The sequence below is a fragment of the Pristiophorus japonicus genome, unplaced genomic scaffold (genome assembly GCF_044704955.1).
Source record: "Pristiophorus japonicus isolate sPriJap1 unplaced genomic scaffold, sPriJap1.hap1 HAP1_SCAFFOLD_80, whole genome shotgun sequence".
Lineage (NCBI taxonomy): Eukaryota > Metazoa > Chordata > Chondrichthyes > Pristiophoridae > Pristiophorus > Pristiophorus japonicus.
This window is the reverse complement of record NW_027254718.1, coordinates 959267-1031355: the sequence shown is the minus strand read 5'-3', so window position 1 is coordinate 1031355 and position 72089 is coordinate 959267. Positions and strand designations below refer to the sequence as shown.

Here is a 72089-nt window from a genome sequence, read left to right as displayed (position 1 = left end):
ACACCACTAACCACCGATTTCCAACCCGAAAAGTACCCATTTATGCCGACTCTCTGCTTTCTGTTAGCCAGCAAATCTCGATCCATGCTAATACATTTCCTCTGACTCCGCGTACCTTTAGCTTCTGCAGTAACTTTTTGTGTGGCACCTTATCGAATGCCTTTTGGAAATCTAAATACACCACATCCATCAGTACACCTCTATCCACCATGCTCGTTATATCCTCAAAGGATGGCAGTAAATTAGTTAAACATGATTTCCACTTCATGAATCCATGTTGTGTCTGCTTGATTGCACTATTTCTATCTAGATGTCCCGCTAATTCTTCCTTAATTATAGCTGTAAACATTTTCCCCACTACAGATGTCAAACTAACCAGCTTAAAATTGTCTGCCCCCTTTTTTAAACAGAGGCTTTACATTTGCTGCTTTCCAATCCGCTGGTACCTCCCCAGAGTCCAGAGAATTTCGGTAGATTATAACGAATGCATCTGCTCTCACTTCCACCATCTCTTTTAATACCCTGGGATGCATTTCATCAGGACCAGGGGACTTGTCTACCTTGAGTCCCATTAGCCTGTCCAGCACTCACTCCCTAGTGATAGTTATTGTCTCAAGGTCCTCCCTTCCCACATTCCCGTGACCCGCAATTTTTGGCATGGGTTTTGTGTCTTCCACTGTGAAGACCGAAGCAAAATAATAATTAAGGTATCAGCCATTTCCACATTTCCCATGATTAAATACCCTTTCTCATCTTCTAAGGGACCAACATTAACTTTAGTCAGTCTTTTCCGTTTTATGTATCCGTAAAAGCTTTTACTATCTGTTTTTATGCTAAGGGACTCGATGCTATGGGCCAAGGGACTGGTTGCTCCAGGTTAAGGGACTGGTTGCTAAGGGCTAAGGGACTGGTTGCTGAGGGGTAAGGGAATCGTTGCTAAGTGCCAAGGGACTGATTGCAAAGGGACAAGGGACTGGTTGCTAAGGACTAAGGGACTGGTTGCTAAGGGCTAAGGGACTGGTTGCTGAGTGGTAAGGGAATCGTTGCTAAGGGCCAAGGGACTGGTTGCAAAGGGCCAAGGGACTGGTTGCTAAGGGCTAAGGGACTGGTTGCTGAGGGTTAAGGGAATCGTTGCTAAGGGCCAAGGGACTGGTTGCAAAGGCCCAAGGTACTGGTTGCTAAGGACCAAGGGACTGGTTATTAAGGGCTAAGTGACTGGTGGCAGAGGGCCAAAGCACCTGTTGCTCAGAGGCAAGGCACCGGTTGATAAATGCCAAGGGACTGGTTGCTAAGGGCCAAGTGCCTTGCCGCCAAGAGTGAAACGACCGGGGGCTGTGGGCTTAGGATCAGTTGACTGAGCATGAAGGGACTGGTGGCTGTGGGCCAAGGCACTGCTTGCTATGGGCCAATGTTGGTTGCTGTGGGGCAAGGGACTGGTTGCTACGGGCCAAAGGACTGGTTGCTAAGGGCCAAGTGCCTTGCCACCAAGAGTGAAACGACCAGTGGCTGAGGGCTGAGGAAACGTAGCTCAGGGCGAAGGGACCAGTGGCTGAGGTCGAAGAGACCAGTTGCTAAGTGGCTAGTGTTGGCTGCTAATGGCAAATGGGCCAGTTGCTAATGTCCAAGGGACTGGTTGCTAAGGGCCAAAGGACTGGTTGCTAATGGCCAAGTGTTGGTTGCTGTAGGCCAAGGAACCTGTTGTCGAGAGCGAATGGACTGGTTGCTCAGGACAAAGGGACCGGTGGCTGAGGGCCAAGGGACCGGTTCCTTTGGGCAAAGGGACTGGTTGCTAAGCACCAAGGGACAAGTTGCTAAGGGCAAAGGGACTATTTGCTGAGGACAAAGGACCGCTGGCTGAGGGCCAAGGGACTGGTTCCTTCGGCTAAAGGGACTAGTTGCTAAGCACCAAGGGACAAGTTGCTAAGGGCAAAGGGACTAGTTGCTAAGGGACAAGGGACCAGTTGATAACCGCCAAGTGACTTGCGCTAGGATCGAAATGACCGGAGGCAGTGGGCTTAGGATCGGGTGACTGACCATGAAGGGACTGGTGGCTGAGGGCCAAGTCACTGGTTGCTCTGGGCCAATATTGGTTGCTGTGGGGCAAGGGACCGGTTGCTATGGGCCAAAGAACTGGTTGCTAAGGGACAAGTGCCTTGCCGCTAAGAGCGAAACGAACAGTGGCTGAGGGCTGAGGAAACGTTGCTCAGGGCAAAGGGACCAGTGGCTGAGGGCGAAGAGACTGGTTGATAAGTAGCAAGTGTTGGCTGTTAACGGCAAATGGCCCAGTTGCTAAAGGCCAAGGGACTGGTTGCTTTGCACCAATGAACCGGTTGCTCAGGGCCAAGGGACCGCCTGCTAAGGGCCAAAGGACAGGTTGCTAAGGGCCAAGGAACTGGTTGCTAAGGGCCAAGTGAATGGTTGCTAAGGGCAAAACAACCGGTGACTGAGGCCTAAGGATCAGGCGGCTGAGTGTCAAGGGACTTGTCACTGAGGGCCAAAGCACAGGATGGTAAAGACCAAATGTTGGTTGCTGTGGGCCAAGGAACCAGTTGCGAAGGGCGAAAAGACTGGTGGCTCAGGGTGAAGGGACCGGTGGCTGAGGGCCTTGGCACTGATGGCAGGAGCCAAACAACCAGTTGAGAAAGGGCCTACAGACTAATTGCTAAGGGCCAACAGAACAGTTGCTTCGGGCCAAGAGCCAGGTTGCTAAGGGCCAATGGACTTTTTGTTAAGGGGCAAGTACCTTGCTGCTCTGCATGAAACGACCGGTTGCTAAGGGCTAAGGATCGGGTGGCTGAGCGTGAAGGGACTGGTGGCTGAGGGCCAAGTGCCTTGCTGCTAAGAGCAAAACAACCGGTGGCTGAGAGCTGAGGTCCGGATGCTCAGGGCGAAGAGACCAGTAGCTGAGGACGAAGAATCCGGTTGCTAAGTGACAAGTGTTGACGGCTAATGACCAAGGGACCTGTTGCTTAGAGGCAAGAGACTGGTTGCTAATGGCCAAGGGATCAGTTGCTAATGGCCAAGGGACCGGTTGCTTAGCGGCAAGAGACTGGTTGCTAATGGCCAAAAGACCGGTTGCTAATGGTCATGGGACCCATTGCTAAGTGCCAATGGACTAGTTACTAAGTGCCAAGGGACCGGATTCTAAGTGCCAAAATACTTGTTGCTAAGGGCTAAGGGACTGGTTGCAAATGGCCAAGGGACTGGTTGCTAAGGGCCAAAGGCCTGGTTGCTAAGGGACAAGGGACCAGTTGCAAAATGCCAAAGGACCTGTTGGTAAGGTCCAAGGGCCCGGTTGCTAAGGGCCAAGGGACTGGTTGCTAAGGGCTAAGGAACTGGTTGCTAAGGGCTAAGGAACTCATTGTTCAGGGCGAAGGGACTGGTTGCTAAGGGCTAAGGAACTGGTTGCTAAGGGCTAAGGGACTGGTTGCTAAGGGCTAAGGAACTGGTTGCTAAGGGCTAAGGGACTGGTTGCTAAGGGCTAAGGGACTCGTTGTTCAGGGCCAAGGGAATTGTTGCTAAGGGCTAAGGGACTGGTTGCAAAGGGCCAAGGGACTGTTGCTAAGGGCTAAGGGACTGGTTGCAAAGTGCCAAGGGACTGGTTGCTAAGGGCCAACGGCCTGGTTGCTAAGGGAAACGGGACCAGTTGCAAAATGCCAAAGGACCTGTTGGTAATGTCCAAGGGTCCGGTTGCTAAGGGCCAAGGGAATGGTTGCTAAGGAACTGGTTGCTAAGGGCTAAGGGACTCATTGTTCAGGGCCAAGGGAATTGTTGCTAAGGGCCAAGGGACTGGTTGCAAAGGGCCAAGGGACTGGTTGCTAAGGGCCAAAGGCCTGGTTGCTAAGGGACAAGGGAACAGTTGCAAAATGCCAAAGGACCTGTTGGTAAGGTCCAAGAGTCCGGTTTCTAAGGGTCAAGGGACTGGTTGCTAAAGGCTAAGGAACTGGTTGCTCAGGGCTATGGGACTCATTGCTCAGGCCGAAGGGACTGGTTGCTAACGGCCAAAGGACTGGTTGCTAAGAGCCAAAGGACTGGTTGCTAAGGGCTAAGGGACAGGTGGCTGAGGGCCAAAGCACCGGTTGCTCAGAGACAAGGGACCGATTGCTAAGGGCTAAGGGACTGGTGGCTGAGGGCCAAGGAATTGGTTCCCTCGGGCCAAGCTACTGGTTGCTTGGGCAAGGCACCGGTTCCTTAGGGCAAGGGACCATTTCCTTTGGTCAAGGGACTGGTTCTTTCGGGCCAAGGGACCAGTGGCTGAGGGCCAAGGGACCAGTTGCTCAGTGCAAAGGGATCTGTTGATCAGGGCCAAGGGACTGGTTCCTTCGGGCAAAGGGACTGGTTGCTCAGCACCAAGCGACCAGTTGCTAAGGGCAAAGGGACCCGTTGCTCAGGTTGAAGTGACCAGTTGCTCAGGGCCAAAAGACTGATTGCTAAGGGCCAAATGACCAGCTGCTTGGGGCCAAGGGACCGCTTGCTCAGTACAAAGGGACTGGTTGCGCAGCACCAAGGGACCAGTTGCTAAGGGCAAAGGGACCCGTTGCTCAGGTTGAAGTGACCCGTTGCTCAGGGCCAAGAGACTGATTGCTAAGGGCCAAATGACCAGTTGCTTGGGGCCAAGGGACCGGTTGCTGAGGGCCAAAGGGACCGGTGGTGAGGGCCAAAGGGACCGGTGGTTGAGAGCAAAGGTACTGGTGGCTGAGGGCCAAAGGGCCAGTGGCTGAGGGCCAAAGGGACCAGTGGCTGAGGGTCAAACGGACCGGTGGTTGAGAGCCAAGGTACTGGTGGCTGAGGGCCAAAGGGCCAGTGGCTGAGGGTCAAAGGGACCAGTGGCTGAGGGCCAAAGGGACCGGTGGTTGAGGGCCAAGGTACTGGTGGCTGAGGGCAAAGCCATGGTGGGTCAGGGGCAAGGGACCAGTTGCTTAGAGCCAATCGTTGGGTGCTAATGGCCAAGTGAATGGTTGCCGACGGTCTTGGCACTGGTGGCAGAGGGCCAAGAGACCAGTTGCTAATGGCCGAGAGACATAGAAACATAGAAACATAGAAAATAGGTGCAGGAGTAGGCCATTTGGCCCTTCTAGCCTGCACCGCCATTCAATGAGTTCATGGTTGAACATGCAACTTCAGTACCCCATTCCTGCTTTCTCACCATACCCCTTGATTCCCCGAGTAGTAAGGACTTCATCTAACTCCTTTTTGAATATATTTGGTGAATTGGCCTCAACAACCTTCTGTGGTAGAGAATTCCACAGGTTCACCACTCTCTGGGTGAAGAAATTCCTCCTCATCTCGGTCCTAAATGGCTTCCCCCTTATCCTTAGACTGTGTCCCCTGGTTCTGGACTTCCCCAACATTGGGAACATTCTTCCTGCATCTAATCTGTCTAACCCCGTCAGAATTTTAAACGTTTCTATGAGGTCCCCTCTCATTCTTCTGAACTCCAGTGAATACAAGCCCAGTTGATCCAGTCTTTCTTGATAGGTCAGTCCCGCCATCCCGGGAATCAGTCTGGTGAACCTTCGCTGCACTCCCTCAATAGCAAGAATGTCCTTCCTCACGTTAGGAGACCAAAACTGTACACAATACTCCAGGTGTGGCCTCACCAAGGCCCTGTACAATTGTAGCACAACCTCCCTGCCCTTGTACTCAAATCCCTTCGCTATGAAGGCCAACATGCCATTTGCTTTCTTAACCGCCTGCTGTACCTGCATGCCAACCTTCAATGACTGATGTACCATGACACCCAGGTCTCTTTGCACTGCCCTTTTCCTAATCTGTCACCATTCAGATAATAGTCTGTCTCTCTGTTTTTACCACCAAAGTGGATAACCTCACATTTATCCACATTATACTTCATCTGCCATGCATTTGCCCACTCACCTAACCTATCCAAGTCACTCTGCAGCCTCATAGCATCCTCCTCGCAGCTCACACTGCCACCCAACTTAGTGTCATCCGCAAATTTGGAGATACTACATTTAATCCCCTCGTCTAAATCATTAATGTACAGTGTAAACAGCTGGGGCCCCAGCACAGAACCTTGCGGTACCCCACTAGTCACTGCCTGCCATTCTGAAAAGTCCCCATTTACTCCTACTCTTTGCTTCCTGTCTGACAACCAGTTCTCAATCCATGTCAGCACACTACCCCCAATCCCATGTGCTTTAACTTTTCACATTAAACTCTTGTGTGGGACCTTGTCGAAAGCCTTCTGAAAGTCCAAATATACCACATCAACTGGTTCTCCCTTGTCCACTCTACTGGAAACATCCTCAAAAAATTCCAGAAGATTTGTCAAGCATGATTTCCCTTTCACAAATCCATGCTGACTTGGACCTATCATGTGACCTCTTTCCAAATGCACTGCTATGACATTCTTAATAATTGATTCCATCATTTTACCCACGACCGATGTCAGGCTGACCGGTCTGTAATTCCCTGTTTTCTCTCTCCCTCCTTTTTTAAAAAGTGGGGTTACATTGGCTACCCTCCACTCCATAGGAACTGATCCAAAGTCAATGGAATGTTGGAAAATGACTGTCAATGCATCCACTATTTCCAAGGCCACCTGCTTAAGTACTCTGCGATGCAGTCCATCAGGCCCTGGGGATATATCGGCCTTCAATCCCATCAATTTCCCCAACACAATTTCCCGACTAATAAGGATTTCCCTCAGTTCCTCCTCCTTACTAGACCCTCCGACCCCTTTTATATCCGGAAGGTTGTTTGTGTCCTCCTCAGTGAATACCGAACCAAAGTACTTGTTCAATTGGTCCGCCATTTCTTTGTTCCCCGTTATGACTTCCCCTGATTCTGACTGCCGGGGACCTACGTTTGTCTTTACTAACCTTTTTCTCTTTACATATCTGTAGAAACTTTTGCAATCCGTCTTATTGTTCCCTGCAAGCTTCTTCTCGTACTCCATTTTCCCTGCCCTAATCAAACCCTTTGTCCTCCTCTGCTGAGTTCTAAATTTCTCCCAGTCCCCGGGTTCTCTGCTATTTCTGGCCAATTTGTATGCCACTTCCTTGGCTTTAATGCCATCCCTGATTTCCCTTGATAGCCACGGTTGAGCCACCTTCCCTTTTTTATTTTTACGACAGACAGGAATGTACAATTGTTGTAGATCATCCATGTTGTCTCTAAATGTCTGCCATTGCCCATCCACAGTCAACCCCTTCAGTATCATTCACCAATCTATCCTAGCCAATTCACGCCTCATACCTTCAAAGTTACCATTCTTTAAGTTCTGGACCATGGTCTCTGAATTAACTGTTTCATTCTCCATCCTAATGCAGAATTCCGCCATATTATGGTCACTCTTCCCCAAGGGGCCTCGCACAACGAGATTGCTAATTAATCCTCCCTCATTACACAACACCCAGTCTAAGATGGCCTCCCCCCTAGTTGGTTCCTCGACATATTGGTCTAAAAAACCAACCCTTATGCACTCCAGGAAATCCTCCTCTACCATATTGCTTCCAGTTTGATTAACCCAATCTATGTGCATATTAAAGTCACCCATTATAACTGCTGCACCTTTATTGCACGCACCCCTAATTTCATGTTTGATGCTCTCCCCAACATCACTACTACTGTTTGGAGGTCTGTACACAACTCCCACTAACGTTTTTTGTCCTTTGGTATTCTGCAGCTCTACCCATATAGATTCCACATCATCCAAGCTAATGTCCTTCCGAACTATTGCCTTAATTTGCTCCTTAACCAGCAATGCTACCCCACCTCCTTTTCCTTTTATTCTATCTTTCCTGAATGTTGAATACCCCTGGATGTTGAGTTCCCAGCCCTGATCATCCTGGAGCCACGTCTCCGTAATCCCAATCACATCATATTTGTTAACATCTATTTGCACAGTTAATTCATCCACTTTATTGCGGATACTCCTTGCATTAAGACACAAAGCCTTCAGGCTTGTTCTTTTAATACCCTTTGTCCTTTTAGAATTTTGCTGTACAGTGGCCCTTTTTGTTCGTTGCCTTGGGTTTCTCTGCCCTCCACTTTTCCTCATCTCCTTTCTGTCTTTTGCTTTTGCCTCCTTTTTGTTTCCCTCTGTCTCCCTGCATAGGTTCCCATCCCCCTGCCATATCAGTTTAAATCCTCCCCAACAGCACTAGCAAACACTCCCCCTAGGACATTGGTTCCGGTCCTGCCCAGGTGCAGACAAGTTGCTAAGGTTCAAGGGAGTAGTTGCTAAGTGCCACCGGCCTGGTTGTTAAGGGCCAAGTGACCAGTTGCTAAGTGCAAAGGAGCTGTTGGTAAGGGCCAATAGTCCAGTTGGTCAGGGCCAAGCGTCTTGCTGCCAAGAGCGAAACGACCGGAGGCTGTGGATTTAGGATCATGTGACTGAGCATGAAGGGACTGGTGGCTGAGGGCCAAGGCACTGATTGCTACGGGCCAATGTTGGTTGCTATGGGGCAAGGGACCGGTTGCTATGGGCCAAAGGACTGGTTGCTAAGGTCCAAGTGCTGTGCCATTAAGAGCGAAACGACCAGTGGCTGAGGGCTGAGGAAACGTTGCTCAGGGCGAAGGGACCAGTGGCTGAGGGCGAAGAGATGGGTTGCCAAATGGCATGTGTTGGCTGCTAATGGCAAATGGGCCAGTTGCTAATGTCCAAGAGACTGGTTGCTTTGCACCAAGGGACCGGCTGCTAAGGGCGAAGAGACCGCCTACGAAGTACTGAGGGACTGGTTGCTAAGGGCCAAGGGACTGGTTGCTCAGGGCCAAGGGACTCGTTGCTAACGGCCAAGGGAATGGTTGCGAAGGGCCAAAGGACTGGTTGCTAAGGGCCAAAGGACTGGTTGCTCAGGGCCAAGGGACTGGATGCTAAGAGCAAAACAACCGGTGACTGAGGGCTAAGGATCGGGCGGCTGACTGTCAAGGGACTTATCGCTGAGGGCCAAAGCACAGGTTGGTAAATGCCAAATGTTGGTTGCTGTGGGCCAAGGAACCAGTTGCTCAGGGCGAAAAGACTGGTGGCTCAGGGTGAAGGGACCTGTGGCTGAGGGCCAAGGGACCGGCTGCTGATTGAAAAACAGCTGGTTGTTGAGGGCAAAGCAATGGTGGTTCAGGGCCAAGGGACTGGTTGCTTAGAAAAGGGTTGTGTGCTAAGGGCCAAGCGACGGGTTGCCGAGAGCCTTAGCACTGGTGACAGAGAGCCAAACAACCAGCTGCCAAGGTTGTACAAACTGGTTGCTAAGGTCCATCAGAACAGTTGCTAAGGACCATGAGACGAGTTGGTAAGGTACAAGGGACTTTTTGTTAAGGGGCAAGTGCTTTTCTGCTCGGAACGAAATGACCGGTGGCTGAGGGCTAAGGATCGGGTGGCTGAACGTGAAGGGACTAGTGGCTGAGGGCCAAGTGCCTTGCTGCTAAGAACGAAACAACCGGTGGCTGAGAGCTGAACTCCGTTTGCTCAGGGCGAAGAGACAGTGGCTGAGGGCGAAGAGACTGGTTGCTAAGTGGCAAGTGTTGCTCATGTCATGTCTCAAATTAATAACATATTCGTCAAAAGGATAACATTTGCTGGACTATGGCGAGGGGGACTAATTAGATCGGTTTCTGAGGGACAGCACAAGCACCATGGGTCTAATATCATTTCTGACTACCGCCAGAATCTGAGAGCTGCGCTTTTCACTGCCGGTGGCTCGTTGGTCTAGGGATATGATTCTCGCTTCGAAATGATCACATTTGAAATGCGAGAGGTCTTGGGCCAAATCCCGTACGAGCCCCACCCATTTTTTACTCAAAGTTCCGCTTCTCACTGCCGCTCGACATGTGAGAAAACAGACATGTTTTACATTAAAACGTCCAAATCCCATGGCAAAGTGAACCCCGCCAAACTGAGTAAAGTTAAAGTATCTGAGAGGTACTCGGCTCTATGACACGTTGGATAACCTAAACCCTTGTTTGGTTTAAGCCAATAGTTGATCAGTATATCTTCCTGTCTGTACGCATAAGCTCACCTCAATTGGGATAAGCATACATTCAGCGGAATCACCACCTCTGCCCTGAATATGAGTGCGTCCTGTTTCTCTAGATCTGAAAAGATGAGAGAAGCTGGCTTTTGAATTAGTCCCTTGGCTGCCGATTTCAAAGCGGACAGGAAATCAATCCGGGCTGGCCAAGCTGCCTGGTCTGATTAAAAGACGGTGATACCCTATATTGTAGGCATGTTCTCGTCTTCTGGCTCAACATTAGGTTCAACGTATCGGATGATAAGCACCGCTCCCATTGTCTGGTAATGGTTCTGCTATTCCCACTAACACCTCCTCTGGACCATCCTTTGTTACATTATTGCCCGATTACCACACACTTTGCCTTTCTCCATTGTGCCATTTATTATTTAATCACTCCTGCGTTCCACTGTATCACAGACGTTCCCATTTGTCCTTTCTTGCTGCGTATATTTTCCAGGCGCTATTTTTGTTGAAAAAATCTGTACTCTTTAACTTTTTCCTAAAATATCAGAAAGATTATCCGACAGAACGTGAAACCGGATTCTTTCTCCACACAATCTGCACGACCTGACAAGTTTTACGGATTTATCTGATTTTATTCATTCTATTTCCGTGTCCCTTTTAAGGGGATGTGCTGTCTGTCCGAGATCATTCTCCGTTTGTTTAAAATGGTGTGCTATCAGACCCTCATCATTCTATGTCTGTTTAAAAGGGATGTGTTGTCTGTCCCGGATTTCCAATTTCAAATTTCAAAAACTGTCTTTGGAGGGTGCAGGAATTTTAGATTGTTTGTGTGTTTGTGTAAGCCAGAGTGTGTGCAAACGTGCTGTGCATTCTTACTGTCAGGTGAGAAAAATGCATTACATGCAACTTGAAACCGTACTGATTTCTTTGATCACTCCTTCGTGGACTCTCTGAAGGTAGAAGAATCAGCTGTGGGATTCTGCTATTCCACATCTGCAAGAAGGGAAAATGCACAAGTTAGAAATATAGCGATTCTAGCGAGGGCTGTGTGACATGATGACATCCTCCATCCTCATTTTCTAATTCAAATTCAAATCAAATCAAACCAACACAAGACAAGACATGACTGACTGACTGACTTTGTATATACATGTATATATATGTGTATATTTATATATAACCCCAAATATTTAACTTCCAAAATAAATATGCGTTTTCTGTTCTGCCTGTACCGGGCTCTATTACATTTGACCTCTTTCCCAGCACAAGCAGCTGCTGTCAGATCAAGCAGAGAGACATACGCGACTTCAAAAGATCGCCTTTGTAGCCCACATTTTCCCTCGTGGTTTGTCTTCCACCATGGGCTTACTGCGTTTGGGTATTTATTGACTGCACCCATTTCCAATGAAATTCTTCCAGTCACACAGCCTTCGTTCAATCAAAAAATATATAGAATATGAATCAATTATTTATTTATTTGAAACAACTCAAATTTAATTTTTTTTAAATACAATTTAAATGCATTTATTTTCTTAAAATGTTAAATATTTATATATTTCAGACTGGGCTGGTTTTAGATCCCTCCCTCCTTCCCGCCTGTCTATCACCTGTGGCTTCAATAACAGTCTCTGCCCCGCGTGGTCCTGAGCCCCACTGCACAATTGCCTTCAGGGATGATCGAAATCTCACTTTATTCTTTTAAAAGGGAACTGCTGTCAGTCAAGGCTCATTCTGCATCTGGGTAAAAGGGATGTCCTTGTAGTCCCGGATCATTCTGTGTCTGTTTAAATGGGCTGGTTGTCAGTTCCGGTTCATAATCTTTCTCTTTAAAATGAATTGTCTCATAAACCCGGGTCATCCTGTATAGTTTGAGAAGGAGTATGATTTCAGCTTTAATGACTGAATTGATAAACTGTTATGTTCCAAGTTACATTGGGGTTGCCTGCGCCGGTGCGCACCCAGATCGCAGTGCATCTGTTCATTCACTCGAAATATGCTCATCTTTTCCGAAATCCACTCCTTGATATTGCAGTTGCCCCGAATTTGCGCCCAATATAAACAACAACACAATGGCTAATGATGGCGGAGGTCGCGTGGCCTAATGGATAATGCATCTGACTTCAATCATAACCGCGAAGTTATCAGATAATTCCAGGCTCGAGTCCTGCCGCAGACGACTTCGCTCAATGCGTGAAATGTTATATCCTTTGTTGCGATTCTGCCGAGAAAGCAACCATCTCGTCCAGTCACTCACCTGAAGTAAAGGAAGGCTGTTTGCTTATAGAATCAAATGGGACGTTTTCATCATTGTCGATCTGCATTGCACGGCAGAGCAAGCTGTGAAGTGGACTTTCTTGCACGTTATTGCTATTTGGAAACAAAAAGCAGGAAATTGAATGGCTGACGATGGGCCAGCGAAGAGACGAAGTGGCCGAGAAGTTAAGGCGATGGACTACTAATCCATTGTGCGCTCCACGCATGGGTTCGAATCACATCTTTATTGTCGTTGTATTACAGCTTTGACCTCCTTGGTCATTCACATTTAACCTCATCGCCAATTTCACCTTTTACTTTGAAGGATGTTGTACTTTGCTCATGTCATGTCTCAAATTAATTATATATGCGTCAAAAGGATAACGTTTGATGGACTATGGCGAGGGGGACTAATTAGATCGGTCTCTGAGAGACAGCACATGCACGATGGGACTAATATCTTTTCTCACTACTGTCAGAATCTGAGAGCTGCGCTTTTCACTGTCGGCGGCTCGTTGGTCCACGGTTATGATTCTCGCTTAGGAATGATCACATTTGAAATGCGAGAGGTCTCGGGCCAAATCCCGTACGAGCCCTGTCATTTTTTACTCGAAGATCCGCTTCTCACAGCCGCTCGACATGTGGGAAAACAGATATATTTCACGTTAAAACGTGTGATTTTGCGCCGGTGTCCCCACAGCGTCCAAATCCCAGAGCAAAGTGAAACCCGCCAAACTGAGTAAAGTTAAAATATCTCAGAGGTACTCGGCTCTGTGACTCGTTGGATAACCTAAACGCGTGTTTAGTTCTGGCCATTACTTGATTAGTATATCTTCCTGTCTGTCCGCATAACTTCACCTCAATTGGGAAAAGCATACATTCAGCGTCAATCTCCACCTCTGCCCTGAATATCAGTGCGTCCTGTTTCTCTAGATCTGAAAAGATAAGAGAAGATGACTTTTGAATTAGTCCCTTGGTTGCCGAATTCAAAGCGGACAGGAAATCAATCCGGGCTGGCAAAGCTGCCTGGTCTGATTAAAAGGCGGCGACACCCTATATTGTAGGCATGTTCTCGTCTTCTGGCCTCAAAATTAGGTTCAACGTATCGGATCATAAGCACCGCTCCCATTGTCTGGTAATGGTTCTGCTGTTCCCACAAACACCTCCTCTGGACCATCCTTTTTACCTTATTGCCCGATTACCACCCACTTTGCCTTTCTCCATTTTGCCATTTATTATTTAATCACTCCTGTCTCACAGACGTTCCCATTTGACCTTTCACGCTGCGTATTTTACCAGGTGCTATTTTTGTTGAAAACATCTGTAATCTTTAACTTTTTCCTAAAATATCGGAATGATTATCATACAGAACGTGAAAACGGGTTCTTCATCCACAGAATCTGCACGACCTGCCGAGTTTTACATATTTATCTGTTTTTATTCATTCTATTTCCGTGTCCCTTTTAAGCGGATGTGCTGTCAGTCCTAGATCATTCTCTTTCTGTTTAAAATGGTGTGCTATCAGACCCGCATCTTTTCTGTGTCTGTTTAAAAGGGATGTGCTGTATGTCCCGGATTTCCATTTTCAAATTTTAAAAACTGCCTTTGGAGGGTGCAGCAATTTTAGTTTGTTTGTGTATCTGTGTAAGCCAGAGTGTGTGCAAACGTGCTGTGCGATCTTACTGTCATGTGAGAAAAATGCATTACATGCAACTTGAAACCGTACTGATTTGAGTGAACACTCTTCGTGGACTCTCTGACGGTAGAAGAATCTGCTGTGGGATTTTGCTATTCCACATCTGAAAGAAGGGAAAATACAAAAGTTAGAAATATAGCGATATTTGCCAGGGCTGTGTGACATGATTACATCATCCATCCTCATTTTCTAATTCAAATTCAAATCAAATCAAACCAACACAAGACAAGACATGACTGACTCATGGACTTTGTTTATACATGTATATATATTTATATATAATCTCAAATTTTTAACATCCAAAATAAATATGCGTTTTCTGTTCTGCCTGCACCGGGCTCTATTACATTTGACCTCTTTCACAGCACAAGCAGCTGCTGTCAGATCCAACAGAAAGACACACACGACTTTAAAAAATCGCCTTTGTAGCCCACACCTTCCCTCGTGGCTTGTCTTCCACCATGGGCTTACTGTGTTTGGGTATTTATTGACTGCATTCAATGAAATTCTTCTAGTCACAAAGTCTTCGTTCAATCAAAAAATACATAGATTATGAATCAATATATTTATTTATTTAAAACAAATCAAATTCAATTTTTTAAAAACAAAATTTAAACGTATTTATTTTCTTAAAATATTAAAAATATATATATTTCAGTCTGGGCTGGTTTTAGGTCGCTCCCTGCTTCCTGCCTGTCTATCACCTGTGGCTTCAATAACCGTCTGAGCCCCGCGTGGTCCTGAGCCCCACTGCACAATTGCATTCAGGGAAGACAGAAATCTCACTTTATTCTTTTAAAAGGCAACTGCCGTCAGTCAAGGGTCATTCTGCATCTGGGTAAAAGGGATGTCCCTTGTAGTCGCGGATCATTCTGTGTCTGTTTAAACGGGCTGGTTGTCGGTTCCGGTTCATAATCTATCCCTTTGAAACGGATTTTCTCCTCGGGGTTGCCTGCGCCGGTGCGCAACCAGATCGCAGTGCGCCTGTTCATTCATTCGAAACATGCTCATCTTTTCCGAAATCCACTCCTTGATATTGCAGTTGCCCCGAATTTGCTCCCAATATACACAACAGCACAACACACGCTAATGTCAGAGGCCGCGTGGCCTAATGGGTAAGGCGTCTGACTTCGATCACAAACCACGAAATTATCAGAATCGTGCAGATTCGAATCCTGCCGCTGTCGTATTCGCTCACTGCCTGAACTTTTATATTCTTTGTTGCGATTCGACTGAGAAACCAACCATCTATTCCAGTCACTCACCTGAAGTGAAGGAAGGCTGTTTGCTGATGGAATCTCATGGCAAGTTTTCATCATTGTCGATCTGCATGCACGGGCAGAGAAAGCTGTGAATTGGACTTTCTTGCACATTATTTCTATGTGGATACAAAAAGCAGGAGATTGAATCGCTGAAGATGAGCTATGGAGTGGACGAGGTGGCCGAGAGGTTAAGGCGATGGACTGCTAATCCATTGTGCTCTGCACGCATGGGTTAGAATCCCATCCTCGTCGTCGTTGTCCTACAGCTTTGACCTGCCTGGTCGTTTTGTCATTCACATTTAACTTCATCGGCAAATTCCTCTTTTTCTTAAAAGGATGCTGTACTTTTCTCATGTCATGTCTCAAATTAATAACATATTCGTCAAAAGGATGACATTTGCAGGACTATGGCGAGGGGGACTAATTAGATAGGTCTCCGAGGGACAGCACAAGCACGGTGGGTCTAATATCTTTTCTCACTACCGGCAGAATCTGAGAGCTGCGCTTTTCACTGTCGGCGGCTCGTTGTTCTCGGGCTATGATTCTCGCTTACGAATGATCACATTTGAAACGCGAGAGGGCCCGGGCCAAATCCCGGACGAGCCCCGCCATTTTTTACTCAAAAGTTCCGCTTCTCACAGCAGCTCCACATGTGAGAAAACAGACATATTTCATATTAAAACGTGTGATTTTGCGCCGATGTTCCCACAGCGTCCAAATCCCAGAATAACGATTTAATCCCCTTCCCACTGAATACTGCGGACAGACATGGTCACCTTGATAAAGGAATGTTCATTCTGACATCATTTTCTAAACAATAGCACACAAGACAATGGGCCATCAATAAATGGGAAATGAATTAAACACTCTGCAATGACATTGTAAATGATCGGTAATAAAATGCTGGATAATAACTGGTGCAGATAATAGCTTATCTCTAGCAAAGATTAAGAATAATGTGTTTTGTTTACACACACACACGCACATAGCAAGCACTCATTGTGCATTCTTTTCAGTTGTTCTTCTTAACCTGATGCAATTGTATTTCTTAGGTCTTTAGGAACCTGCGGGAACCCATCCCGCGTGTTTGCTGTGTCAGTATCTCAAGAGATCGCGCGCTGTTGCTGCTCCCATTGCTCTGGGGAATGGGGTAGCTATTTAAAGGGACAGGGACTCTCTTTTCTCTGCCTATTTATATCTAAAGGTACAGTCCAGTTTATCTCAGAGTGTCGGCGGACTTCACGAACCGAACTCCCATTAACATTCGTTCCCTTCTGTATTGTGCTGTGATTGTGAAGCTGTCTATTCCAGTGACTTGAGCCTTTCTAAAATGGCACATTGTTTTTATAATCCATTTGAATTGCTTGTTTAATTTGGAAAAAATTCAGAATTGTGCAATGTGACGAAGGTTTTGTTTAAAGTTGAAGTAAAATTTGTTTCAATATATTATTTCCAACCCTCCCTCAACCCCCCAAATTTTGGAACACTCTGCAATACTGACTGGGATGTTCCCAAGTTCGATCCTTGTTCTGGGCTGTTAGTTGATCTCAGCCAAGGCAGCAGTTCAGGGGTTATAATTGTCCTCAGTACCACTGCGCTAATTATGAGTAAAAGTTAGCCACTGCCCTTGCTCTTGATACTGATCCAGTGACATCAATTGGGAGGTCTGTGGATGTCATTTGGGTGTTGGATTGGATTCGGCTCTGATGCCTACCACAGTGGAAATCCTGCTGACACTCACTGAGTCGACTGATGGTGAAGCACCAGAGGTTAACACATTTCTGTGGAATTGCACCCAGCCAGATTCAGCACTTCCTGGAGAAAGTAATTCGCAGTTGATTTTGGACAATAAGGATGGAGGGAGAGTGTCTAGAATAAGGCTTTTACAGCTTCGGAGGGACAGGAGGGGGACGGAATGTCCGATTGTAACTAGACTTGTCTGTTCTGAATTTCTATCCTGTATTTAAAGTAACAACTTTTGTAATCTACATTTGCAGGATATTAGAAGGGGTGAATCTGCAGCTTGGTAACTCAAACATAACATCACAAGAAGATTTGAGAGATTCTCTGGATTCATCAGGATCACCTTATCATCAGCCTTTGGAAAAACACCAATCACAGCGGTGACAAACAGTACGCATGTTCTGTGTGTGGATAGAACTTCAACCATTCTTCAACCTGTGAGACTCGTGTGTCCAGCTGACTAAACACTGTAAATGTGGGGACTGTGGGAATGGATGCAGATGTGCGTCGGGTGAAAACACATCAGGGAGAGGCCATTTACCAGCTGAGTGTGGAAAGAGATTCAGTCTCTCATCTCACCAACTGACAATTGAGGACTAAGATAACAGACTTTCTCCTGTGAATATCGAGCTGTGTTATTGGGCCGTGATGTTTTTACTTGTCCATCTAGTTGACTGTAAACCTTTGCCAATTAGTTGAAGTGATCAGTTTACTTGTAGATATTTTTAAAAAATACATTTACTGAGTGGATTCAAATTTAAATTGAAACCAGCTTTCCAGGGGTGATACTCTATTCACACATTGAAGGTGAGAGAGATGCTGTGGACACACGAAAATTCCAGTATCTGTAAGTGATTAACAGACTGGATTTTGTGTTTAATGATCCTGGGCGTGTTAGCTACCCCGACCCTGGACATCAAGACACTCTGGACGGTATGGGGAACTGTGACTTGTCCTGAGAGAAACCAAAGGTCTGAGAACTGATACAATCTAGAGTCAGAAAGGAGTAAAGGTGCAAAATGAAGTTTTCGATAACAAGACATCAATTTGTCAACTCTTATCATGGAGACATCAAGTATCGACACACTGTGTTATTTGAAATATCAAAATATTGAACTCCAGCCCAGTTTTATGGGTGATTAACATCAGCAGAAACAATTCCCAACTTACAGAATGAACACGAGTCAGTCAGGATGTGATTAACAGCAGTACTAACAGTAGAACCCAACCCCTGCAGTCACTTGCGAACTCACAATTCAAATGACTGAGTAACTCCCTTCCCACACTTCCCCAGTGTGAACTCGCTGGAGTTTCAGCAGATCAGATGACTGAGTGAAACCTTGGCCACACACAGAGCAGGTGAATGGTCTCTCCCCAGTGTGACTGTGATGATGGATTTCTAGATCAGACGGGGAACTGAATCCCTTCCCACAGTCTCCACATTTCCATGATTTCTCCATGGAGCAGGTGTCCTTGTGTCTCTCCAGGTTGGACGATCAGTTGAAGTTTCGTCCACACACAGAACACGTTTAGTTTCTCACCGCTGTGAATGGTGCGATGTTTTTCAGGCTGTGTAACTGGTTGAAGCTCTTTCCACAGTCAGTGCACTGGAACATTTTCACTCGGACAGGGTATGTGTGCTCGGTGCTTTTAAAGTGACACTGATGTTTGAAATATTTTTCCACAGACAGAACTGAAAAATGTTTCTCCTTCCACATTCAAAGGCCGATGGTATTCATCATTTCCAGTTTACATGGTTGGGTAAGTACGCAAAGTGAGAATTAAATAAATGAGCTGCTGATTTTCTCTGTTGATCACTGGGCCTTTTGTGCTGGCCCAATAGGGTGAACCCGGACTGGCCCAATAGGATGTGCCTGGGTGACCCAATAGGGTGAGCCCGGTCTGGCCCAATAGTGTGAGCCCGTGCTGACCCAAGGAGATGAGACTGTGTTGGCCATTTAGGGTGAGCCTGGGCTGGCCCAATAGGGTTAGCTTGGGCTGGTCTGACACAATAGGGTGAGGCGTGCTGCCCAGGGTCACCAGACAACTACCAGAACAACAAGGCTCCCTTTCAGGGGCCACTGAGCTGGACATAAACATGTGACCAATCAAAAAGACAGACATCCTGAAGCACCGCCCACCCTTTGTCCCTGCACAAAGGACCGTGCATGCGCCGTGTGACCGCCCTGACCAATATGGCGGCCGCTGAGCACTCTCCCACCACCGGGGGAAACAGTTTTACTCGTTGGAGTTCAGAAGGATGAGGGGTGATCTTATAGAAACATTTAAAATAATGAAAGGGATAGACAAGATAGAGGCAGAGAGGTTGTTTCCACTGGTCTGGGAGACGAGAACTAGGGGTCACAGCATCTAAATACGGGGGAGCCAATTTAAAACCGAGTTGAGAAGGAATTTCTTCTCCCAGACGGTTGTGAATCTGTGGAATTATCTGCCCAAGGAAACAGTTGAGGCTAGCTCATTGAGTGTATTCAAGTCACAGATAGATAGATTTTTAACCAATAAGGGAATTAAGGGTTACGGGGAGCGGGGGGTAAGTGGAGCTGAGTCCACGGCCAGATCAGCCATGATCGTGTTTAATGGTGGAGCAGGCTCGAGGGGCTAGATGGCCTACTCCTGTTCCTAATTCTTATATTCTTATGTTCTTATTCGATACTGCCAAGAAAGGCGCCAAGAAAACGTTCACTAAAACACCACCGAAGAGCAGCAAGAAGCGCAGAAAGTCGAGGAAGGAGAGTTACTCCATTTACATCTACAAAGTGATGAAGCTGGTTCACCCCTACACCGGCATCTCCTCCAAGACCATGGACATCATGAACTCGGTTGTGAACGATATTTTGGAGTGCATCGCAGGTGAGGCTTCCCGCCTGGCTCATTACAACAAGCGCCGCAACATCAGCTCCCGAGAGATCCAGACCGCCGTGCGCCTGCTGCTGCCCGGGGAACTGGCCAAGCACGCCGTGTCGGAAGGGACAAAGGCGGTGCCCAAGTACACCAGCTCCAAATAAAACTGCACGCTGTCCTGAGAGGTCAAACCCAAACACAACGGCTCTTTTAAGAGCCACCCACAATTTCTCTGAAAGAGCTGCACAAACGCATCTCCCTTTAAACTTAAATCACTAATTATTTCCTGAACAATTGTGTGTGAACCTTTGGAGTTCCAGCTGTAGATTTAGTTTTGAATTCTCAGATAAGCAGCTTCATTCTCAGACCTGTTCATATGCACCGCCTGCCGAATTAAATGCATGTTTAGGGGCTGAGACTCAGATTTCAATCACACATTCTCTCTCGCAAGTACTTATCAAATTTATTTTTCAATTCCTATTGCGTCAGTCCGTTTATTAACCCGACACTCCCCGCAGTGTAACAATGCAGAATGGGAGTTCTAATATAGACCATAACCAGGGCAGTTTGAACCCTCTGTCTAATATGTCCTTACTATACAGTATAAATGTACAGGAGGCCCATACTTGAGAGAAGGTCACTCTGTGGCCAGTAACAATTATTAGCCAGCACTGAAGTGATGATAATGGGTGGAGCTTCCCATTTTATACCTGTAAGTCCAGGTTAGGAGTGTCTCCCACAAGTGCACACCCTTAGGGTCAATGTTCTCACGGTGTCCAAATTAGGTCAGTTTTAAATGGGTTACAATGACAGTTGAATACATGACATCACCTCTCCCCAAAGTCTTATTGGAATCATTGGTTAAGTCTCTTTGGTGGTTTACGCTCCCTTGTAGAGCGCCTGAGTTGGGGATCCAGTTGTTTGGGCGTTGGCCTGAGTGTCTGCTGTTTGCGGTGCCTCAGGCCTGCCCGGAATGCCCACAGTCACTGGCACTCCTCCGCTTGATTCCGAAGTTCGGTCACCTATGGAGGTCTGAACTCTATATCGTGTTCTTCCTCTGCTTCTTCTATGGGGTTGCTGAACCCCCTTTTTGTTTAATCCACGTGTTTGCGGCAAATTTGTCCATTGGTAAGTTGAACTATCAGAATCCTATTCCCCTCTTTGGGCAATCACAGTGCCTGCAAGTTATTTAAGCCCTGAAGCGTAGTTGAGGACAAAGGCAGAGTCATTGACATCAATACATCGCGCCCTCGCATTCCCGTCATGGTAGTCACATTGTGACTGGCGCCTGCTCTCAACAATTTCTTTCATGGTGTGGCGTATAATGGATCACCTGGTTTTGAGTGTCCTTTTCATTAGCAGCTCTGCGGATGGAACCCCTGTGAGCGAGTGTGTTCGGGATCTATTGGACAACAGGAGGCATGATATGCGGCTTTGTAGGGAAACCCTTTGGATTCTGAGCATCCACTGTTTGGTTATCTGCACTGCTCGTTCCACCTGACCATTTGAGGCCGGCTTGAACGGTGCCGTTCTGACATGGTTGATACCATTTCCTGCCATGAAGTCCTGGAAGTCAATGTTTGTAAAGCACGGGCCATTGTCGCTGACCAAGGCGTCCGGTCGACCATGGGCAGCGAACATTGCACGTTGACTTTCTACCTTGGCGGAGGATGTGCTTGAATTGAGAATGTCACATCGATCCATTTGAAGTCGGCGTCTACTGCAACCAAAAACATTTTTTCTCATGAAAGGATTTGCGTAGTCCACATGGATACATGACAATGATTGGCGGACCAGGACCAGGGCCTAAGGGGAAACTTCCCTGGGCGCATTGCCCAGCTGGGAATACGTGTTGCATCTGTGAACACAAAATTCCAGGTCGGCATCTATTCTTTGCCAGCAAACATGTGACCTGGCAATTGCCTTCATCATGACAATGCCCGGGTGCTCATTGTGGAGTTCTCTGTTGAACATCTCTCTGCCCATCTGGGGCATGACTAAACGGTTTCCCCATAGTAGGCAATCGGCCTGAATCGAGGGTTCCTCCTTGCGTCTGTGAAATGGTTTGAATTCCTCAGGGAATGTCCCGTACTTGGCTGCCCAGTCCCCATTTAGGACACATTTCTTGACTAAAGAAAGTAGTGGGTCTCTATTTTTCCAGATTTTGATCTGACGGGCTGTCACAGGTGAGCCTTCGCTTTCGAAAACTTCAACAGCCATGACCATCTCAGCAGCATGCTCGGTTGGCCCCTCGGTGGTGGCTAGTGGGAGCCTGCTGAGTGCATCGGTGCAGTTTTCAGTGCCCGGTCTGTGATGAATTGTGTAGTCATAGGCGGCTAACGTGAGTGGCCCGTCTGTATGGGGGTCAATGCATTTGCATTTATGGCCTTGTTGTCGGCCAAAAGGGACGTTCGGGGTTTGTGATCTGTCTCCAGCTCACACTTCCTGCGAAACAGGTACTGGTGCATTTTTTTTACAGCATATATCCATGCAAGCGCTTACTTCTCTTCCATCCCGTAGCCCTGTTCTGCCTGGGACAGACATCTGGAGGCATAAGCCACTGGCTGAAACTGACCATTGGCATTCACATGCTGCAACACACACCTGACCACATAGGACGATGCATCGCATGTTAAAACAAGTTTCTTACATGGGTCATATAGCGTTAACAGATTGTTGGAGCAGAACACATTTTGTGCTCTATCAGAAGCCCTTTCCTGGCTGTCCCCCCAGAACCATTCACGACCTTTGTGCAGGAGCACGTGTAGCAGCTCTAACAGCGTGCTCAATTTGGGAAGAAAGTGAGCAAAATAATTCAGGAGCCCCAGGAATGAATGCAACTCCGTCGTGTTACGCGGTCTGGCTGCTCTCTGGATCGCTTCCGTTTTCGACACAGTCGGTTGATCCCGTCTGCTGCTGCCCTCATCCGCAGGAATTCTACCTCTGGAGCTATGAAGATGCACTTCATCTTTTTCAGTCGCAGACCAACCCAGCCATCGCAATCGGGGTAAGTTTACCGCCTCGCAGGCCAGAAATGATTTATGGTACCTTACAGCAGGATTTTATAACAGCAAACCTGTTGCACTGTCTGTCGGCGGTGACCAGTTTATAACCGACAATGTCTGAGGGTCATTTCTGATCAGGAAACTAACCGCTTCATTCCAGAGATTCAAAGTTAATTTAGATCTGGGACAATTGTGATCCAGAGAGCATTAGCCTGCCCTTACATTGATACTGTGGGTGGCTCGGAAAAGAGCATTTGGTTTATTAGATTAAATCCTGTCCGCTTTACTTGCACTTGGACACACTGGTGGTTTCCTTGGGCAGCAACACAGCCTGTATATCAGGCAGCATCCCGCCCTGAGCGATGGTCACCTTTCCCAGCAGCTTGTTGAGCTCCTGGTCGTTGCGGATGGCCAGCTGCAGGTGTCTGGGGATGCAGCGGGTCTGCTTGTTGTCGCGGGCCGCGTGGCCGACCAGCTCCAGGATTTCAGCCGGTCAGATACTCGAGCACAGCAGCCATAAAGACCGGGGCTCCGGCACCCACACGCTCAGCGTAGTTCCCCTTCCAGAGGAGCCTGTGAACACGGCCCACAGGGAACTGCAGTCCGGCCCGGGAGGAGAGAGACTTGGACTTGGCCCGAGCTTTACAGCCGGTTTTTCATCTTCGAGACAGTTCCACAATCTGCACCTTCATGGAAAGAATGAGAAACTCCTCCCACATCTGCCTTATACCTTCTGGAGGAATGCAGGGAGCTAACTTGTGATTGGTCGCTCTGTGGTGAATTTCATTGGTCCTTTCGGATGACCAATCGCAGCCTGCTTAGCCCACCAAAGAAACCTGGGCGGAAATGACTGTTCTGAACAGTCAGTCTTCGAAGGATTTAGAAATTCAAAAATCCCGCCAATAATTGTTAAAATTGCGGATTATGTTAGTAACTTCCCCATTAGCCACATATTTCCAAACACTTTTTTGTTTCCCTTTGTCTTAATCCACATTTCACTTGTAAATTCCAGGCTGTTACAATCAGGATTAAATTTGGGTTCAGTTTCAAACTATATGTAATGGGAGGGAATCACTCCCCACTTATTCTGTAACGGGACACAATCCACTCAATCTTTGTAAAAGTTGGATTACATAGATTATCGATCGATCCCCCGCACAGGCAGCAGTGAGACAAGAACTGGGAGTCATTCCGTGAAAAGGGAAGAGGGTCAGAGTGTTCAAACTGCCCCGGTTCTGGTCTCTGTAAGAACTCCCATTCTGGGTTTTTACACTCGGATTCGAAGGTTAATAAACTGATTGACTCCTAAGTAGAATGTTCATTTGAATTGAAGAAGGAGTGAGAGAGAACGAGGTGGCTAAAGTCTGAGTATCGCCCTAAAACAAGTTTCTAATTCTTTGGCAGGCGCTGCAAATGAACGGGTCTGAGAGCAAAGGAAAAGGGCGACCAGGGACCGTGTTTGTAGTTTAAGGCGGGAAAAGGAAGACCCGGACAGTAAAATCAGTTATCTGAGAAATTAAAACTAAATCTACAGCAAGAACTGCAAAGATCCCCACACACTTGTTCAGGAAATAATTACAGTAAATTGAGTCTAAAGGGAGATGGGTTTGTGCAGCTCTTTCAGAGAGGTTGTGGGTGGCTGTTAAAAGAGCCGTTGTGTTTGGGTTTGATCTCTCAGGACAGCGTGCAGTTTTACTTGGAACTGGTGTACTTGGTCACCACCTTTGTCCCTTCCGACACGGCGTGCTTGGCCAGCTCCCCGGGCAGCAGCAGGCGCACGGCGGTCTGGATCTCCCGGGAGCTGATGGTGCGGCGTTTGTGGTAATGGGCCAGGAGAGAAGCCTCAATCGCGATGGGCTCCAAAATATCCTTCACAACCGAGTTCATGATGTCCATGGCCTTGGAGGAGATGCCGGTGTCGGGGTGAACTTTGTCGATGTAGATGGAGTAACTCTCCTTCCTCCACCTTCTGCGCTCCTTGCCGCCCTTCGGTGATGTTTTCTTGATTACTTTCTTGGTGGTAACTTTTTCCCGTCGGGGAGCGGGCTCAGCGGCCGCCATCTTGGTCAGGGCGGGCCTCACGGCGCATGTGTGGTCCTTTGTGCAGGGACAACGTGTGGGCGGTGCTTCAGGGTGTATGTCAGTTTGATTGATCACATGTTTGTGCCCAGGTCAATGGCCCCAGAAAGAGAGCCTTGCTGTCTGATTGTTGTCTGGTGACCCTGGGCCTGGGCTCATCCTATTGGTCCAACCCTGGCTCACCCTATTGGTCCAACCCATGCTCACCCTATTGGGCCAGCACAGGCTCACCCTATTGGGCCATCCAAAGCTCACCCTATTCATCATCATCATAGGCAGTAGCTCGAAATCGAGGATGTCTTGATCCAACCCTAAAAGTGAGTTCTCAGGTGACTGAACAGTCCAATACGGGAATTACAGTCTCTGTACCAGTTGAGATGGACGGTGGTTCAAGGAAAGGGTGTGTGGACTGGTTTGCTGCACGCTCCTTCCATTGCCTGTGCTAGATTTCGGTATGCTCTCGGCGATGAGACTTGAGATGCTCAATGCCCTCCCGGATGCACTTCCTCCACTTAGGGTGGTCTTTGGCCAGGAACTCCCAGGTGCCGGTGGGGATGTTGCACTTCATCAGACAGGCTTTGAGGGTCCTTGAAACGCATCCTCTGCCCACCTTTAGGATCGCATGCCATGTCGGAGTTCCGACTAGAGCATTTGCTTTGCGAGTTTTGTGTCAGGCTTGGGAACAATGCGGCCCGCCCTGCGGACCTGGTCGAGTGTGGTCAGTGCTTCAATACTGGGGATGTTGGCCTGGTCAATGACGCTAACGTTGGTGCATCTGTCCTCCCAGGGGATTTGCAGGATCTTGTGAAGACATCGTTGATGGTATTTCTCCAGCAATTTAAGTTCAAAGCTTTCAGCAAGCACATGGTCTGCAGGGCTGTGTAATACACCCCCTCTGTATGGCTCAGAGATGTGCATGCTATACAGCAGACATCGCACCCTATTGGGCCAACACTGATGCACCCTATTGGGGCAACTCGGCCTCACCCTCTCGGGCAAGCCCAGGCTCACCCCATTGAGCCAGCACAGGCTCACCCTATTGGGCTAGCCCGGCCTCACCCTATCGAGCCAATCCAGGCTCGCACTATCGGGCCAGCACAGATTCACACTATCGGGCCAGCACAGTCTCGCAATATTGGACCAGCACAGGCTCATCCTGTCGGGCCATCACAGGCTCATCCTGTCGGGCCAGCACAGGTTCACACTATCGGGCCATCACAGTATCGCAATATTGGACCAGCACAGGATCATCCTGTCGGGCCATCACAGTCTCACCCTATCGGGCGAGCACAGGTTCACACTATCGGCCAGCAGAGGCTCACACTCTTGGGCCAGCTCAGACTAACCCTATTGGGCCAGCACAGGCTCACACTATCGGGCCAGCACAGTCTCACTCTATCAGGCCAGCACAGTCTCACCCTATTGGCCTAGCCCCCAGGCTCACCCTATCGGGCCAGCACAATCTCACCCTATTGGCCCAGCACAGGCTCACCCGATCGGCCCAGCAGAGCTTTACACTATTGGGCCAGCACAGTCTCACCCTCGCGGGCAATACAGGCTCACCCTATCGAGCCAATCCAGGCTCGCACTATTGGGCCAGCATAGTCTCACCCTATCGGGCAGCACAGGCTCATCCTATTGGGCCAGCCCAGGCTCAGCCTATCGGGCAACACAGTCTCACCCTATTGGGCCAGCACAAAAGACCCAGTGGCCAGCAGAGAAAATCAGCATCTAATTGAATTTATTCTCACTTTTCACACAGCTGCTGCAGGTCTGAACCCACCTTGTAAGGTGGAAATGCTCCAGATCCTCGGCCTTTGAATGTGGAAGCAGGAATGTTTGTGTCTTCTCTCTGTGGGAAAATATTTCAAACATCTGGGAAAGCACCACGACACACTAACATCTGAGTGAGATTGTTCCAGTGCACTTGAAAGAGCTTCAACCAGTTACACAGCCTGAAAGAACTTTGCACCATTCACAGCAGAGAGAAGCTACTCGTGTTGTGTGTGTGGACGAATCTTCAACTGATCGTCCAACCTGGAGAGACACAAGGACACCCACACCATGGAGAAACCGTGGGAATGTGGAGACTGTGGGGAGAGATTCAGCTCCCCGTCTGATGTAGAAATTCATTGTCACAGTCACACCGGGAAGAGGCCGTTCACCTGCTCCGTGTGTGGGTAGGGGTTCACTCCATCATCTGCTGAATCTCCAGCGAGTTCACACTGGGGAAGTGTGGGAAGAGATTCATTCAGTTATCTGAATTGCGAGTTCTCAAGTGACTGCAGGGGTCGGGTTCTACTGTTATTACTGCTGTTAATCACATTCTGACTGAATCGTGTTCGTTCTGTCAGTTGGGATTTGTTTCTGCTGATGTTAATCATTCTGAAAACTGGGCTGGATTTTAATATTTTGATATTTCAAATTACACAATGTGTCAATATTTGATATCTCTATGATAAGAGGCGACTATTGATGTCCTGTTTCCGACTGCTCCATTTGGGGCCTTTTCTCCTTTCTAACTCTCGATTGTTTCCATTCTCAAGCCTTTGATTACTCTCAGAGACAAGTTCCAGTTCCCCACACCTTCCAGAATGGCTCTCTTTGCCTTGGTGTCCAGGTTAGGGATAGCGAACACGCCCGAGATCATTGAACACAAAATCCAGCCTGTTAATCACTTTCAGTGACAGGACTTAGCATGTGCCTACAGCAGGTGTTGAGATAAGCGACTGCATCTCTTTCCACACTCAGTTGGTAAACGGCCTCTCCCTGATGTGTTTTCACCTGACGTGCATCTGCGTCCATTCCTACTGTCCCCACATTTACAGTGTTGAGTCAGCTGGGCACACGAGTCTCACAGGCTAGACGACTGGTTGAAGGTACATCCATACACAGAACATATGTCCTGTTTCTCCTCGCTGTGATTGGTGTTTTTCCAAAGACTGATGATAAGGTGATCCTGATTAAACTGATGATTCCCTCAAATACTGACGTGATGATTGGTTTGAGTTTCCAAGCTGCAGATCCTCCCCTTCTAATACCCTGCAAATGGAGGTTACAAAAGTTGTTACTTTAAGAACAAGATATAAATTTCCACTGTGATAGGCATCAGAGCCGAGTTCAATCCTGCCCTCAAGTGACATCCACACACTTCGCAGTTGATGTCACTGGATCGGTATCAAGAGCAAGGGCACTGGATAATTTTTACTTATATTTAACGCAGTGGTAGTGAGGACAATTAGAACCCCTGAATTGCTGCCTTGACTGAGAACAAGTAATAGCCCAGATCAAGGACCGAACTTGGGAGTTTCCCAGTCAGTATTGCAGAGTGTTCTAAAATTTGTGGGGTTGGGGGAGGGTTAGAAAGAATATTTTCAAACAAATTTAAATCCACCTTTAAACAAATCCTTCGTCACAATGCACAATTCTTAAATCCTTTCAAGTTAGAAAAGCAATTCAAATGGATCATCAAAAACAATTGAGACTTTATAGAAACGCTAAAGTCACTGAAAATAAACAGCTTTACAATCACGGCACAATACAGAAGGGAGCGACTGTTAATGCGAGCTCGGCTTGTGATGTCCTCCGACACTGCGAGATAAACTGGACTGTTCTTTTAAGTATAACTAGGCAGAGAAAAGGGAGTCCATGTCCCTTTAAATATCTGCTCCATTCCTCCAGGCAGCGGGAGGAGCAATAGCGTGCGGTATCTTTATATCCTGACACAGCAAGACCTAATAAAACATATTGCATCAGCTTAAGCACAACAAGTGAAAAGTGTGCACACAAAGTCTTTGCTATATATATATGTCGAAGTGTGTGTGTGTGTAAACTAAACACATCATTCTTATTGTTAGCTCGTGAATTCCACAGAGATAAGCTATTATCTTCGCCAGTTATTTTTCAGCATTTATTTCCTATTATTTACAATGTAATTGCAGAGTGTTTAATCCCTTTACCATTTATTGATGACCCATTGTCTTGTGTGCCCTTGTTTAGAAAGTGACGTCACAATGACCATTCCGTTACCAAGGTGACCGTCTGTCCGCAGTGTTCAGTGGTAAGGGGATTAAATTACACCGAGGATAATGAGCAGCCTCCCATCAGTCTCTGCAATTTATTGTCCAGTGATCACCTCACCATCACACAGACGCTCCTCAGATTTACCTCCAGTGTGGTGACTTGTGTAAGTGATGTTGAAAATGAAATTGTCCGGGTGAAAGAGGAGTTGGGCGAGGGATTTGGAGAGAAGGGTGAAAGAGGAGTTGGGGTGAGGGTTTGAAAGAAATGTGGTGATAGAGGAGTTGGGTGAGGGGTTTGGAGAGTAGGGGCGAAAGAGTAGTTGGCGAGGGGGAGTTGGAGAGTAGAGGTGAATGAGTTGAATGAGTGAGGGGTATTTACTGCCCAATAATCGCCTTTCTTGAACTATGATGGGTTTCCTTTTTCTTTAAAATGTTTGGTATTGTGTATTCCACCGAAGCTAAATGCGGGGCTGCAGTTCTTTGCAGGCACGGGGCTGTTTCTGGTGAATTAATATGGGTAGTGTTAATTGGGAATAGATTTTATTGGGATCATTCTGTGCTGAATGCGTTGCTGGTCTGCGGGGTTGTCCACAGGTGCTGTTGACAACAAATCCAGGCATCCCTTACATAGTGACACCAAATCCAGGGACCACTTACATTGTGACAGCAAATCTGATATGTCCTTACTATACCGTATAAATGCACACGAGGCCCATACTTGAGAGAAGGTCACTCTGTGACCAGTTACCTTTTTTACCAATACCTCAAGTGATGAAGGTGGGTGGAGCTCCTCCTTTTATACTTGAAAGTCAAGGTTAGGAGTGTCTCCCACAAGTTCACCCCATTGTGGTCAGTGTTCTCACGGTGTACAACTTCGGTCAGCTTATACATGGGTAACAATGAAAGTTGAATACATGACATCACCTCCCCCCAAAGTCTTATTGGGATCACAGGTTAAGTCTCTCTGGTGGTTTACACTCCCTTGTAGAGCGCCTGAGTTGGGGTTCCGGTTGTTGGGCGCTGGCCTGAGTGTCTGCTGTTTGCGATGCCTCAGGCCTGTCCGGACTGCCCACAGTGACTGGGCTCTCCTCCACTTGGTTACGATGTTTGGTCACCTGTGGTGGAGTAAACTCTACGTCGTGTTCTTCCTCTGCTTCTTCTATGCGGTTGCTGATCCGCCTTTTAGTTTGATCCACTAGTTTACGGCAGATTTGTCCATTGGTAAGTTAACTACCAAAACCCCAATTCCCCTCTTTGGCAATCACAGTGCCTGCAAGCCATTTGGGCCCTGCAGCGTAATTAAGGAAAAAAACAGTGTATTGACATCAATACATGGCGCCCTCGCATTCCTGTCATGGTAGTCACATTGTGACTGACGCCTGCTCTCAACAATTTCTTTCATAGCAGGGTGTATAAGGGATAACTGTATTTTGACCGTCCTTTTTGTTAGCAGCTCTGCGGGTGGAACCCCTGTGAGTGAGTGTGGCCGGGATCTATTGGCCTACAGGAGGCGTGATAAGCGGCTTTGTCGGGAACCCCCTTGGATTCTGAGCATCATCTGTTTGATTATCTGCACTGCTCGTTCCGCCTGGCCATTTGAGGCCGGCTTGAACGGTGCCATTCTGACATGGTTGATTCCATTGCCTGCCATGAAGTCCTGGAATTCAGTGCTTGTGAAGCACGGGCCATTGTAGCTTACCAAGACATCCGGTACATCATGGGCAGCGAACATTGCCCGTATACTTTCTACCGTTGCAGAGGATGTGCTTGAATTTAAAATGGCACAATCAATCCATTTAGAGTAGGCGTCTACTACATCCAAAAAATGTTTTCCCATGAAAGGACCTGCCTAGTTCACATGGATGCGTGACCATGGGTTGGTGGGCCAGGACCAGGGGCTAATGGCGGCTTCCCTGGGTGCGTTGACCAGCTGAGCACACGTGTTGCACCTGCGAACACAAAATTCCAGATCTGCATCTATCCCTGTCCACCAAATGTGTGACCTGACAATTGCCTTCATCATGTCAGTGCCTGGATGCCCATTGTGAAGTTCTCTGATAAACATCTCTCTGCCCCTCTGGGACATGACTGCTTGCTTTTCCCATAGTCGGCAATCGGCCTGAATCGAGAGTTCATACTTGTGCCGATGAAACGGTTTAAATTCCTCAGGGCATGCCCTGTACGTGGCTGCCCAGTCCCCATTCAAGACACATTTCTTAACTAAAGACAGTAGGGGGTCTTTATTTGTCCAGACTTTAATCTGACGGGCTGTCACAGGTGAACCTTCGCTTTCGAAAGCTTCAATAGCCATGACCATCTCAGCATGATGCTCAGTTGCCCCCTCGGTGGTGGCTAGTGGGAGCCTGCTAAGTGCATCGGCGCAGTTTTCAGTGCCCGGTCTGTGCTGAATTGTATATACATAGGCGGCTAACGTAAGTGCCCACCTCTGTATGCGGGCCAATGCATTCGCATTTATGGCCTTGTTGTCGGCCAAAAGGGACGTTAGGCATTTGTGATCTGTCTCCAGCTCAAATTTCCTGCCAAACAGGTACTGGTGCATTTTTGTTTACTGCATATGCACATGCTAGCACTTCCTTTTCTACCATCCCGCAGCCCCTTTCTGCCTGGGACAGACTTCTGGAGGCATAAGCTACCGGCTGTAACTGACCATTGGCATTCACATGCTGCAACACACACCCGACCCCATCGGACGACGCATCGCACGTTAGAACAAGTTTCTTACATGGGTCATGTAATATTAACAGTTTGTTGGAGCATAACAAGTTGCGTGCTCTATCAAAAGCCCTTTCCTGGCTGTTCCCCCAGACCCAATCGCGACCTTTGAATGGGAGCATGTGCAGGCGCTCTAACAGTATGCTCAATTTGGGAAGAAAGTTACCAAAATATTTCAGGAGCCCCAGGAATGAATGCAGCTCCGTCGTGTTACGGGGTCTGGGTGCTCTCCGGATCGCTTCCGTTTTGGACACAGCAGGTCTGATCCCGTCTGCTGCTACCCTCATCCCCAGGAATTCTACCTCTTGAGCTCAGAAGACGCGCTTTGCCTTTTGCAGTCGCAAACCTACCCGGTCCAGTCTGCGTAGCACCTCATCCAGTTCATGGAGGTGTTCTTCAGCATTGCGATCCATGATGAGGATGTCGTCCTGAAAAACCACCGTCCTTGGAATCGACTTGAGGAGGCTTTCCATATTTTGCTGAAAGATCACGGCAGCTGAACGAAACCCGAACGGACATCTGTTATACTCAAACAACCCCTTGTGTGTCGTGATGGTGATCAGGCTTTTCGACTCACTCGCCAGCTCCTGGGTTATGTAAGCTGAGGTCAGGTCCAATTTTGAAAAAAGTTTGCCAGCGGATAGTGTCACAAAGAGGTCCTCCACTCTCGGTAGTGGGTACTGGTGTTGGAGTGACACCCGATTGATGGTGGCCTTGTAAGCGCCACATATCCTGACTGACCAATCCGCCTTGTGCACCGGCACGATCGGGCTCGCCCAGTCACTGAATTCAACTGGCAAGATGATGCCTTCCCTCAGCAGGCAGTCCAATTCGCATTCTATTTTTTCCTGCATCACGTACGGCACCGCTCTGGTCTTGTGGTGTACTGGCCTGGCGTCTGGGTTTGTGTGAATCACTACCTTGGCCCCCATGAAAGTGCTGATGCCGGTTTGAAATAATGAGTCAAATTTGTCCAGGACCTGTGAGCATGTTACTTGCTCTAAAGAAGAAATGCATTGACATCGCCCCATTTCCAGTTCATGACAGCAAGCCAACTCCTCCCCAGTAGTGTGGGACCGTCCCCCAGGACAATCCAGTGCGGCAACCTGTTCTCCGAATCTAGCACCGGAATTATCTCCTTTGTATATGTCCGTAGCAGTGCATCAATCGGCAATAATTTTGGCCTCCTGGCCTTGGACACCCACAATCTTTCAAACTGGTTGATATTCATCAAGGACTGGCTGGCCCTCGTGTCTAGCTCCATTAATAATGGGATGCCATTGAGGAGCACTTTCATCATTATTGGTAGCGTCCTGGTATATGAACTGTATATGTGCTCCACATGAACTCGCTGAACTTCAGCTTCCAGTCATTTTCCCCAGTATTCATTTGGCCTTGTAGTGCTAACAGCAGGCCCGCCGTCCTCGTACATTAACCTGGCTGCAGGCTTCCTGCACATACGCGCCAAATGACCACTGACGTTGCAGTTTCTGCAGGTATATTGCTGATACCTGCAGGCTCTGGCTGGGTGTTTGGCTCCACACCTCTAGCATGAGCTGGAGGACCCGTTGTTGGAAACAAAATGTCCATTACCAGTCGATCGTCTCTGACTGTCTCTGTAACTGTCCTTAAGTGCACCATTAACAGGTGTTGATTGCCCTATTACTGGCCGCATTGTCCATTGCAATGGCATGATTAACCATCAGCTAGCCACTCTCTCTGTTGAATTCCCCTTTTGGTTTCTACTGCATGCTGGGACATGTCCGATTGCCCTTGTCTGTCGAGAGAACTGTGTGTGCGTTAACAATGTCGACTCCCTGGTCATTTGCCGCATTCCGGAGATGAGGGGGTTGGTTACCTTATGAGGATAGATTGAGTAGACTGGGTCTTTACTCGTTGGAGTTCAGAAGGATGAGGGGTGATCTTATAGAAACATTTAAAATAATGAAAGGGATAGACAAGATAGATGCAGAGAGGTTGTTTCCATAGGTCGGGGAGACTAGAACTAGGGGGCACAGATTCAAAATACGGGGGAGCCAATTTAAAACCGAGTTGAGAAGGAATTTCTTCTCCCAGAGGGTTGTGAATCTGTGGAATTATCTGCCCAAGGAAGCAGTTGAGGCTAGCTCATTGAATGTATTCAAATCACAGAGAGATAGATTTTTAACCAATAAGGGAATTAAGGGTTATGGGGAGCGGGCGGGTAAGTGGAGCTGAGTCCACGGCCAGATCAGCCATGATCTTGTTGAATGGCGGAGCAGGGTCGAGGGGCTAGATGGCCTACTCCTGTTCCTAGTTCTTAAGTTCGTATGTACTGCAGTTCTACAGGGCCTTGGTGAGGCTTCACCTGGAAAATTGTGTTCAGTTTTGGTCTCCTAATCTCAGGAAGGACGTTCTTGCTATTGAGGGAGTGCAGCGAAGGTTCACCAGACTAGTTCCAGGGATGGCTGGACTGTCATATGGGGAGAGATTGGATCAACTGGGCCTTTGTTCACTGGCGTTTAGAAGGATGAGAGGGGATCTCATAGAAACGTATAACATTCTGACGGGACTGGACAGGTTCGATGCGGGAAGAATGTTCCCCATGTTGAGGAAGTCCAGAAGTCCCGATGTTGGGGAAGTCCAGAACCAGGGGACATAGTCTTAGGATAAGGGGTAGGCCATTTAGGACTGAGACGAGGAGGAACTTCTTCACTCAGAGTTGTTAACCTGTAGAATTCCATGTCACAGAGAGTTGTTGATGCCAGTTCATTGGATATATTCAAGAGGGAGTTAGATATGGCCCTTACAGCTAAAGGGATCAAGGGGGTATGGAGTGAAAGCAGGAAAGGGGTACTGAGGTGAATGATCAGCCATGATCTTATTGAATGGCGGTGGAGGCTCGAAGGGCCGAATGGTCTACTCCTGCACCTATTTTCTATGTTTCTATGTTTCTATGTTTCTATTTGAGCCAAGATTTTTGTCATACATCATTCTGGTCTCTTCCTCCCCTGAGTTAAAGTCTGGGCTATCAGAGCCGCCGCTTCCAAGGTCAAGTCTTTGGTCTCAATCAGTTTCCTGAAAACCCCAGCACGCCCGATGCCCTCAATAAAAAAGTCTCGCATCATCTCTGCTCTGCCTGCATCTGTGCACTTACATAGGCTCGCTAGTCGTCGGAGATCTGGCATGAAGTCAGGAACGCTTTGCCCTTCTCACCGTCAGTTCATGTAAAACTGGTGTCTCGCTTTGTGCATGCTGCTCGCAGGTTTGAGGTGTTCCCCGATCAACTTACTGAGCTCTTCGAATGTCTTGTCTCCGGCTTCTCTGGTGCTAGAAGGGCCTTCATCGGGGAGTACGTTCTGGATCCACAAACCGTCAGGAGATGAGCTCTGCGTTTGTCGGCCGAATCCTGTCCCAACCATTCCTTAGTGACAAAACTTTGCTGTAGTCTCTCAATAAAGTCGTCCCAATCATCACCAACACAGTACCTCTCTTCTGTGCTACTAGTGGCTATGCTCACGTGGTTTAAATCCCAGTTTCTCGTCGCCAATGATATGTACTTACTATACAGTATAAATGGACACGAGGCCCATACTTGAGAGAAGGTCACTCTGTGACCAGTTACCTTTATTACCAAGACCTCAAGCGATGAAGGTGGGTGGAGCTTTCCCTTTTATACCTGTAAGTCCAGGTTAGGAGTGTCTGCCACAAGTTCACCGCCTTGTGTTCAATGTTCTCAAGGTGTATAACTTAGGTCAGCTTATACATGGGTTACAATGATAGTTGAATACGTGACAAAATCCAGGGACCACTTACATTAAGACACCAAATCCAGGAACCTCATGTATTGTGACTCCAAATCCAGGGACCACTTGCACTGAGGCATCAAATCGAGGGACCACTTGCACTGAGGCATGAAATCCATGGACCCCTTACACTGAGGCTCCAAATCCAGGGACCAGTTACAATGCATCATCAAATCCAGGGACCACTTACAATGAGACTACAAAATTATAGAATTACACAGAAATGAGCCATTCGGACTAAACAGTCCGTGCCAGTGATTATGCTCTGCTTGGTAATGAGATAGCCTCAGTATGGAGAATGGTCATGCCGGTGAAAGCAGCTCTATTTAGGGGGAATGGTGGGTAATGAATGAAGAGACGATGGAATAATCAGACGGTGACTGGTGAGGCCTGGTGACAGATTATTGTTAGAAGTCCTTTTCAGGCAGGTTGATGATTCGATGTAACCAGTGCAACAACTGTATCCATCTGTTATTGTTCCAAAATACCAAAATCTAATGTCACTAATTTATTTTTCCATGTGAAATGTAGAGATTACGATGTGTTGTTGACAGAAAGAAACGAGGCTTGTGCAGGAACGATGGTTCCTTGAATGAACACATTGTGAGGCTGTTTTGTGACTCGGCTCTGTGAGGTTAAAAACATGAAATGGAAAAGAGCATGTCCAATAACACCTATATTGCCAATAGTGCTTTCTAAGTTAATCATTAAATCCTAAGCCGAATATCCTATTGACGATCCCAATCACTAATCCCAATCTTAACAAATAACCACAAAACACAACCACTAAACTTACATCTAAACCCAGCCCCTAACCAACGCTAAGAATATAAGAAATAGGGGCAGCAGAAGCCATCTGGCCCATTCAGCCCACCCCGCCATTCTATAAGATCTTGGCTGATCTGATCTTGGTCTCAATTTCGCTTCCCTGCCATCTCCTCATAAACCTTGACATCACTCTCTTTCAAAAAGCATGCTATCTGCAACTTAAATATTTTCAATGACCCAGACTCCACTGTTCTTTGGGGTAGCGAATTTCAAAGATTCACGACCCGCTAAGAGAAGAAATTCCTCTTCATTTCCATTTTAAATGGGCGCCCCCTTATGCTCAGGCTTTGCCACCTAGTTCTAGATTCCCCCACAAGAAGAAACAGAGATCAGTGGGGAACCTAAAGACCTGATAAAGGAAGTATTTAAACAATTATTTTGATGCAAGAAATACTGCAAGGTATGTTAGTAATAAGTAATTGTAATCAACTAACCCATCAAAATAAGCAAAGGCAATTTCAAAGGTCAGAACATTTCAAAGTTGATCACATGCAGTATGTGTGAAGATCTATTAACCGCATTCAAAAATCGTTAAATACAGGAAATAACAGATTTACAGTCTTACGCAAGATAGTTCTTTCAAGGGTTGGTTGAAAGGAACCTTAAATGAGTGTAAAGTGAGACACGCCGGTTCAGTCTGAGACATCCACAAGCCGTATACTCAAATGAAACAAGCTTGGGATTTGATGTGGTAAAAGATGAATTACGTGAGAAGTGAAATAATCTAGAGTAAGAAAAAGCCCAAAATGGAAGTGAAGAGAACATTAATTAGTCTCTTATTATGGAGAAAAGAAATATTGGACACTCAATATTGAGACAGAACATTACTGTCCAGCTCAGGTACAGGGTTATTCAGAGCAGCAGGAACAATGACTGAGTGCCAGAATGAACATGTTCAGTGCCCAATGGGGGCCCAGTAAATCCTGTCCCAGTCACTGAGGTGGTCTTGGGTATTTACCCAGCATTCCCCGCGATGGAGAATGTGCCGAGCCCAGACTACAGGGGCCCAGTGCGCAGGCGCGAGAACTGGCTGTATTTGGAGCATGCGCGGTGAGTGCAATGGCGGCGTGGTCATGGTCATTATCTATTCCGCAAAACAGCTCCTACTCCGCGGGGCGGAGGGGAGTAAAGGACCAGCGGGGAGCCGGGGAGGCTTCAGAAACACCTGGTGCCCGCCGGAAGCCCGGAATAATAACCGGAATATCGGCGGCTGCAGCCTCGAGGCTTTCTCCCGGTCACAGGCCCAGGGTAACGGCGGCCATCTTTGTACAGGAAGATAGGGTCAGCCCTCCGCCATCTTGGTTCAGTGAGCAGCAAAGCGCATGCGCGGCCATCTTTGTAAAGTAAGAGCTGAGTTATTTTATTCTCACACCTCGGATTTCTCTCATTGTTCTGATTTCCAAAGTGTATCGTCCCAACCTTGTCAACCTGTCCTCATCAGAGAACCCCCTCCTCGCCGGAATCAACCTCTGAACAGCCTCCAATGTAAGTATATCCTTCCTTAAACACACAGTATTCCAGGTGTGGTCCCACCAATACCCTGTACACTTGGAGCAGGACTTCTCTGTTTTTTATTCTATCCCCCTGACAATAAAGGCCAACATTACATTTGCCTTCCTGACTACTTCCTGAACCTGCATACTGACTTTTTGTGTTTTATGCACAAACACCCTCAGGTCTCTCTGTCCTGTAGCACTTTGCAATTTTTCTCCATTTAAATTATAATTTGCTTTTCTATTATTTCTGCCAAAGTGGATAACCTCACATTTTCCCATATTATACTCCATCTAACAAATTTTTGCCCACTCATTTACCCTGTCTATATACCTTTGCAAATTTTGTTTGTCCTCAATTTGCTTTCCCACCTATCTTTGTATCATCAGCAAACTTGGCTATATTACACTCGGTTCTTTTATCCAAGTCATTAATATAGATTTTAAATAGTTGAGGACCTAGCACCGATTCCTGCGGCACCCCACTAGTCACCATTTTCCAGCCAGAAAAAGACCCATTTATCCCGACACTCTGTTTTCTGTTAGTTAACCAATCCTCTATCTGTGCTAATATACTGCTCCCAACCCAGTGAGCTTTTGTCTTGTGCAGTAACCTTTTATGTCCCACCTTATCAAATGCCTTCTGGGAATCTAAATACACCACATCCACTGGTTCCGCCTTATCCATCCTACTCATTATATCCTCAAAGAACTCCAGCAAATTTGTCAAACATGATTTCCCTTTCATGAAGCCATACTGACTCTGCTTCATTGAATCAAACTTTTCCAAATGTCTCACTACTGCTTCCTTAATAATGGTCTCCAGCACTTTCCCAATGACAGATGTTAGGCTAACTGGTCCATAGTTTCCTGCTTTTTGTCTGCCTCCTTTTTTAAATATAGGCGTTACATTTTCGGTTTTCCAATCTGTTGGGACTGCCCCAGAATCCAGGGAATTTTGGTAGATTACAACTAATGTGTCCACTATCTCTGCAGCCACTTCTCTTAAGATCCTACGATGTAAACCATCAGGGCAAGGTGACTTGTCTGCCTTTATTCCCATTATTTTACCGAGTACTACTTCATTCTGAATCGTTATTGTATTAAGTTCTTCCCTCACTATAGCCCCTTGATTATCCACTTTGGTATTACTCTCAGTGACTGAGTGTTTTACTGTAATTAAACTAATCTTGGACTGTTTCTGTCAGATATTAACTCCGGCACGGTCCCAGCAAACACTCCCACTCCCTCGTCCCTCTGATGTTTCTGCAGAATTGCTTTGTGAAGACGGGCTCATGGAGAGAAACACCCTGCATGGAATGATCCCAAATTGAGCATCTCCAAGGGACAAGGCTTGCAGCTTTAATCATTCTCTGTCCTTTCCCCCCAGGCCCAGTTTCTTTGCTCAGATTCTGATAAAAGTAAATTGGGAAAAGTGCACTTTGATTTTTACAGATTGAATTATTGCAGAGAGCTGCGCATGCGCGGTTCAGCCCCACCCTATGTGTCATTCCCAGTGAGCAGAAGAGCACATGTGCCCTCCCCTCCCCCAGCACTGCCTGTGATCGCCATTCACTCAGTGAGTAGAAGAAGATGGTTTACAACAGCCAGGAATGGAGGCACCGCGGCCCCAGGGTAAGGCAGCGAGCAGCAGCCTCCTTACAGCAGCGCAGCGCTTTGGGAGTGTGTCCGCAGATGGGCTCAGAGATCGGTATTGAGTCCGGGGGGAGTTCAGGGGGAGTCGGGGGCTGTGTGTAAGAGGCAGAGTGGACCAAGAATCAGTGTCAGTGTGTGGTGTGAGTGGGGGAAGGGAGAGGCCATTCTCGGGCTGTGTGTGGATAGCGTGTGTCCAGGGTAAGGGAGACAGAATGGGCAGAATCTGCTGTTTACAATCTGCTGCTTTCTCTTTCCAAACCAGGAGTGAACGTTCCTGGTTTAGTTCCCTCGGGGGCTGTGTGTAAGGGGCAGAGTGGATCAGGAACGAGTTCCGGAACATGGTGTGAGTGGGGGAAGGGAAAGGCCATTCTCGGGCTGTGTGTGGACAGTGTAAGGTAACAGAGAAAGTAAACCACCTCGCTCTTTCAAATCATTGCTGCTTTCTTTCCCTAAATCAGTAGTGAGTGTTCCTGATTCAGTTCCAATCTCACCGTGTCTGTAGCTCTTGGACAGTGAGCAGTGGAAACACACCTGTCAGTGAGGATGTGGGGAGTTTCGCAAAGTGCATCTATTGCAGGTACCAGGAGAGGAGTGTGGGAGAAGATATTTTAAAGACCAGTTATATTGTTTCGGTGAGCTGAGTTCTCCAGAACCATGTTGCTGGTGGTTGAGAGATACATTGTCGCTCCCTCATATTCTCCCCCGCATCCATCTCTTAGAACTAATAATGTTCTCGTATTATTATTCTCAGAGCAAAATTCTTCAACCAGCCAGAACAAATGTGAGCTTTCCTCCACCCGGAACACAAGGAACAGTGCAGGCAGCTCCTTCTCACACACAGTAAGTAGATTATCACTCACAGAGCGCAGAGACTCAGAACTGGCCTCAATCCTATTGACACAGACAGCAGAAGCTGTCAGTCCCACAGTGATCCGAAGTGGCAGCGTTACATTGTGAATCTTCCAGCCACATGGAGCAGTAGAATCACATGCTGTTTCACCATTGAAACAGATCACACTGACAGGTACATTAAACACACACACTCACTTGCCAGAAACTGGCAGGTAGAGAATAAAAGACAGTCATCTATCAGAAAAAATGTCCAATGGAATGTATAAACCACACTCGCATATCAGAAGCTGATGGTTACAGAGCAAAAGCCATGTTCATGTTTCAGAATCTGACGGATTCAGTATTTAACCCCCGAACATACCAGAAGATGACAGGTGCAGAATAAAACCCACATTCCCGTAGCATAGACTGACAGATACACACACCCACATATATGAAAGTGACAGTAACAGAATAAAATCCCCACTTGCATACCAGAGATTGACAGGTAAAGTGTAAATCCCATGTGCACATGTCAGAAAACTGAAAGGCAGTAAGTAAAATTGTTACTTGCATCTCAGAAACTGATCGGGGCAGAGTAAAACCCACACACACACATCAGAAAAAATGACACAGAGAAGGCAAATTCTTTATTCACATATCAGAGAAATACAGGTTAAAAGTAAAATTAATTCTCACGTTCACATACTAGAGACTAGCTGATACATAGTAAATTCCACACTCATAGCAGGAACTGACAGGTACTGTCTAAAACACAATCAAGTAGCAGGAACAAATAGGTACAGTCGAACATAGCAGAAACTGAGAAGCACAGATTATACCTGAACACACAACAAAACCTGACAGTTACATAAAAATACACACACTTGCATATCAGAGACTGAGTGATACAGTATAAAACCCATACTCACATATGAGCGACTGAGAGATACAGTATAAAACCCACACTCACATAATTGAGGCTGACATATTACAATCCATATTCCCATAACATACAGTGACATGCCCAGACTCACGAGCCAGTAATTGACAGGTACAGGGTAAAGACCTCTCTTTCATTCCAGAAACTGACAGGTACAAAGGAAAGTCCACTCACAATTAAGCAGAAACTGGCAGTTTCACATGTCAGAACGTGACAGGTACAGAATAAAACCCAGACTCCCATAATAGAAATGGAGAGATACAGAGAAAGGCCCACACTCATAGCAGAGACAGATAGATACAGAGTAAAACTCAGACTCATTTACCAGAGACCGACAGATTCAGCAGAAACACTCACCTCCATAACACAAATTGACAGTTAAAAAGTAAAACCAATACTCTATCAGGAATTGGTGGTCCACAGTAAAACAATACTAATATACTGGAGAATGACGGGTATGGAGTAGAGCTTTCTTTACTGCCTGCTGGACCTGCATGCCTACCTTCAGTGACTGATGTACCATGACACCCAGGTATCTTTGAACCTCCCCTTTTACTAATCTGTCACCATTCAGGTAATAATCTGCCTTCCTGATTTTGCCACCAAAGTGAATAACCTCACATTTATCCACATTTTCCTGCATCTGCCATGCAATTGCCCACTCACCTAACGTGTCCAAGTCACCCTGCAGCCTCTTCGCATCCTCCTCACAGCTCACACTGCCACCCAGCTTAGTGTCAGCTGCAAACTTGGAGATATTACTTTCAATTCCATCGTCTAAATCATTAATATATATTGTAAATAGCTGGGGTCCCAGCACTGAACCTTGTGGCACCCCACTAGTCACTGCCTGCCATTCTGAAAAGGATCTGTTTATTCTCACTCTTTGCGTCCTGTCTGTCAACCAGTTCTGCCTCCACGTCAGTACATTACCCCCAATACCATGTGCTTTAATTTTGCACACTAATCTCTGGTGTGGGACCTTGTCAAAAGCATTTTGAAATTCCAAATACACCAAATCCACTGGTTCTCCCTTATCCACTCTACTAGTTACATCCTCAAAAACCTCTAGAAGATTTGTCAAGCATGATTTCCCTTTCATAAAACCATGCTGACTTGGACCGATTCTGTCACTGCTTTCCAAATGCTCTGCTATTACATCTTTAATAATTGATTCCAGCATTTTCCCCACCGGTCTAACCGGTCTATAATTCCCTGTTTTCTCTCTCCCTCCTTTTTTAAAAAGTGGGGTTACATTTGCTACCCTCCAATCCATAGGTACTGATCCAGAGTCCATGGAATTTTGAAAAATGACCACCAATATATCCATTATTTCTAGGGCCACTTCTTTAACTACTCTGGGATGTAGACTGTCAGACCCTGGGGATTTATTGGCCTTCAATCCCATCAGTTTCCCTCCAAGCATTTCCTGACTAATAAGGATTTCCCTCAGTTCCTCCTTCCCGCTATACCCTCGGTCCCCTAGTATTTTTGGGAGGTTATTCATGTCTTCCTTACTGAAGACAGAACCAAAGTATTTGTTCAATTGGTCTGCCATTTCCTTGTTCCCCATTAATAATTCACCTGATTCTGACTGCAAGGGGCCCACATTAGACTTCACTAATCTTTTTCTCTTCACATATCTATAGAAGCTTTTGCAGTCAGTTTTTATGTTCCCTGCAAGCTTACTCTCATATTCTATTTTCCCCCTCCTAATTACACCCTTAGTCTCCTCTGCTGAATTCTAAATTTCTCCCAGTCCTCAGGTTTGCTGCTTTTTCTGGCCAATTTCTATGCCTCTTCCTTGGATTTAACACTGTCCCTAATTTCCCTTGTGAGCCACGTTTGAGCCACCATTCCTGTTTTATTTTTTACGCCAGACAGGGATGTACAATAGTTGTAATTCATCCAGTGATCTTTAAATGTCTGCCATTGCCTATCCACCGTCAACCCTTTAAGTTTCATTCGCCAGTTTATCCTATCCAAATCACGTCTCATACCATCGAAGTTTCCTTTAAGTTCCGGACCCTAGTCTCTGAGTTAACTGGGTTGCTCTCCATCTTAATGAAGAATTCTACCATATTATGGTCACTCTTCCCCAAGGAGCCATGCAAGACCAGATTGCTAATTAATCCTCTCTCGTTACACAAACCCCAGTCTAAGATGGCCTGCTCTCTCATAGGTTCCTCAACATATTGGTCTAGAAAACCATCCCTTATACACTCTAGGAAATTTTCCACCACAGTATTGCTACAAGTTTGGTTAGCCCAATCAATATGTAGGTTAAAGTCACCCATGATAACTGCTGTACCCTTATTGCACGCGTCCTTAATTTCCTGTTTGATGCAATCCCCAACCTCCCTACTACTGTTTGGTGGTCTGTACATAACCCCAACTAACATTTTTTGCCCTTTGATGTTTCGCAGCTCTACCCATATAGATTCCACATTATCCCAGCCAATGTCCTTCCTTACTATTGCATTAACCTCTTCTTTAACCACTAACGCTACCCCACCTCCTTTTCCTTTCTGGCTATTCTTCCTGAATATTGAATACCCCTGGATGTTATGTTCCCAGCTTTGGTTACTCTGAAGCAATGTCTCTGTAATCCCAATGACATCATATCCGTTAACAGCTATCTGCGCAGTTAATTCATATTCTTATTACAAATGCTTCTTGCTTTGAGACTCAGAGCCTTCAGGCTTGTTTTTTTAACACTCTTTGTCCTTTTAGAATTATGTTGTAATGTGGCCCTTTTTGATACAGAATGAAACCCACAGGCAATTACCAGAAATTGACAGGTACAGGATAAAATCAACCTCTCGTATCAGAAACTAACATAGAGTAAAACCCTCATCCACATACCAGAGGTGGACAGATAGAGTCAAATCCACACTCCCATACCAGACACCCACTATCTAAGAAAATAAGAACATAAGAAGTAGGATCAGGAGTAGGCCATACGGCCCCTCGAGCCTGCTCCGCCATTTAATACGATCATGGCTGATCCGATCATGGACTCAGGACCACTTCCCTGCCCGCTCCCCATAACCACTTCTTCCCTTATCGGTTAAGACACTGTCTATCTTAAATTTATTCAATGTCCCAGCTTCCACAGCTCTCTGAGGCAGCGAATTCCACAGGTTTACAACCCTCTGAGAGAAAAAAATTCCTCCTCCTCTCAGTTTTAAATGGGGGGGGCCCTTACTCTAAGTTTATGCCCCCTAGTTCTAGTTTCCCCTATCAGTGAAAACATCCTCTCTGCGACTACGCTGTCAAGCCCCCTCATAATCTTATACGTTTCGATAAATCACCTTTCATTCATTCTTCTGAATTCAATGAGTAGAGGCCCAACCTCCTCAACCTTTTCTCATAAGTCAAGCCCCTCATCTCTGGAATCAACCAACTGAACCTTCTCTCAACTTCCTGCAAAGCAAGTATATCCTTTCATAAATATGGAAACCAAAACTGCACGCAGTATTCCAGGTGTGGCCTCACCAATACCCTGTGTAACTGTAGCAAGACTTCCCTGCTTTTATACTCCAGCCCCTTTGCAAGAAAGGAAAAGATTACATTGGCCTTCCTGATCACGTGCTGTACCTGCATTCTAACCTTTTGTGTTTCATGCACAAGTACCCCCAAGTCCCGTTGGACTGCAGCACTTTGCAATCTTTCTCCATTCAAATAATAACTTGATCTTTTGATTTTTTTTCAGCCATAGTGCATCACTTCACACTTTCCTACATTATACTCCATCTGCCAAATTATTGCCCACTTACTGAGCCTATCTGTGTCCTTTGGCAGATTTTTTGTGTCCTCCTCACACATTGCTTTTCCTCCCATCTTTGTATCATCAGCAAACTTGGCTACTTACATAGAAACAAAGAAAATAGGTGCAGGAGTAGGCCATTCGGCCCTTCTAGCCTGCACCACCATTCAATGAGATCATGGCTGAACATGCAACTTCAGTACCCCATTCCTGCTTTCTCGCCATACCCCTTGATTCCCCGAGTAGTAAGGACTTCATCAAACTACTTTTTGAATATATTTAGTGAACTGGCCTCAATAACTTTCTGTGGGAGAGAATTCCACAGGTTCACCACTCTCTGGGTGAAGAAGTTTCTACTCATCTCAGTCCTAAATGTCTTACCACTTATCCTTAGACTGTGACCCCTGGTTCTGGACATCCCCACCATTGGGAACAATCTTCCTGCATCTAACCTGTCTAAACCCATCAGAATTTTAAACATTTCTATGAGGTCCCCTCTCATTCTTCTGAACTCCAGTGAATACAAGCCCAGTTGATCCAGTCTTTCTTAATAGGTCAGTCCCACCATCCAGGGCATCAATCTGGTGAACCTTCGCTGCACTCTCTCAATAGCAAGAATGTCCTTCCTCAGGTTAGGAGACCAAAACTGTACACAATACTCCAGGTGTGGCCTCACCAAGGCCCTGTACAACTGTAGCAACACCTCCCTGCCCCTGTACTCAAATCCCCTCGCTATGAAGGCCAACATGCCATTTGCTTTCTTAACCGCCTGCTGTACCTGCATGCCAACCTTCAATGACTGATGTATCATGACACCCAGGTCTCGTTGCACCGCCCCTTTTCCTAATCTTTCACCATTCAGTTAATAGTCTGTCTCTCTCTTTTTACCACCAAAGTGGATAACCTCACATTTATCCACATTATACTTCATCTGCCATGCATTTGCCCACTCACCAAACATATCCAAGTTGCTCTGCAGCCTCATAGCATCCTCCTCGCAGCTCACTGTCACCCAACTTAGTGTCATCCGCAAATTTGGAGATACTACATTTAATCCCCTCTAAACATTAATGTACAGTGTAAACAGCTGGGGCCCCAGCACAGAACCTTGCAGTACCCCACTAGTCACTGCCTACCATTCTGAAAAGTACCCATTTACTCCTACTCTTTGCTTCCTGTCTGACAACCAGTTCTCAATCCATGTCAGCACACTATCCCCAATCCCATGTGCTTTACCTTTGCACATTAATCTCTTGTGTGGGACCTTGTCGAAACCCTTCTGAAAGTCCAAATATACCACATCAACTGGTTCTCCCTTGTCCACTCTACTGGAAACATCCTCAGAAAATTCCAGAAGATTTGTCAAGCATGATTTCCCTTTCACAAATCCATGCTGACTTGGACCTATCATGTCACCACTTTCCAAATGCGCTGCTATGACATCCTTAATAATTGATTCCATCATTTTACCCACTACTGTTGTCAGGCTGACCATTCTATAATTCACTGTTTTCTCTCTCCCTCCTTTTTTAAAAAGTGGTGTTACATTGGCGACCCTCCACTCGATAGGAACTGATCCAGAGTCTATGGAATGTTGGAAAATGACTGTCAATGCATCCGCTATTTCCAGGGCCACCTCCTTAAGTACTCTGGGATGCAGTCCATCAGGCCCTGGGGATTTATCGGCCTTCAATCCCATCAATTTCTCCAACACAATTCCCGACTAATAAGGATTTCCCTCAGTTCCTCCTTCTTACTAGACCCTCTGACCTCTTTTATATCCGGAAGATTTTTTGTGTCCTCCTTCATGAATACCGAACCAAAGTACTTGTTCAATTGGTGTGCCATTTCTTTGTTCCCCGTTATGACTTCCCCTGATTCTGACTGCAGGGAACCTACGTTTGTCTTTACTAACCTTTATCTCTACTAACCTTTATCTCTTTACATATCTATAGAAACTTTTGCAATCCGCCTTAATGTTTCCTGCAAGCTTCTTCTCATACTCCATTTTCCCTGCCCTAATCAAACCCTTTGTCCTCCTCTGCTGAGTTCTAAATTTCTCCCAGTCCCCAGGTTCACTGCTATTTCTGGCCAATTTGTATGCCACTTCCTTGGCTTTAATACTATCCCTGATTTCCCTTGATAGCCACGGTTGAGCCACCATCCCTTTTTTTCTTTTTACGCCAGACAGGAATGTACAATTGTTGTAGTTCATCCATGCGGTCTCTAAATGTCTGCCATTGCCCATCCACAGTCAACCCCTTAAGTATCATTCGCCAATCTATCCTAGTCAATTCACGCCTCATACCTTCAAAGTTACCCTTCTTTAAGTTCTGGACCATGTTCTCTGAATTAACGGTTTCATTCTCCATCCTAATGTAGAATTCCACCATACTATGGTCACTCTTCCCCAAGGAGCCTCGCACAACGAGATTCCTAATTAATCCTCTCTCATTACACAACATCCAGTCTAAGATGGCCTCCCCCCTAGTTGGTTCCTTGACATATTGGTCTAGAAAACCATCCCTTATGCACTCCAGGAAATCCTCCTCCACTATTGCTTGCAGTTTGGTTAGCCCAATCTATGTGCATATTAAAGTCACCCATTATAACTGCTGCACCTTTATTACATGCACCCCTAATTTCCTGTTTGATGCCCTCCCCAACATCATTACTACTGTTTTGATGTCTGTACACAACACCCACTAACGTTTTTTGCCGTTTGGTGTTCTGCAGCTCTACCCATATAGATTCCACATCATCCAAGCTGTTGACCTTCATAACTGTTGCATTAATCTCCTCTTTAACCAGCAATGCTACCCCACCTCCTTTTCCTTTTATTCTATCCTTCCTGAATGTTGCATACCTATGGATGTTGAGTTCCCAGCCCTGATCATCCTGGAGCCACGTCTCTGTAATCCCAATCACATCATATCTGTTAACATCTATTTGCACAGTTAATTCATCCACCTTATTATGGATACTCCTTGCATTAAGACACAAAGCCTTCAGGCTTGTTTTTTTAACACACTTTGTCCTTTTATAATTTTGCTGTACAGTGGCCCCTCGGTCCCTTCTTCCAAGTCGTTAATATAGATTGTAAATAGTTGGGGTCCCAGCACTGATACCTGCGGCACCCCAATCATTACTGATTGCCAACCCGAGAATGAACCATTTACCCAGACTCTCTATTGTCTGTTAGTTAGCCAATCCTCTATCCATGCTAATATATTACCCCCAGCCCCGTGAACTTTTATCTTGTACAGTAACCTTTTATGTGGCACCTTGTCAAATGCCTTCTGGAAGTCCAAATACACCACACCCACTTTATCCACCCTGGCCCATGATGTGAAGTGGAACATAATTCATTGAAAGCACCTCTGACAGTGTTGAGCAGAAACTGACCAAACAAATGTGAAAAATGAATTCCTGAATGTTTGGTATTGTACAAGACAAAAATAGAAAGAATGCATTTCTTCCAAATGTCCAGGCCTGGTCTGAATGATGGATTAGTGATTTTGAGATGAGATAAAATTATAACTTTTGCAAACTGTTTAAAAATAGACTCATATTTGAGGACAAAAATATTTCATTTCAGAATTTTTTTCAACATGGTACAAGCAGCGAAGGAGTTTGATGACGTATGCCATTGCCTAATAGAGAACTGATTTAGTTGGCTACTATTGCATATTTTCTTCTAATTTTTTAAAGTTTTGATTTGCTGTGTATTTCCACCTGTTTTGAATAACACCAAAAATGAAAATAATCATTGCATTTAGGATAAGGGGTAGGCCATTTAGGACTGAGATGAGGAGAAACCTCTTCACTCAAGAGAGTTGTTAACCTGTGGAATTCCCTGCCGCAGAGAGTTGTTGAGGCCAGTTCACTGGATATATTCAAGAGGGAGTTAGATATGGCTCTTATAGTTAAGGGGATCAGAGGTATGGAGAGAAAGCAGGACAGGGGTACTGAAGGAATGATCAGCCATGATATTGAATGGCGGTGCAGGCTCGAAGGGCCGAATGGCCTACTCCTGCACCTATTTTTCTATGTATCTATGTTCGTTACATGCTGAAACAGTTCCAGCAAATTTGTCAAACTTAACTTCCATTTCATAAATCCATGCTGACTCTGCCTGACCGAATTATGTTTTTCCAAATGTCATGGTAATGCTTCTTTAAGAATGAACTCTTCAACATTTTCCCAACCACAGATGTTAGGCTAACTGGGCTATAGTTTCCTGCGTTTTGTCTGCCTCCTTTTTAACCAAGTGTGGCTCTCAGTCCCCGGGTAATACCGAGTGTGGCTCTCGGTCCCCGGGCAACACCGAGTGTGGCTCTCAGTCCCCGGGCAACACCGAGTGTGGCTCTCGGTCCCCGGGCAACACCGAGTGTGGCTCTCAGTCCCCGGGCAACACCGAGTGTGGCTCTCCGTCACCGGGCAACACCGAGTGTGGCTCTCGGTCCCCGGGCAACACCGAGTGTGGCTCTCAGTCCCCGGGCAACACCGAGTGTGGGTCTCAGTCCCCGGGCAACACCGAGTGTGGCTCTCAGTCCCCGGGCAACACCGAGTGTTGCTCTTGGTCCCCGGGCAACACCGAGTGTGGCTCTCAGTCCCCGGGCAACACCGAGTGTGGCTCTCCGTCACCGGGCAACACCGAGTGTGGCTCTCAGTCCCCAGGCAACACCGAGTGTGGCTCTCGGTCCCCGGGTAACACCGAGTGCGGCTCTCAGTCCCCGGGCAACACCGAGTGCGGCTCTCAGTCCCCGGGCAACACCGAGTGCGGCTCTCAGTCCCCGGGCTACACCGAGTGTGGCTCTCAGTCCCCGGGCAACGCCGAGTGTGGCTCTCAGTCCCCGGGCAACACTGAGTGCGGCTCTCGGGGCCCCGGGCAACACCGAATATGGCTCTCGGTCCCCGGGCAACACCGAGTGTGGATCTCAGTCCCCGGGCAACACCGAGTGCGGCTCTCGGTCCCCGGGCAATACCGAGTGTGGCTCTCAGTCCCAGGGCAACACCGAGTGTGGCTCTCGGTCCCCGGGCAACACCGAGTGTGGCTCTCGGTCCCCGGGCAACACCGAGTGTGGCTCTCGGTCCCCGGGCAACACCGAGTGCGGCTCTCAGTCCCCGGGCAACACCGAGTGTGGCTCTCAGTCCCCGGGCAACACCGAGTGCGGCTCTCGGTCCCCGGGCTACACGAGTGTGGCTCTCGGTCCCCGGGCAACACCGAGTGCGGCTCTCTGTCCCCGGGCAACACCGAGTGTGGCTCTCAGTCCCCGGGCAACACCGAGTGTGGCTCTCGGTCCCCGGGCAACACCGAGTGCAGCTCTCAGGCCCCGGGAAACACCGAGTGCGGCTCTCAGTCCCCGGGAAACACCGAGTGTGGATCTCGGTCCCCGGGCAACACCGAGTGTGGCTCTCGGTCCCCGGGCAACACCGAGTGTGGCTCTCGGTCCCCGGGCAACACCGAGTGCGGCTCTCGGTCCCCGGGCAACACCGAGTGCGGCTCTCGGTCCCCGGGCAACACCGAGTGTGGCTCTCAGTCCCCGGGCAACACCGAGTGTGGCTCTCAGTCCCCGGGCAACACCGAGTGTGGCTCTCGGTCCCCGGGCAACACCGAGTGTGGCTCTCAGTCCCCGGGCAACACCGAGTGCGGCTCTCAGTCCCCGGGCAACACCGAGTGTGGCTCTCAGTCCCTGGGCAACACCTAGTGCGGCTCTCGGTCCCCGAGTCAGAGCCACCGGGCCCGGCACCAGCAACCCCGGGGGCAGCACCTCCCCGACACCAGGAATACAACAACTTTCATTTGTACAGCAGGCCCAGCAATTCCCAGCCGCTCTGTATCAGTGGGCGCTGGATGTGGAAGTCACTCACTGGCCTCCTGTGTGGGTCTGTTTGTTACATCAGTTTGAGCTGGATGGAGAGGGGGAGAAGCTGCTGGGTTTCACCCCCAGTACTTCTGGGCCCAGTGTGACCAACAATTTCCCATGTGGGCCTGTCGAGGGAGGTGAGTTCCCTTCCCTGAAGGACAGCAGTGACCCAGATGTGTTATTACGACAATCCGGCAGCTTTCATGGTCACTTTTTGCTAGTGCCCACCCCACAAATGACCAGATTCATTAAGCTCAATTTCACAATCTGCCTTTGTGTTTTTGTGGGTTCTCTCTCACACTCACTTTTTCCTGTTTGAAATTCACTTTACAGGGTGTTAAAAGGGGAGGATTTGTAGACTGGAAGCTCAAACCAATCATCATCTCAAGATCTGACAGTCACTCGCTACATCGGGACTGGAATATCATCAACTTTTGACCATGGAAGCAGAAGGCACCGTTCACAGTGGGGAGAAACGGTACACGTGCTCTGTGTGTGGACAAGGCTTCAGTCAATCGTCCAACCTGGAGAGACACAAGTGCAGTCACACTGGGGAGAAACTGTGTAAATATGGGGATTGTGGGAAACGTTTCAACTACCCGTCCCAGCTGGAAACACATCGGTGAGTTCACACTGGGGAGAGACCGTTCACCTGCTCCGACTGTGGGAAGGGATTCACTACATCATCCCATCTTCTGAGACACCAGCGAGTTCACACTGGGGAGAGGCCGTTCAGCTGCTCTGACTGTGGGAAGGGATTCATTACATCATCCGACCTGCTGAGACATCAGCGAGTTCACACTGGGGAGAGGCCGTTCACCTGCTCCGACTGTGGGAAGGGATTCACTACATCATCCGACCTGCTAACACACCAGCGCGTTCACACTGGGGAGAGGCCATTCACCTGCTCTGAGTGTGGCAAGGGATTCACTCGGTCATCCAACCTGCTGAGACATCAGCGAGTTCATAAGTGACCGCAAGGGTTGGATTCTGCTGTTATTCACATCCCGGACTGAATCGTGTTCATTCTGACAGTTGGGGTTTATAACTCCTGTAACACTGATGGTAATAACTCCTGAAATCGACTGGAGTTTAATATTTGGGATATAGACACATAAATTAGTGTTGCTTTCAACACATTGCTGTGGATTTTTGTCTTTCTCACCTGAGTGTTTAGCATCACCTGGCTGGAGCTGAGAAAGGACAATCTGTGGGGAGGATCTTACAGGGGGATCAGAATTTCAGCCTGGACACTGACCTTCAGGGCCACAGTAAGATCACCTCATTCTTCTGAACTCCAATATGTTTAGTCCAACCTACTCAACCATAAGTTAATCCCCTCATCTCTGGAATCAACTCTGGAATCTGCAGCAGACATGAGCAAGGACCTGAGGCTAATTAAATGACACATATTTCATTACAGACAAGGTTGCACTGGGAGAAATGTTCAGTTAGAACATAATAAATAGGAGCTGGAGTAGGTCATTTGAACACTCAGGCCTGCTCCGCCATTCAATAAGATCATGGCTGATGTGATCATGGACTCAGTTCCACGCCCTGCCCGCTCCCCATAACCCTTTCCTCACTTATCGCTCAAACATCTCTCTATCTCCGCCTTAAATATATTCAAAGACCCAGCCTCCACAGCTCTCCTGGGCAGAGAATTCCATAGATTTACAACCCTCAGAGAATAAATTCCTCCTCTCAGTTTTAATTGGGTGGCCGCTTATTCTAAGACTATGTCCCCTAGTTTTAGTTTCCCGTGTAAGTGGAAATATCCTCTCTGCATCCACCTTGTTGAATCCCCTCATTATCTTATATTTCGATAAAATCATCTCTCATTCTTCTGAACTCCAATGTGTTTAGGCCCAACTTACTCAAGATATCTTCATAAGTAAATCCCCTCATCTCCGGAATCAACCTAGTGAACCTTCTCTGAACTGCCTCCCATACAAGTATATCCTTCCTTAAATACGGAGACCAAAATACGGAGTCCATTACAGGCAAAATGCCAATTAAGCCAGCAGCACACTGGCAGCTTAACAGTGTCTCATTGGCTGACAGGCTTTTCTTAAATAGATTTGCTGAGTGGATATAAACTTAAACCAGGTTTGCAGGCGTGATGCTCTATTCACATATTGAAGGTAGAAGAGATGCTGTGAGACACATGCTAAGTCCAGTAGCTGAAAGTGATTAACAGACTGGGTTTTGTGTTTACTGATCCCACGTGTGTTACCAATACCAGCAAAATCGAAGCCCATGGAATAACGGGGACAGTGGCAGCATGGATATGAAAGTGGCTAAGTGACACACACAGAGTACTGGTGAACGGTTGTTTTTCAGACTGGAGGAAGTGGTGTTCCCCAGGGGTCGGTATTGGGGCCACTGCTTTTTTTGATCTATATTAATGACCTAGACTTGGGTGTACAGGGCACAATTTCCAAATCTGCAGCTCACACAAAACTTGGAAGTACAGTGAACAGTGAGGAGGATAGTGATAGACTTCAGAAAGTCTGACAGACTGGTGGAATGGGCAGACATGTGGCAGATGAAACTTAACGTAGAAAAGTTTAAAAGTGATACATTTTGGGAGGAAGAAAGAGGAGAGGAAATATAAACTAAAGGGTACAATTGTAAAGGGGGGCGTGAACAGAGAGACCCAGGTGTATATGTGCACCAATCACTGAAGGTGGCAGCACAGGTTGAGAAAGTGGTTACAAAGACTTACGGGACCCTAGGCTTCATGAAAAGAGGTATAGAGTACAGAAGTGTGGATATTATGTTGAACCCACGTAAAACTCTGATTCGCCCTCAACTGGAGTATTGTGTCCAATTCTGGGTCATCACCATCATCATAGGCAGTCCCTCGGACACGAGGAAGACATGCTTCCACTCTTAAAATGAGTCCTTAGGTGGCTGAACAGTCCAAAACGAGAGCCACAGTCCCTGTCACAGGTGGGACAGATAGTCGTTGAGGGAAGGGGTGGGTGGGACAGGTTTGCCGCATGCTCTTTCTGATGCCTGCGGTTGATTTCTGCATGCTCTCAGCGATGAGACTCGAGGTGCTCAGTGCCCTCCCGGATGCTCTTCCTCCACTTAGGGCGGTCTTTAGCCAGGGACTCCCAGGTGTTGGTGGGGATGTTGTACTTTATCAGGGAGGCTTTGAGGGTGTCCCTGTAACGTTTCCTCTGCCACACCTTTGGCTCGTTTGCTGTGAGTAGAGTGCTTGCTTTGGGAGTCTCGTGTCTGGCATGCGAAAAATGTGGCCTGTGCAGCGGAGATGATCAAATGTGGTCCGTGCTTCTATGCTGGGGATGTTGGCCTGGCCGACGACAACAACATTGGTGCATCTGTCCTCCCAGGGAATTTGTAGGATCTTGCGGAGACCTCGTTGGTGTTATTTCTCCAGAAACTTGAGGTGTCGACTGTACATAGTTCATGTCTCTGAGGGTGGGTATTACTACAGCCCTGGAGACCAGGAGCTTAGTGGTAGATTTGAGGGCGTGATCCTCAAACACTCTTTTCCTCAAGAGGCCGAAGGCTGCACTGGAAGCGGTGTTCAATTTTGTCGTCAATGTCTGGTCTTGTTGATAGGAGGTTCCCGAGGTATGGGATATGGTCCACGTTGTCCAGGGCCGTGCCATGGATCTTGATGACTGCGGGGGGTGGATGGAGGGAGTGCTGTGCGGCGAGGACAGGCTGGTGGAGGACCTCGGACTTTCAGATATTTAGTGCAAAGCCCATGCTTTGGTACGCCTCAGTAAATACGTTGACTATGACTTGGAGTTCAGCCTCTGTGTTCGCAGACGCAAGTATTGTCCGCGTATGGTAGCTCAACGACAGAGATTGCGGTGGTCTTGGACCTGGCCTGGAGACGATGAAGGTTGGACAGGTTCCCACTGGTTCTGTAGTTTAGTTCCACTCCAGCGGGGAGATTGTTGACTGAGCTGGAGCAATTCTGGCTTCCGCATTTTAGTAAGTATAGAAAGGCCTTTTGAGAGCGTGCAGAAATATTCCACGGATGAGGGACTTCAGTTACGTGGATAGTCTGGAGAGGTTGGGATTGTTCTCAGAACAGAGAAGATTGAGAGGAGATTTGACAGAGGTGTTCAAAATCATGAGGGGTCTGGACAGAGTAGCGAGAGTGGGATTAGTAGAAGCACTTGCAGATAGCCGGCATGGGCTCGACGGGCCAAATGGCCTCCTTCCATGTTGTAATCTCTGTTTCTATGATGATTAAAAATGTGTTGCCCAGGATGCTCCATCTCCCGGGCACTGGGACCCAGTTGGGAACAGAGATACTGAAGCCCCGCCCACTCTCTGTCCCCAAACCAAGATGTACCCTGATCCCGCCATGTGCAAGATGGCGGCCAGTGACCCCGCTCACCCGGGCCTGTCAGCACGGGGCCTGTGGGCTCTAATTCAGAGCCTGAGATTTATTCTGTATCCAAGCCGTGCTGCACCTGCTTTGGGATTGTTTGACGAGAAAGTCTAGAGGGAGCTTTACTCTGAATCTAATCAGTGCTGTACCTGCTCTGGTCATGTTCGACAGGACAGTGGAGGGGAAACGTTTTAATACATACGATAAATGACGGACAGGTAAAGACAATCTGGTCCATCAAGCCTGTCCCACACAATTGCGATATATCACAGCGTATACACTCCACTCCACCCGAGTCCATGTGATCTCCTGGGAGAGGCAAAAATACAGATTTAAAAAAAAACCTCGGACAATTTGGGAAAATAAAATCGATGAAATTCCTCTCCAAGCCATCTAAGTGATCGAAACCAGTCCAGTAGATCACTCTGGCCATTAAACTCCCTGCAGTACCTACCTTCTGTAAGTGTTAATTTCCGCCGCAGCCAGAAACAAATCCAGCTTTTACTTGAAGGAATTCAGTGAGTCTGCATCCACCACATGAGAGGGCAGCTTGTTCCAGAGGTCTACTGTTCTCTGGGAAAAGAACCACCTCCTGATGTCTAACCTAGATCTAGCCTTGTAAAACTGAAATTTGTATCCCTGGTCCTGTCTAACCTACTTAGTTGAAATAAACGGTCAGCTGGAACACTCTCTTTCACCTTCATTATCTTATAAACCTCAATCATATCGCCCTAAGTCGACACTGCTCTATGGTAAAGAGTCCCAACTCTTTTAACCTGTCTTGGTAACTAAGATGCTTCAGACTTGGAATTAGTCTAGAACCTCAATATCACCCACCATGTGAGGAGACCAAAACTGGACACAGTATTCCAAGTGTGGCCTGACTAAGGTCTTGTATAAGGACATAACAGTACGCCTCACCTTATAATGAATTGTCCTATGGATACACACAAACATCCTATTTGCTCTAACTGTCGCTACACTGCATTGCTCGTGTACATTTAAGGATGTATTCACTAGAATGTCTAAATCTCTTTCTATCTCCACTATCTTTAATGCCTTTCCCTGGAGGGTGTATGAATGTTGAGCATTTGCCCTGCCCATATGCATAACACTGAACTTATCGAAGTTATACATAATTTTCCAGTCATGAGGCCAGTATCCCAACACATTAAGATCTATCTGAAATAGACGAGCTTCTTCTACAGTTCGAGCACTCGCACAGATCTTGGTATCATTTCAAAATTTGCAAATTGTGCCCCCAACCCCAAAATCCAGATCATAAATAAAAATAGTGAAAAACAACGGTCCCAAAACTGATCCCTGCAGGACACCACTGGTGACCGGTCTCCAAACAGATCCAAATCCATCTACAACTGCTCTTTACCTGCATCCTGCAGCCAGTTCTGTATCCAGCTCAATATATTATCAGTACCAGAGGCTCCGATCTTATAGAGAAGCCTCTTGTGTGGTACACTGTCAAAAGGTTTTTGGAAATCTAAGTAGACAATGTCTACTGGGCTTCCCACATCCACCAACTTTGTACCTTCTTCAAAAAATATAATTGGAGTTGTGAGACAAGAACTCTTTATAATGGGTTGTGGTGTCCCTAATATGTCCCTCCCTATCCAAGTATTTAGATATTGCATCCCTTATGATTCTTTCAATCATCTTACCTATTACTGATATTAATCTGATGGGCCTCTGGTTACCCGGGTCTGCCTTGTCACATTTTTATTAAAATGGGGACTTCATTAGCCTCCTTCCAATCTGTAGGAACTATTTCAGAGTGAGCTATTAAACATACATGCCAGGGGCTCGCACAACACAAGTCCCATCGCCCAGAGAACCCTCACACAGCAATGTCCCATCGCCCAGAGGACCCTCACACAGCACATGTCCCATCTCCCGAGGGGGCTCAAACAGCACATGTCCATCTCCCGGAGGACCCTCACACAGCACATGTCCATCTCCCGGAGGACCCTCACACAGCACATGTCCATCTCCCGGAGGACCCTCACACAGCACATGTCCATCTCCCGGAGGACTCTCACAGCACATGTCCCATCTTCCGGAGGACCCTCACACAGCACATGTCCATCTCCCGGAGGACCCTCACACAGCACATGTCCATCTCCCGGAGGACCCTCACACAGCACATGTCCCATCTCCCGGAGGACCCTCACACAGCACATGTCCATCTCCCGGAGGACTCTCACAGCACATGTCCCATCTTCCGGAGGACCCTCACACAGTACATGTCCATCTCCCGGAGGACCCTCACACAGCACATGTCCATCTCCCGGAGGACCCTCACACAGCACATGTCCCATCTCCCGGAGCACCCTCACACAGCACATGTCCCATCTCCCTGAGGACCCTCACACAGCACATGTCCCATCTCCCGGAGGACCCTCGCACAGCACATGTCCCATGTCCCGGAGGACCCTCGCACAGCACATGTCCATCTCCCGGAGGGGCTCACACAGCACATGTCCCATCTCCCGGAGGACCCTCACACAGTACATGTCCCATCTCCCGGAGGGGCTCACACAGCACATGTCCCTTCTCCTGGAGGGCCCTTGGATGGATATCCTCCGGCCCGGCTGCTCTCTATTTTTAAGGTCTGAATGTTTTCTAAAACAATATGTTTATCTGTGTTAATGTTACTGATAAAACTATTATTATTAATAAATTCTAATATTTGGGATGATGTTAAAGGGTGAAGACTGATGCACAGTACTCACTAATATTCCCACCATACTCAGTGAGTCCTGTGTAACCTGTCCTTGAACACCCTTCAGTGGCCCAATACAGACTTTGATAGTTCTCGGACTCTCCACACAACTGAAAAAGCTCTGCCCATGACGGCCAGTTGTCTCCAATCCTTTTATTCGGTCCGTGTCACAGGGTCTCAGTCCCTTTGGTTCTCCCGGCCAATCGGGACGGTATAATGTGATCAGTGTTGCCCAGATGTTCCCCACACGCAGGCCTGATCCGAGAACAGACTCACTACTAAACACCAGATCCAATCTCTGGTTTTCCCCAGTTACTGCATTAACATGTTGTGTCAGGAAACATGCTGTATATTGTCACTCAATCTTTCAGCTGCACTGCCCCCAGCAGCAGGTAAAGGCCCGTGGCCCTGAATGTCAGGCCAATGACAATGATCTTCCCTCAGCTCCATTCTCTCTCTCTGTCCCCCCACAAACACTGCCTGAGCTCTCAGTCTGACTGTTCCCAGCACCTTCTCTCTTTATTCTCTCACATTGCTGGGCTCAGGGGCTGTGTGGGCGGGGCCCCGACCTCTCACACGGTGGGCGGGACCATGACCCGCGCGTTGAGTGGGCGGGGCTGTGAACTCACGCACGGTGGGCGGTCCTTCTCCAGATGTGGCGGATACTCAGACAGGAATTGAGAGCTTCATTGTTGTCTCTCCGGACACAGAGAGAGCCCCAGACAGTGGGAGGGAGAAAGCCCTTGTTAATCAGTGTCATTAAAGCTGGCCAACGCTCCAGGGAAGTTGCTGAGTTGTGTGAGCTGAATATATTGTCTGTCAGCTCTCTCTCTGCCTGAGGTGTCCCTGAGAGAAAGCAAAACACGGGGGAAAGACAGACAGGTGGATGCTGGGCGTGTGTGTCCTGGATGGGCTTCAGCCAGGAATATAAAGGAATGGGCAGTGATTGTAGATAGCAGAGAAAGCATGCTGTCCTTCATAGCGAGAGGATTTGAGTATAGGAGTAGGAAGGTCTCACTGCTATTGTACAGGGCCTTGGTGAGACCACGCCTGGAGTATTGTGTGCAGTTTTAGTCTCCTAATCTGAGGAAGGACATTCTTGCTATTGAGGGAGTGCAGCGAAGGTTCACCAGACTGAGTCCAGGGATGGCAGGATTGACATATGAGGAAAGACTGGATCGGCTAGCCTGAAACTCACTGGAATTTAGAAGAATGAGAGGCGATCTCATAGAAACATATAAAATTCTGACGGGACTGGACAGGTTAGATGCAGGAAGAATGTTCCCGAAGTTGGGGAAGTCCAGAACCAGGGGACATAGTCTAAGGATAAGGGTTAAGCCAATTAGGACCGAGATGAAGAGAAACTTCTTCACTCAGAGAATTGTGAACCTGTGGAATTCTCTGCCACAGAAAGTTGTTGAGGCCACTTCATTGGATATATTCAAAAGGGAGATAGATGTGGTCCTTTAGGCTAAAGGGATCAATGGGTATGGAGAGAAGGCAGGGGTGGGGTACTGTGGTTCAATGATCAGCCATTATCTTATTGAATGGCGGTGCAGGCTAGTACTGCCGAATGGCCTGCTCCTGCACCTATTTTCTATGTTTGTATCTTCAATATGTGACCTACTCCTGGAAAATGCACGGCCGGTATATGAGGAGTCTCTAACTGCGGAATATGGAATTATTTTTACTTGAATGTTTTGTTTCGACCAGTAACTACAAGGTAGGTTAACATCGCACTCTATTTCACACCGATAATATTGTTCTCATTTTCTGTCCTGATTAGATGTCCCGGTGAATGTAGGAGTGCTTGAGAAAATTCCAGTTGTGGACCTAACAGGGATTGTAGACTGAGGAACAACACCAGGTGAACCAGCCCGGGATTGTGCGAGCACTAAACAGAGAAAACTATTGATTCAAATAGCTTCCATACATCGATAGGGGCGAAATGTAAGCAAGAGTCCCATTGATTCAGAGACAACCTGGTCCTGGGGATGGACTGGGGAGAAATGTCAGAGAGAGTCCCATTGACTCAGATACACACTGGTCCTGGGGATAGACTGGGGAGAAAGGTCAGAGTCGGTCCCATTGACTCAGATAAACACTGGTCCTGGGGATAGACTTGGTAGAAAGGTCAGAGAGTCCCATTGACTCAGATAAACACTGGTCCTGGGGATAGACTGGGGAGAAAGGTCAGAGAGTCCCATTGACTCAGATACACACTGGTCCTGGGGATAGACTGGGGAGAAAGGTCAGAGTCGGTCCCATTGACTCAGATAAACACTGGTCCTGGGGATAGACTGGGGAGAAAGGTCAGAGAGTCCCATTGACTCAGATAAACACTGGTCCTGGGGATAGACTGGGGAGAAAGGTCAGAGAGTCCCATTGACTCAGATACACACTGGTCCTGGGGGTCTGGGGAGAAAGGTCAGAGAGAGTCCCATTGACTCAGATACACACTGTTCCTGTGGGACTGGGGGGATAGGTCAGAGAGAGTCCCATTGACTCAGTTACATACTGGTCCTGGGGGACTGGGGAGAAAGGTCAGAGAGAGTCCCAATCTACGTCACTTTATCAATATTTATCTAATTTTCTGTCTTGCATAATTCGATCTCGGGTAAATGATGGAGTGATAGTGAAAGGTCCACAGCTGGAAGTGAACAGGGGTTGCAGACTGAGGAACAACAGCAGGTGAACCATCTATTGCTGAAAAGCTTATCTCATCCTTTGCTACCTCTAGACTTGAATATCCCATCATTCTCCTGGCCGGTGTCCCTTCTTACACCCTCCCGTAAACTTGCACTCATCCAAAACCCTGTTGTTCACTTCCTAACTCCTCACAAATTAATGCCAGAGAATAACTTCAACAACTGTTTGGAGAAATTCCGTATCCGAGACTGAATCGCTTGCATTTCCACAGTGGGGAAAGGAAAGGATGCTGAGAGGTAACGTGCATGAGCGTGTGTCTGCACACGCACAAGTGGAGAATTGTGATTGTAAAACAGCAGCTAACTCTACCAATTATATATGTATTGTGTCTTGAGATTGTAAGACACCTAAAGATAATGAAACAAATCAATGTTATGTATCCCCTGACTGTGAAGGTACACAATTCATTCTACATTATGTTATCAGTGGGACAGTGGGAAATGTCCTCACCCCCTAAAGTGCTCATTCATCATCATCGCAGGCAGTCCATCAGAATCGAGGAAAACTTGCTTCTACTCTAACAGTGAGTCCAATATGAGAACCACAGTCTCTGGCACAGGTGGGACAGACAGTGGTTGAGGGAAGGGGTGGGTGGCGCTGGTTTGCCGCACGCTCCTTCCGCTACCTGAGCTTGATTTCTGCTTGCTCTTAGCAACGAGACTCCAGGTGCTCAACGCCCTCCCGGATTCACTTCCTTCACTTAGGGTGGTCTTTGGCCAGGGACTCCCAGGTGTCGGTGGTGATGTTGTATTTCATCAAGGACGCTTTGAGGGTGTCCTTCAAACGTTTCCTCCGTCCACCTTGGGCTTGTTTGCCGTGAAGGAGTTCCGAATAGAGCGCATGCTTTGGGAGTCTTGTGTCAGGCATGTGAACAATGTGGCCTGCCCAGTGGAGTTCATTAGTCAGGTGCTGACACCATGAGATATGGTCAATATATTCAAATAGAAGCAGCAACCAGGTCACATCTCCCTGAACACACGGACAATATCACTGCCCATAGAGACCAGAGGAATTACACCCAGCTATATGTTGAGTATGTGGATAGATATAATATTCATAAAATGCCATAAATTAATATCCCAACTCAAAAATATTAAACACACATCTGTGAATAAAAATAATACAATACCGCCATTAAATGGCGGAGCAGGCTTGAGGGGCCAGATGGCCTACTCCTCTAATTTCTTATGTTCTTATGCCAGACTATGTAAAACTGAGTAAAGGATCATTTAATCCATCAATGATCACCCGCTCCACATTTCCCTGCTGAATATTCCCTACCTCGGCAATAATGGTTTGGGCCTGCACCCTGAGTAAATCTCACCAATGGGCGCTCCCAGTGCGGAGTCCCGGCCAACGCGAGCCCGTCTGGAACTGGGTTGTGGAGATCAGTGGGACTCACTGGATTTCATTGGACAGCTTTCTGTGTCACACCTGATGTGGAGAGTTCATCGTAACACTTGGGAAATGCTCGATCCCAGAGCTAACCGCTGTTGTACTGGTGGGGGAGGAGGGACCGAGTATCATGTTTAACAAGGCAATGTCCTCCTTCCCATTTTAATATTTCCCTCTAACCCTCCTATTAACATTATATTTATTACAGAGCATCACAACCTGGGAACGCCTGCCATCGCCATGGCTGAAGGTCCAAACACGGGAGAAGATCCAACATCTTCAACAAGAATGAGAATGGACACAGCTCGGTTCACATCACCCACTCCCAGAGCAGGTACATCACAGGTTATATATGGAGTAACGCTCCCTCTGCACTGTCTCATCAAACACTCCCAGAGCAGGTACAGCACGGGTTATATACGGAGTAAAGCTCACTCTACGCTGTCCCATCAAACATTCCCAGAGCAGGTACAGCACGGGTTAGCTACGGAGACTAGCTCCCTCTGCACTGTCCCATCAAACACTACCAGAGCAGGTACAGCACGGGTTAGATACAGAGTAAAGCTCCCTCTACACTGTCCCATCAAACACTACCAGAGCAGGTACAGCACGGGTAAGATACAGAGTAAAGCTCCCTCCACACTGTCCCATCAAACACTCCCAGGGCAGGTACAGCACGGGTTACATACAGATTAAAGCTCCCTCTACACTATCCCATCAAACACTCCCAGGGCAGATACAGCACGGGTCATATACAGAAAGCTCTGTCTATAGTAGGCCATTAGATACGCTCAGCACAGGAACAGCACGGGTTAGATATAGAGTAACGCACCCTCTACACTGTCCCATCAAACATTCCGAGGACAGGTGCAACATTGGTTAAATGCGGAGTAAAGCTCCCTCTGCACTGTTGCATCAAACAACCCCAGGGCAGGTACAGCACGGGTTAGATATAGGGTAAAGCTCACTCAATGCTGTCAAACCAACCAACCACAGGGTAGTTGCAGCCTGGGTTAGATACAGAGTAAAGCTCCTTCTGCACAGTTTCATCAATCACTCCCAGGGGCAAATATAGCACGGGGTTAGATACAGAGTGAAGCTCCCTCTACACAGTCCAATTCCAGGTACAGGTACAGTCAGGGGTAGATACAGAGTAAAGTTCCCTCTACACTGTCTCATCAAACACCCCCAGGCATGTACAGCACAGGTTACATATCGAGTAAAGCTCGCTCTATACTGTCCCATCAAACACTCCTAGAGCAGGTACAGCATGAGTTAGATACAGAGTATAGCTCCCTGAACACTGTCCCATCAGACACAGCCAGGGCAGCTGACACATGGGTTACATACATAGTAAGGCTCTATCTGCACTGTCGCATCAAAAACTGCCAGTACAGGTACAACATGGGTTAGATACAGAATAAAGCTCCCTCTAAACTTTCCCATCAAAAACTCCAAGGGCAGGTACAGCAGGGGTTAGATATAGAGTAAAGCTCCCTCTACACTGTCCCATCAAACACTCACATGGCAGGAAGTGCTCGGGTTTGGTGCAGAGCTCTGTCTACACCAGACCAGGTATAGCACTGGTTAAATACAGAGTAAAGCTCCCTCGTCGCTGGCCCATAAAACAATCCTAGGGCACCTACCGCAAGGGTTCCGTGCATAGTTAGGCTCCCTTGACACTGTCCCAGCGAATACTCCCAGTACAGGTACAACATGGGTTAGATACAGAGTATAGTTCCCTCTACATTATCCCAACAATCACCCCCAGGGCAGATACAGCATGGGTTAGATGCAGAGCAAAGCTTCCACTGCACTGCCCATCAATCACTCCCAGGGGAGGTACAGCACTTTTCACATACAGAGTAAAGCTCGCTCTAAACTGTCCTGTCAAACATTCCCAGGACAGGAACAGCACGGATTAGATACACAGTTAAGCTCCCTCTGAACTGTACCATCCAACAGTCCCACGGCCGGTACAGCACGGGTTAGATACAGAGTAAAGCTCCTCTACACTGTCCCATCAAACACTCCCAGGGCAGGTACAGCATGGGTTAGATACAGAGTAAAGTTCCCTCTAAACTTTCCCATCAAACATTCCCAGGACAGCTACAGCACGGGTTAGGTAGAGAATAAAGCTCCCTCTACACTGTCCCATCAAACAGTCTCAGGGCAGGTGCAGCACCTGTTGGATACGGAGTAAAGTTCCCTCTACAGTGTCCCATAAAACACTCCCAGGGCAAGTACAGCACGTGTTCGATACAGAGTAAAGCTCCCTCTACACTGTCCCATCAAACACTCCCAGGCAGGTACAGCACGGATTAGATATAGGGTAAAGCTCATTCAATGCTGTCAAACCAAACAACCCCAGGATAGTTGCAGCCTGGGTTAGATACAGAGTAAAGCTCCCTCTATACTGCCCCATCAAACACTCAGGCAGGTACATCACACTTTGGATATAGAGCAAAGCTACTTCTGCACTGTCCCACTAAACACACTCAGGGGCAAATACAGCTCGGGTTGGATACAGAGTCAAGCTCCCTCTACACTGTCCCATCAAACACTCCCAGGGCAGGTACAGCACGGGTTAGGTGCAGAGTAAAGCTCCCGTTATACTGTCCCATCAAACATTCCCAAACACATACAGCAGAGGTTACATGCTGAGTGAAGCTCCCTCTACAATGCCCCATTAAACAATCTCGGGACACCTACCACATGGGTTACATAAATAGTAAGGCTCCCTCTTCAATAACCCATCAAACACTCCCAGTACAGGTACAACATGGGTTAGATACAGAATAAAGCTCCCTCTACACTGTCCCATCAAACACTCCCAGTACAGGTACAACACAGGTTAAATACAGAATAATGCTCCCTTGAAAGTAGTAATCTCAGGTTTGCTACCAGTGCCACTTGCTAGTCAGAGTAGGAATCTCAGGATAGCTCAGATGAATACGTGGCTTGAGGAGTGGTACAAAAGGGAGGGAATCAAATTCCTGGGACATTGGAACCGGTTCTGGAGGAGGTGGGACCAGTACAAACTGGACGGTTTGCACCTGGGCACGGCTGAAACCAATGTTATAGGGGAAGTGTTTGCTCGTGCTGTTGGGAAGGAGTTCAACTAACATGGCAGGGAGATGGGAACCGATGCAGGGAGACAGAGAGAAGTAGAATGGGGGCAGAAGCAAAAGATAGATAGAAAGAAGAAAAGTAAAAGTGGAGGGCAGAGAAACTGAAGGCAAAAAGGGCCACATTACAGCAAAATTCTAAAGGGGCAAAGTGTGTTAGAAAGACAAGCCTGAAAGCTCTGTGCCTCAATGCGAGGAGTATTCGGAATAAGTTGGACAAATTAATTGCGCAGATAGCAATTAACTGGTATGATGTAATTGGCATCACGGAGACATGGCTCCAGGGTGACCAAGGCTGGGAACTCAACATCCAGGGGTGTTCAACATTTAGGAAGGGTAGACAGAAAGGAAAAGGAGGCAGGGCGGCATTGTTAGATAAAGAGGAAATTAAAGCAACAGTAAGAAAGGACATTTGCTTCGATGATGTGGAATCGGTATGGGTGGAGCTACGGAATACCAAAAGGCAGAAAACGCTAGAGGGGGTTGTGTACAGACCAACAAACAATAGTAGTGAGGTTGGGGACAGCTTCAAACAAGAAATTAGGGATGCATGCAATAAAGGTACAGCAGTTATCATGGGCGACATTAATCTAAATATAGATTCGGCTAACCAAACTGGTAGCAATGCGGTGGAGGAGGATTTCCTGGAGTATATTAGGAATAGTTTTCGAGACCAATATGTTGAGGAACCAACTAGGGAGCTGGCCATCCTAGACTGGGTGATATGTAATGAGAAAGGACTAATTAACAACCTTGTTGTGCGAGGCCCCTTGGGGAAGAGTGATCATAATATGGTAGAATTCTTTATTATGATGGAGAGTGACACACTTAATTCAGAAACTAAGGTCCCGAACTTAAGGAAAGGTAACTTCGATGCTTTGATGCGTGAATTGGTTCAAATAGACTACTTAAAGGTTTGACGGTGGATAAGCAATGGTAAACATTTAAAGATCACATGGATGAACTCCAGCAATTGTACATCCCTTTCTGGAGTAAAAATAAAACGGGGAAGGTGGCTCAACCGTGGCTAACAAAGGAAATTAACGATAGTGTTAAATCCAAGGAAGCGGCATATAAATTGGCCAGAAAAAGCAGCAAACCTGAGGACTGGGAGAACATTAGAATCCAGCAGAGGAGGACAAAGGGTATAATTAAAGGGGGGGGGGAAATTGAGCTTGCCGGGAACATTAAAAACTGACTGCAAAAGCTTATATAGATAGGTGAAGATAAAAAGATTAGTGAAGACAAACGTAGGTCCCTTGCAGTCGGATTCAGGTGAATTTATAATGGGGAACAAAGAAATGGCAAACCAATTGAACAAATACTTCAGTTCTGTCTTCACGAAGGAAGACACAAATACCCTTCTGGAAGTACTAGTGGACAGAGTGCCGAGTGAGAAGGAGGAACTGAAGGATATCCATATTGGGTTGGACATTGTGTTAGTGAAATTGATGGGATGAATGTCCAATAAATCCCTAGGGCCTGATAGTCTATATCCCAGAGTATTTAAGGAAGTGTCCCTAGAAATAGTAGATGCATTGGTGATCATTTTCCAATCGTCTATCGACTCTGGATCAGTTCCTATGGACTGGAGGGCAGCTAATGTAACACCACTTTTTTAAAAAGGGAGGGAGAGGGAAAGTGGGTAATTATAGACGGGTTAGCCTGACATCAGTAGTGGGGAAATTGTTGGAATCAATTATTAAAGATGAAATAGCAGCGCATTTGGAACGCAGTGACAGGATCAGTCCAAGTCAGCATGGATTTATGAAGGGGAAATCATGCTTGACAAATCTTCTGTAATTTTTTGAGGATGTAACTACTAGAGTGGACAAGGAGAACCAGTGGAAGTCTTGTATTTGGATTTTAAAAAGGCTTTTGACAAGGCCCCACACAAGAGATTGGTGTGCAAAATCAAAGCACATGGTATTGGGGGTAATATACTGACGTGGATAGAGAACTGATTGGCAGACCGGAAGCAGAGAGTCGGGATAAACGGGTCCTTTTCTAAATGGCAGGCAGTGACCAGTGGAGTGCCGCAGGGCTCAGTGCTGGGACACCAGCTCTTTACAATATACATTAATGATTTAGATTCAGGAATTGAGTGTAATATCTCCAAGTTTGCAGATAAAGTGGGTGGCAGCGTGAGCGGTAAGAGGGACGCTAAAAGACTGCAGGTTGACTTGGACAGGTTAGGTGAGTGGGCAAATGCATGGCAGATGCAGTATTATGGTATATGAGGTTATCCATTTTGGGGGCAAAATCGCGAAGACAGAATATTATCTGAATGATGGCAGATTAGGAAAAGTGGAGGTACAACGAGACCTGGGTGTCATGGTTCATCAGTCATTGAAAGTTGGCATGCAGGTTCAGCAGGCGATGAAGAAGGCAAATAATATGTTGGCCTTCATAGCTAGGGGATTTGAGTATAGGAGCAGGGAGGTCTTACTGCAGTTGGACAGGCCCTTGGTGAGGTCTCACCTGGAATATTGTGTTCAGCTTTGGTCTCCTAATCTGAGGAAGGGTGTGCTTGCTATTGTGGGAGTGCAGCGAAGATTCACCAGATTGATTGCCGGGATGGCAGGACTGACATATGAGGAGACATTGGATCACCTGGGCCTTTATACATTGGAATTTAGAAAGATGAGAGGGGATCTCATAGAAACATATAATATTCTGACAGGACAGGATAGATGCGGATAGAATGTTCACAATGTTGGGGAAGTCCAGAACCAGAGGACACAGTCTTAGGATAAGGGGTAGGCCATTTAGGACTGAGATGAGGAGAAACTTTTTCACTCAGTGAGTTGTTAACCTGTGGAATTCCCTACCGCAGAGAGTTGTTGATGCCAGTTCATTGGATATATTCAAGAGGGAGTTAGATATGGCCCTTACGGCTAAAGGGACCAAGGCGCATGGAGAGAAACCAGGAAAGGGATACTGAGGGAGTGATCCGCCATGATCTGATTGAAGGGTGGTGCAGGCTCGAAGGGCCGAATGGCCTAATCCTTCACCGATTTTCTATGTTTCTATGAATGAGAGGTGATCTTACAGAAACATATAAGATTATGACAGGGCTTGACAAGGTGGATGCAGAGAGGATGTTTCCACTGATGGGGGAGACTATAACTAGATGGCTTGATCTTAGAATAAGGGGCCGCCCATTTAGAACTGAGAAGACGAGAAATTTCTGCTCTCAAAGGGTTGTGAATCTGTGGAATTCATTGCCTCAGAGAGCTGTGGAAGTTGGGACATTAAGAAACTGTCTATTTCTGTCTTAAATGTATTTAAACGTTAAGGGGATAAGGGGTTATGGGGAGCGGGCAGGGAAGTGGAGCTGAGTCCATGATCGGATCAGCCATGATCTTATTGAACGGCGGAGCAGGATCAAGGGGCCTTATGGCCTACTCCTGCTCCTATTTCTTATGGTCTTAATTATTGAAAATATACAGGAATGTTTCCTGACTCAACATGTTAATGAAGGAACTTGGAAAATTATATATTGGATGTGCTGTTTAGCAGTGAGCCTGACCTCCTTTCAGGCCTCCATTTGGGGGAACATCTGGGCAACAGTGATCACATTGTCGGGTCCCAATTGGCCGGGAGAACCAAAGTGACTGAGAACCTGCAACTCGCACCGCATTTCAGAAGGGCAAACTTCTCCAAAATGGCAGAGGACTTGCAACAGGTAAATTGGCTAAGTCTACTCGGTGGTGATGTGACCGATGTTGAATATAAATGGAACGTATTCCAGAATTGAAATGTGGAAAACTAACCTCGCCAAAATTTAAAGATACAAATGTGGTAAGAAAAAGCCCAGGTGGCTGACTGGCTCTGTACAAAGACAAATAACATGTAAACAGAAATGTCTCTATAAATTAAAGAAATTTAACACTCAAATAAATAGCGTTGAATACAAAGAACTAAAGAAAACGGAAGCTGCTATTCGATCGGCAAAAAGGTTATTTTGAAAAAAGAATTGTCGGCAACTGTGGCAGTCATGGGACAAGCCTTTTTTTATTTATGTAAAGAGTCAGAGAACTATTAATGACTGTTTTGGGACACTGAAGGGTGTTCAAGGACAGATTACAAAGTACTCACTGAGTATGGCGGGAATATTAGTGAGTACCTTGCATCAGTCTTTATCCTTGAAGATCATGCTCAAATATTAGATTTAATAATACTAGTTTTTCTCAGTAACATTAACATAGATATGAATATTGTTTCAGAAAAAATTAAGAACTTAAAAATATATAGAGCAGCCACCCGAGGGTCCTCCGGGAGATGGGATATGTGTTGTGTGAGGATCCTCCGGGAGATGGGACATGTGCTGTGTGAGGGTCCTCCGGGAGATGGGACATGTGTTGTGTGAGGATCCTCCGGGAGCTGGGACATGTGCTGTGTGAGGGTCCTCCGGGAGATGGGACATGTGCTATGTGAGGGTCCTCCGGGAGATGGGACATGTGCTGTGTGAGGGTCCTCCGGGAGATGGGACATGTGCTGTGTGAGGGTCCTCCGGGAGATGTGACACGTGCTGTGTGAGGGTCCTCCGGGAGATGGGACATGTGCTGTGTGAGGGTCCTCCGGGAGATGGGACATGTGCTGTGTGAGGGTCCTCCGGGAGATGGGACATGTGCTGTGTGAGGGTCCTCCGGGAGATGGGACATGTGCTGTGTGAGCCTCTGGCATGTATGATTAATAGCTCACTGCACTCTGGAATGGTTCCTACAGATAAGAAGGAGGCTAGAGTCGTCCCCATTTTTAAAACAACGTGACAAGGCAGACCTGGGTAATTATAGGCCCATCAGCTTAATATCAGCAATAGGTAAGATGCTGGAAAGAATCATAAGGGATGCAATATATGAATACTTGGATAGGGAGGGATATATTAGGGAAAGCCAACATGGCTTCATTTAAAAAAAAGTTCATGTCTCACAATTCTAATTGTATTTTTTGAAGAAGTTACAATGTTAGTGGATGAGGGAAGCCCAGTCGACATTGTCTATTGAAATTTCCAAAAACCTTTTGACAAGGTACCACACAAAAGGCTTCTCTATAAGATCGGAGCCTCTGGTATTAGTGAAATATATTGAGCTGGATACAGAACTGTCTGGCATGATGTCAGTAAAGAGCAGTAAAAGATGGATTTGGATCTGTTTGGAGACTGGTCACCAGTGGTGTCCTGCAGGGATCAGTGTTGGGACTATTGCTTTTTACTATTTTTATTAATGATCTGGATTTTGGGGTCGGGGCACAAATTTGAAATGATACCAAGATCTGTGCAAGTGCTCGAACTGTAGAAGAGGCTCGTCTGATTCAGGCAGATCTTAAAGTGTGGGGACACTGGCCTCATGACTGAAAAATGATGTATAACTTAGATAAGTTGAGTGTTATGTATGTGGGCAGGGCGAATGCTCAACATTCATACACCCTCCAGGGAAAGGCATTAAAGATGGTGGAGATAGAAAGAGATTTAGACATTCTAGTGAATACATCCTTAAATGTACACGAGCAATGCAGTGTAGCGACAGTTAGAGCAAATAGGGTGTTGGGTTGTATCGAAAGGACAATTGAGTATAAGGTGAGGCGTACTGTTATGTCCTTTTCCAAGACCTTAGTCAGGCCACACTTGGAATACTGTGTCCAGTTTTGGTCTCCTCACATGGTGGGTGATATTGAGGTTCTGGAAAGGGTCAGTCGACTAATTCCAAGTCTGAAGTATCTTAGTTATGAAGATAGGTTAAAACAGTTGGGACTCTTTACCTGAGAGCAGCGTAGACTTAGGGCGATATGATTGAGGTTTATAAGATAATGAAGGTGAAAGAGAGTGTTCCAGCTGACCATTTATTACAATTAAGTAGGTTAGACAGGACCAGGGATACAAATTTCAGTTGTACAAGCCTAGATCTAGGTTAGACATCAGGAGGTAGTTCTTTTCCCAGAGAACAGTAGACCTCTGGAACAAGCTGCCCTCTCATGTGGTGGATGCAGACTCACTGAATTCCTTCAAGTAAAAGCTGGATTTGTTTCTGGCTGTGGTGGAGATTAACACTTACAGAAGGTAGGTACTGCAGGGAGTTTAATGGCCAGAGTGATCTCCTGGACTAGTTTCCATCGCTGAGATGGGTTGGTGAGGAATTTCCCAGATTTTATTTTCCCATATTGTCCTAGGTTTTATTTAAATCTGTTTTTTTTGCCTCTCCCAGGAGATCACATGGACTCGGGTGGAGTGGAGTGTATATGCTGTGATATACTGCAATTGTGTGGGACAGGCTTGATGGACCAGATGGTCTTTACCTGTCCGTCATTTTTCGTATGTATTAAAACGTTTCCTCTACACTGTCCCATCGAACACTACCAGAGCAGGTACAGCACGGCTTAGATTCAGAGTAAAGCTCAGGCCCCGAATTAGATCCCACAGGCCCCGTGGTGACCGGCCCGGGTGAGCTGGGTCACTGGGCACCATCTTGAACATGGCGGGATCAGGGTGCATGCACGGCCATCTTGGTTCAGGAACAGAGAGTGGGTGGGGCTTCAGGTTTTCTGTTCCCAACTGGGTCCCAGTGTCCGGGAGATGGAGCATCTTGGGCAACACACTTTTCATCATCTTAGAATCAGAGACTGGTTACAACATGGAAGGAGGCCATTTGGCCCGTCGAGCCCATGCCGGCTATCTGCAAGTGCTTCGACTAATCCCACTCTATCTACTCTGTCCAGACCTCTCATGATTTTGAACTCCTCTGTCAAATCCCCTCTCAAACTTATTTTTTTTGAGAACATCCCAACTTCTCCAGACTATCCACGTAACTGAAGTCCCACATCCCTGGAATCATTATCGTAAATCTTTTCTGCACGCTCTCAAAAGGCCTTCGCATACTTACTAAAATGCGGAAGCCAGAATTGCTCCAGCTCAGTCAACAAGCTCTCTGCTGGAGTGGAACTAAACTACAGAACCAGTGGGAACCTGTTCA

General features: G+C 47.0%; 1 protein-coding gene, 1 long non-coding RNA gene and 1 other non-coding gene across 3 annotated transcripts; all 3 read left to right on the top strand.

The window, feature by feature from the left end:
• Positions 1-15319: 15319 nt before the first annotated feature.
• trnas-gcu (transfer RNA serine (anticodon GCU)) lies at positions 15320-15401 on the top strand. The gene has a single exon. It is a non-coding gene; the product is annotated as a tRNA-Ser (tRNA).
• Positions 15402-19549: 4148 nt separating this feature from the next.
• Positions 19550-19918, top strand: LOC139257039 (histone H2B 1.2-like). Its single transcript, XM_070874380.1, has one exon. The coding sequence runs from the start codon at positions 19550-19552 to the stop codon at positions 19916-19918; it is 369 nt and encodes a 122-aa protein (XP_070730481.1).
• A 20025-nt stretch (positions 19919-39943) lies between these two features.
• Positions 39944-51144, top strand: LOC139257036 (uncharacterized). The gene is made up of 3 exons (XR_011592218.1): positions 39944-39987; positions 40107-40195; positions 51102-51144. It is a non-coding gene; the product is annotated as an uncharacterized lncRNA (long non-coding RNA).
• Positions 51145-72089: the final 20945 nt, after the last annotated feature.

Excerpts from the sequence above, each read along its gene's own strand:
- LOC139257039 (XM_070874380.1), top strand. The coding sequence starts at position 19,550 with ATGTTCTTATTCGATACTGCCAAGAAAGGCGCCAAGAAAACGTTCACT.